The sequence below is a fragment of the Beta vulgaris genome, chromosome 4, assembly GCF_026745355.1.
Source record: "Beta vulgaris subsp. vulgaris cultivar EL10 chromosome 4, EL10.2, whole genome shotgun sequence".
In the NCBI taxonomy this organism is placed as follows: domain Eukaryota; kingdom Viridiplantae; phylum Streptophyta; class Magnoliopsida; order Caryophyllales; family Amaranthaceae; genus Beta; species Beta vulgaris.
The window spans coordinates 344,351-410,985 of NC_079205.1; the positions used below are offsets into that span (position 1 = coordinate 344,351).

General features: G+C 37.8%; 5 protein-coding genes across 14 annotated transcripts; 4 read left to right on the forward strand and 1 right to left on the reverse strand.

Moving 5' to 3' along the window:
* Positions 1-6,281: 6,281 nt before the first annotated feature.
* On the reverse strand, positions 6,282-11,022 carry LOC104891997 (protein transport protein SFT2). The gene is made up of 4 exons (XM_010677799.4): positions 10,590-11,022; positions 7,108-7,375; positions 6,907-7,011; positions 6,282-6,578 (listed from the first exon to the last, which is right to left on the reverse strand). The coding sequence occupies exons 1-4, from the start codon at positions 10,796-10,798 to the stop codon at positions 6,468-6,470; spliced, it is 693 nt and encodes a 230-aa protein (XP_010676101.1). The 5' UTR covers positions 10,799-11,022; the 3' UTR covers positions 6,282-6,467.
* A 2,094-nt stretch (positions 11,023-13,116) lies between these two features.
* On the forward strand, positions 13,117-28,937 carry LOC104891995 (disease resistance protein RPM1). Of its 10 annotated transcripts, none has more exons than XM_010677792.4 (6): positions 13,117-13,273; positions 16,479-18,245; positions 20,861-20,961; positions 21,476-21,679; positions 24,772-25,705; positions 26,493-28,937. In XM_010677792.4, the coding sequence occupies exons 5-6, from the start codon at positions 24,822-24,824 to the stop codon at positions 28,456-28,458; spliced, it is 2,850 nt and encodes a 949-aa protein (XP_010676094.1). In that variant the 5' UTR covers positions 13,117-13,273; positions 16,479-18,245; positions 20,861-20,961; positions 21,476-21,679; positions 24,772-24,821; the 3' UTR covers positions 28,459-28,937. The 10 variants fall into 10 exon arrangements, with proteins under 10 accessions (XP_010676094.1, XP_010676096.1, XP_010676097.1 ...); XM_010677794.4 differs by having other exon boundaries at positions 21,476-21,572; XM_010677795.4 differs by having other exon boundaries at positions 20,866-20,961.
* A 2,140-nt stretch (positions 28,938-31,077) lies between these two features.
* Positions 31,078-39,923, forward strand: LOC104891994 (hypothetical protein). The gene is made up of 4 exons (XM_010677791.4): positions 31,078-31,506; positions 32,564-33,817; positions 34,545-35,700; positions 36,985-39,923. Exons 2-4 carry the CDS (start codon positions 32,745-32,747, stop codon positions 39,421-39,423), a joined length of 4,668 nt encoding a protein of 1,555 aa, XP_010676093.1. The 5' UTR covers positions 31,078-31,506; positions 32,564-32,744; the 3' UTR covers positions 39,424-39,923.
* Positions 39,924-42,556: 2,633 nt separating this feature from the next.
* Positions 42,557-48,936, forward strand: LOC104891993 (WEB family protein At5g55860). The gene is made up of 3 exons (XM_010677790.3): positions 42,557-43,069; positions 45,036-45,247; positions 46,818-48,936. The coding sequence occupies exons 2-3, from the start codon at positions 45,071-45,073 to the stop codon at positions 48,642-48,644; spliced, it is 2,004 nt and encodes a 667-aa protein (XP_010676092.1). The 5' UTR covers positions 42,557-43,069; positions 45,036-45,070; the 3' UTR covers positions 48,645-48,936.
* Positions 48,937-50,359: 1,423 nt separating this feature from the next.
* On the forward strand, positions 50,360-54,935 carry LOC104891992 (hypothetical protein). Its single transcript, XM_010677789.3, has 5 exons — positions 50,360-50,908; positions 53,098-53,183; positions 53,295-53,600; positions 53,711-53,794; positions 54,251-54,935. The coding sequence occupies exons 1-5, from the start codon at positions 50,516-50,518 to the stop codon at positions 54,687-54,689; spliced, it is 1,308 nt and encodes a 435-aa protein (XP_010676091.1). The 5' UTR covers positions 50,360-50,515; the 3' UTR covers positions 54,690-54,935.
* The last annotated feature ends 11,700 nt before the right edge of the window (positions 54,936-66,635 follow it).

Consider the following 66,635-nt stretch of genomic DNA (forward strand, 5'->3'; position numbering starts at 1 on the left):
AAAATCCAATGTTTCAAAAATTCTCAATCCAAATCTAACCCGAACACAGTTCGAATCCGATCCGAATTACTAATTTAGATTGGATTGGATTGGATTTTGAATTTTATCCGAATAACTTTCACCCCTACTTTTCTTCACGCGGATGGAATAGCTCGAGACAGGTTTGAAACATGAGTTACAGTAAACATATGAATTCGTAACTTTGTTGAGAAAATAAAGGGGTTAATTAATTGCATCCAAGTTGTGCACCAAAATATTGGAAGAATGTGTTACAATGTCACTAACTTTGATATCGAAATCCATTGTCTTAATCCATTGTCTTAATCCATTGTTAGTCCTTAATCATCACTTTCTTTCATAACAATCATAACCTCATTTGTGCAAGTAGCTTCTAGTTCTTGATCTATATTTGTTAAGCTTTCTACGTTTATTTCAGCGTATGGTTGGTCTATGTGACAAATTATTATATATTATTTTTTTCTAATTATCCTAATATTTTGAAGTAAGGTAGTACATAACTAACTTTTTTTTTAAAAATTTATAGAGGTGGTAGATACTCAAAATTTGGTATCGACATCGAATCCCATCTTTATTATTGTAATATTGTTCGTTCTTTGTAGCTCTTTCGTCGACCACTAAGACAATCTTTTAAATTATTTTGACCTCTTTCCTTCTATTTCTACGTGGATGATGCGTAGATTATTTTTGTTATCACTACAATCTAAGCTTGTCCCAAGATAAAGTACAAGAGATGAAGAGACCACAATTAATTTTCTTCTTATCTAAGCAATAATGTCTCAAAATGTATATCACTATAATATTTGCGAAAAGCTTCATTAATTCGAACAAATTTTAAACTTTGGTTAATTTGTTTTATAAATATGGTACCCCTTTTGTTATTATGGTACTATATGATTATTTTAGAAAATGAAAAAACTTTTGCTTTTCCTTTGTTGCATTGCATTAGTTGGTAGTGCGTTACTTTTATTTTGTTTGAATAATTACATTTCTTTGGGGCTTAAACCCCGGATAAAAGGTCAAATCATTCTACCCTAGTGGCTGTCTTCCCTGCCTAATCTTCTCTTAATTTGATGGATTATGTTTTCTCCAGGCATGCATGCATGCAGTGCATATCTTAATCAACCAATACTCCTAAACTAAATTCACCATTAATATAATATATAATAAATGAGAGAAAAGGATTGATTAATTTGAAATTCAGTTATATATTTATCATACACGTGCATGAGTGACATAAATAATTTTGTAAATGGATGTAATTTCCTTCATTCCATTTTTACTTCTTAGCCAAGTTCTTATATAATTACGAAATTTATAAGTAGGGCTGGCAATGAGTTGAGACAGCTCACGAGCTACTCGAACTCGGCTCGGTCAAAGCTCGACTCGAGTGAGCTCGACTCGAGATCGAACTCGACTCGACAGGTTAACGAGTCGAGTTGAGCAACTCAATACTCGACTCGAGAAACTCATGAGATACTCGATAAAATTTTTTATATATATACTTTTAATTTTTTAAGAAATTTTAACTCTATATTTTTTCTATAAAAATAATTGTACTTTTCTTTTTTTTAAAAATGAAAAAAAAAGTGTATAGAATTACCAAAAAGCAAAGTAAAGAATTTCTTCTATAAAAAATAGAACTATATCAGATGACCAAAAAGCTTGAAACGAGTTCGAGTTCGAGCTTGAAACGAGTTCGAGTTTAGGTTTCGAGTTCGAGTTCGAGCTTGACAATTTGAAACTCGCGAGTTTTCGAGTCGAGTCGAGTTTGAGTATGAGTTTTCGAGTTTAGTCAAACTCGAGCTCGACTCGCATCATTGCCAGCCATATTTATAAGGGAGACTTTTTTCATTTTTTTAGGTGACTGAGAATAAGTTTTTTTTTTTTGTATGAACTCGTCTTATCTAAAACGTTTTGATATCATTAACTATGTCAATTTCTCGAAATTATATATGTGCATGCCTTTTATTAGAGTCGTTTCAGAGGGTGTGTAATAGGCTACCATGCAACTATACATGCGCCTCATCTTAAAAGGATAAAAAAAACTGAATCTCTTTATCTGTCATATATATTGTCCTAACCTATATAAATTAAATGTGCAGTTTTCTATAGAATTAGATCTTAATATAATTATTTTTATAAAATATGTTTTTAGGTTTTCAAACTATCTATCAGTTTGACCTTATGGCCCAATTTTGTAATTAGCATAGGATTACCAACATGTTTAAGATGGTAATACCTAGGGATGTAGATCGATGAGCCTAGCTAGCTTGTGAATAATAATTTAAGTGATGCCAAAAAAAATTCATGAGTAGAGCTTTCCTATCTTTTACTCGAGACTCTCGTGAATAAGTTCGAAATATTTATTTTACTTATTTTATTTTGCATATTGTAGATTTAATTGGATTTAACATGATATTCAAAATCAAATCTAGTTTTAAGATAGATAAGTTGAAGTTGAAATCTTAAACTCGAAAAAGCTCGATATTGATCGAACTCGGTCAAGTTCAAGTACAAATGTTACAATTTACGCCAAGTAAACTCAATCTTAGTTTTATTCTTTAACCCCCGACCCTTCAATATTACCATTTTTCAACTTCGCATCCAATCATCACATATAATAATCGTAAATATATTATGTTTTTAAGCAAAGTTTAGGTTTTATGCATTTGTAATTAATTGATTTACTAAACCAGCCTTCACGTTTAATATTAGGTGATGCAATCTCAATGGCCTTTTAGTTTTTTTTTGGCACTTTGGTTTACTTGTGATGTCTCTTAACCTTTTTGCTTTTGTTCATAAACTCCGGAATAAAGGTCATATCATTCATCCTTAATGCCCCTCTAAATTAAATCGCCCTCAATTTCAGGATTTTGGCTCCCATGCACGCCTTTTTAAATCATCACATTAAACAAATTAATTAAAGAATTATGAACATTAGTGACGTTAATAAATAATTAAAATATAATTAACGCTTTTTAGAGTCCAGAAAAAGGATATCTTGAAGGCTGAAGTTGAACAAATCCTTTTTTGCTACCTTTATCTTTACCTAAAACACAAACTTTAACAATTCCATGCAATTAAACTACAAGGGTCAAAGCTTGTGAGCTAATTATTCTCCTTTTTCTTTTTCTTTTTCTTGTAAGCTTTAAATTAGGTTACAAGTAGTACCAAATCTTTTTTTTTTTTAAAGAAAAAAAAGGGATTTCATTAATATTTTGCCAAACGGCACTTACAAGTCATTTCTGAAAAACATAAGATTCTAATAGAAATACATATCACCCTAGAAATGTAAACATCGCAGATTTGACTTAATTTGCCTTAATAAAATCTTCATCTGAAGCAATGCAATCTGTGAGTTTCGCTCTGGTTCGGCATAGATCTGCAGATGCGGAAATTTTGGGATGAACGTACTCCAATAGTCTTCCATAATTTTACAGAAGTTGTGAAACCCTAATTCTTCATGTTGAATTCGAACTTCAACCAATGAGAATATTTCTCATACCTAAAAAACAAAAGAACCATACTCACAACTCCCTAGGGGAGAAGGAGATTTCCAAAAAAGAAACTAAAAACCCCATAAAAGGGTTTGAGAAAATCTCATAGAGAGATACTAATTTATTGAATAAAACAAGAAAATGAACTAAAAACTGAAAATATAAGGGAAAAAGGGGCTTACCATGGATGAAAACATTCATGGCAGCCCCCTAATTGATGAAGAAGGGGTAAGGGAGGCTAGGGTTTTAGAGAGAGAAAAGGAGAGGGGAGGCTAGGTTTTTAATTAGTAGTACCAAATCTTAATTAAGTGATTGTTTGTGAAAAGAGAAGTTGGGTTTAAGTCATTTTTTATTTTACCAACAAAATTAAGTTATTGATAAAGTATTAAACTGTTTTTGGGACTCCAACCATTAATTTAACCTCTTGGTTGAGTTGATCTTTTGACAGTTATTTTACATTTATACTCTATAATTTTGGTAAAACTTTTATCCTCTTCTATATTCTTTTGACATTCCTAGTTTGAATTTTTTTTTTTCCACTTTTCCAACTAAGAGCACAAAGAAAGACGGAGAGAGTATCAAATTGTAAACAAGAATTTGACTTAAAATAGATCTATTAGTGTTATTTACATTATTTACCATTTGTTCTTGCATTTTGTTCTTCATTTTGTACAATGTATCTTCACTTTGAGAAAATCCTAGATTATATCCTTTATGTTATTCTGTCAAAGCCCAATCATATATTATCTAACTACCTCTAGTAAACCCTATGTAAATTAAAAGAAAAAAAAAAAGCAAGAACCTGAAACATGTTAGATTGATATTAGGGATTGGGATTTTCCATTAATTACTTATTTACTTGTATTTTCTTATGTGAGGGTACAGCATAGAAAATACAATCCTGGAGTTGCTTATTTATCAAAGCCTATTTGTGGCATACTTTCTTCTTCTTCTCTTTGGTGCAAATACTTTCTTCATTTTTAAGTTGCAACGTTTTGAATTTTGTCATATACTAATCCTAACCAAAAAATTTAAGTGATATATAAAAAATATACTAGTATTTAAGATATTGTTGACTTTATCTCAAAAGCATATACTTCCATTGTATATAAAGTTTTTATGAATGAATGATCAAAGATGTTAACATTCAAATTTTTGCGGTAACAAACGTGCAAGTTACTGATGCAGATTCTTAGGTGTTGCAAAAAGCATGTAGACCTATATGCTCCCAAACACATATTTTGGCACTTTGTCACGTACTTTGTTCAAATAAGCAAAATGTAAAATGTACATAATATAGAATGTGCGAAAAGGTTGAAAGAGAGCACTTAGTTCTAGGTGAAGCACTGTGGAGACGTTGGTTAAAATGTTGCAATTAAAAAATCGGAGTTGGTATAGTGAACGGAGAGCAAGGTCTTGGTGACTAGCATGCAAACGGACATTAAGCAGCAACTAAGGGGTGTTGTTTATCAGTGGTTAGCATGTTACAGAACTGACAACAACAAAGGGGAGGGGGTAGGGGGTGGGGGGGAAGCAAAAGAGGCCAACACTCAACAGTGGTCCAGAGCCAAGTGACTACAGCTACTATAATGCGAATTATATGGAAGAGGCAACATCAACAACTCAATTTCATGTCTCTTTGCTAACGATGTTTGGTGAAGTAGACATCCCACTTTTATTTCATCTCTTTAAAGTGGTCACTGTTTCTCGTCAGTGGCGGCCAGGATTTTAGTTACACAGTGTCAATGTTGGACTGTTGGGCCTTGAGACTGGTAATTCATTGAATCACCTGTTGGGTATACATTCCAATTCTCGTCCGGAGAGATAATAAGAAATATCTCGTTAATAAGAATTCACCAACTACATTAGTATGTATGAGGTCTTTTAGGAAAATACTGATTGTGGAGTTGTAGGTGGATTTGTGGGCAATTATCCACTAGAAAGATAGATAAGATGTCCATTTCATTTTTTTTGTACTTTTTGATCCCTTTAGCATTAAATGAGGTGAGAAAATATGAAAAAATAATATTTTTTAGTGGAAATAGAGAGAAACAAATATAATACTAGCAAGTAAAACAAACAACCATTTGACAACTAAAAAAAGCGGAGGTAGTAATCTATTTGGGATGTTTAGAGTCCTTCACTGATGGCTACAGTATGGTTTTATAACTACTTCTATAAGATATGAATTAAGTTAAATGGAAAATCCATTCACTGGTGAACATTATGACTTATGAGAGATAATATGATAAATCCTAGAAACTTGCAGTGTGACTAAACTCTAAATGACACTTCTATGTTTTCAATTTGTTAAAATTTTCTCCCTTTTGTTCATTGAGCTACTTAATCACTATTATGAAATACTGTTCTTAATAATTGATTTATGTCTTTCCAACGAAGATAGCCCACCAACATCTTAATCACTATCATGAAATACTGTTCTTAATTATTGGCCAAATCCAATTAAAAACAGCATTGACAACATACAAGCTATGTTTTGTCAAGTAACAAGTCTGTTCCTTTTCATTATTGGTTCATATTGTTAGGCAAAGATAAAGACTTATCAGAGAAGCATCCAAACGACGATCTATATATTCTAGTTAGATTTTTCGAATTTGATCCTCTACATTTCTTTTCATCCATTATTATTTTGCATAAACACACATTTTACGTTTCAGAAATTGGAATATTTTTCAACATGGAACAAATTGCAAACTCGTAGAGTCGTAGTAACTAACAAAATTTTCGGTAGGATTTGCTATATGCAAAAGAATTTTAGCTCACTATTAACTGGGGAATAAGCGCTACACAGTAAAAGATTAAAAGAAAAAAATTGTAAAGAAAAAATCCTCAAAATATACCGTTCTCCAATTACCAAGCAGAATCAAGGAGTTTGATTAGGAGAAAAAAGCATTTCCACAATTACACAAGCAGGCAACTTGAGGAATGTCACCTCCCAAATAATCTAGTTACTGATGAAGTCAGAGCAGAAGTGAGAAATTTCATCCCAGTAGATCCGCCAGGAAAGTAAGAAATAGCGTAGTATGTCAGCGCAAATACCTGCCAGAATTAACAAGATATGGCAAGTTCCAATCAGATGTGATGCTTTAAACACTTTCTAGAGACAAGTGCATGCTACGATACTAGAAGCTTACATATACCAGTCACTACAGTCAGACAGTCATGATAAATGGTGAACATTATCAGAAACAGAAAGAATTGCATCTAAACACCAATTGTTTGGCAAGGTTGTGAAAAGACACATGTACAGATGTACCCTCTACATCCATTCTTGTTCACTACCAAACCATTTGGTGTTTGTCACTAGAAAACATAAAAATGGGTAAAACTAGTATCGTTAGAAAAAGCACATCGCTCAGTAGTATACCTGTAGCACAGAGAAAAGAACAGATAGAATGTAGCTGTGCATCACCATGGACACATAGATTGTACCAAACATACAACCAAGTATTGCCAATGAGAAGGGAAGTCTCTGGAAAAGAGAGCAAAAATAACATTATCAGCAAGAAATTGAGGGGTTATGAGACAGAGAAAACCAATGACCCAATTCAAAATCTGAAGAAGGTACCTCTTTCGAAGACATATGAGCTAGCTGATTAGATGGGCCCCTCAGTGCGAAAAATGACCCGACGATGAACCCACACCCAAGGGTGAAGCATATAGCAAACTTTTGAGGCATCAGTACCATCACCGGAAGGAACATGGTGAAAGCTATGAAGACAAAGAATACCCCACTTGCTAGTAGTAAACCAAAATACATAAGAGCTTTTCCTGTGGGTACATTACTAGTGGCAGTCTGCAGGTTCCCTGGCAACTCTCTCACCCCTTTAGAAACCCTGGTGAGGCATATACCGAAAAAAGAACAAAGAATTAGCACACCGTAAATCATTAGATGTTTTTGTAGATATGAGAAATGTTCTTTATGAAGGTGGGAAAACTAATTTACACTAGAAGACTAGATATCCTCCTCAAAAACAAAGAAAGGAAGTACAACAGAGCATGAATGTGAATCAAGCCGGAGTCTGGATAATCTAGAAGCAGATATGTAGGGAAAAACACCTGGCGCCACAGACCACAAAGGCTAGATCCGATAACAACTCTACCCCCACTAGCCTTATTACAAAAGATACTTCATTATGCTCTAGCCACTCACCTCAAGTGACCCATCAAAAAAGTAGCAGGATATAACCAAAGCTCTCCTTTTACCTAAAAAGCTCGCACAAAGCACTAACCACCTCAGCTAGAAAGAAGAGTGGAGTCAGATTCTGCAAGTCTAAAGCACGTGATACAAACATTAGGAGACAAGGTACTTGTAAGCTACTACATATCCAAAACTATTTTCCTCATAAAGGCCTTCAGCCTCATAAAACCTTAGCCTTCCAAACAAAATTGGAGATATGGAAAACTGTAGCCACGATGGTTTAGGATGAGTACATGATGAAGGATATACAGGAAAAGTAGGCTGCTGAATCAGAAAAAACAATTATTTACAGTTAAAAAACACTAGAGCCTAGGAACTCCAATAGGGCCACATCATCCAGTGCTCTATTATGTGAATTTCTACTACAATGAAGATTGTGAGACAAACAGCCACCAATCAACAGGTGTTTACCCATATAAAATCTGTGAAAGCAACGGGTCACCACTCTAGATCCACATGAAATCATCTCCCCCCCCCCCCCCAAAAGATGCTTAGTGACAGCTTCAACCCAACTACACCACCAACACCCACCCCCACAAACAAAAAGAAGTAATAAGTATTATTGTTATAAGACACTTACCCTCATTCACTCTCTCTCTCTCTCTCTCTCTCTCTCTCTCTCTCTCTCTCTCTCTCTCTCAAACACACACACTTACACTTGCCATCACACGTCACTAGTCTTAGGCAAAATTTCCTCAAATACTTTCTTAGACACTCCAAGCATACATGCCAACTTGGAACGTGCAGTCAGGGTTACTGGCTGGGGGTATCTTTAAAACCACCAGAATTAATACGCAACTAGTCATGTTTCTAGGGAAAGCCACAAATGCAGAAAGGGGTCACACAAAGCAAGGCATAGATCACCCAATTGCCTATTATTGACTTATTGTCATTGATACGTTTGGAGAACAAAATATCAAACAGTTAACAAGGCAAATTTTGCTGGATGGCCAAACTTGTGTTGGATAGTCAAGCCAAGTTCTAATGCCTAACAATGTGGGGGCAACAAAAGGCTCATGTAATACACCTCGAAAACAAGCACTGGAATCGAGTTCTCCCCTACAAAATGCTTGAGTTGGAACACCTATGCACAAGGAGTTAAGGACTGTATAGGTAGTAAGAAACTCATTGCCTTCTCCACACAAAATTTTCGATCAAAACTTGGCCGAGCTTTATGCCTATCATACCATACTAGGGTCTAGGGGTGCTAAATGAGTGAGTCAAACACAAGCAAAGCCTGCTCAACTTGATTCATGCTTGGTATTTGCTAAGCTCGATATTCTCTGGCTTAACTCAAGCTCATTAAGCTATACTTCGAGTCTCATTGGCCTCACTATATATCTTATCTTTTGTGAGTTTAAGTGAGTTACCCACTTGCTACTTACCAACTTGATTTATATTCTAGCAAAATCAACTCACTATTTATTAAATTTGAAATAAACCTAAGGATCAAAATATTATTCATGAGCTTACAAAATCCAGTTGGGTCTTGCTTCAATTGACTCGCCAAGATCTCGAATCGAGATTTGACCAACTTTGCGAGCAACTCAAATCAATTACCACCTCTATACAATAATACATCATTCACTACCTCAACTCATCAAACAAAGCTCTGAGCAAGGGAACCATGATTCGTGAAATTCAGATTTACACAACATTAGCAAGGTTGTTTTAAGAAGGCACTTTCAATATGGTACTAACTTTGTCCTTAATAGACAACCTATTTCCTTTTTGCACGGTCTCCTAAACATGTATTTAACCGTTCATATCTTCAAGTATGTATTACTTAAAATATAAGAAGCTGATACATTGAATGTACACATTAAGGCAATTATAACAAGATGACAAATGACTATATTTTCTATTATTTATTGATGAGAAATTTTAGTCAAAGGTTACAACATTTGACTTTGCAAAAAGAAAATGAGAAGTCTATTAAGGAACGACAGAAGTATCCTACATCTAAAAAGCTCTATACAGCCTTCTCAAGACATAAGGGTCAATAAAGATTACTTCAAGGCACATAAAAAACATTTTAGGCGTTCTCAAACCCAAATATCATCAACAAAAAATTGTGAGTCACATGATGACTATATTGGTATCACCTCATCCTAGCGAAAGCCTAGCAGCAAGCCAGCAGCAAATATCATTGATGAGCAATCTGCCCATCATTTAATCTGAGCATTGGCAAGAACTGCATTTCATAAAATGTGCTAAAAGTAGATTATTCTTCCTTTCTCTACAAAACATCAATTTGACAGCATGTTCTAAGTTCCTGTGAAGCCATAAAGAACTCTGCCATCTTTTGCCGACAAGTCCTCCAAATTTGGCAAGCCCAAAGATAAAATAATATAAACTATCAATTTGATTTAGCTAAATGATCCACAAAAGATGAAAGCACATACATAAGCTCATTTGAAAAACTAATGAAGCACTAAGAATCAGAAAACGAGCTAAGATCGAACAATATTCAGATTTCAGAGGTTTCCTTCATATTCAAATCTAAGCTAGAGGTAATATGGGTTAAATGAGATAGAACAACAACAAGATAGACAATACACAAGCTTGATTTCAGTGATTTATACCTCTAGCAGAAAGAAAGAAGCAAGCACTAAGGCACAAGAAACACTAATTATACCAGAATTGATAAACTTTTAAGCATCCTATAAATAATTAAGTCGAGTATAAAGCAAATCAATCATTAGAAACAATAATTGCACAAATTAACGACACCTAGGAATAGGAATATAGGATACATGATCAAGTGCATAATTATGTAGGAATTGAAAAACTTAGCTGAAAAACCCTAGAAACTGAAATTAGGTAGAGTAAGGAGTAAAAAAACATACACGCCGAAAGTGCCAGAAACGGTGTCGTTGGCGGATCTGACGGCGGATTCAATATCGAAACCTAAAGTGGAAGAGAAATCGGCGGAAGTTTGAGAATCTTGAGTAGCAGCGTAAGAGTTCCAATCAGCTAACAAGGAGGATGTCGATGGTTTCGTTGAAGTTTGCGCCGATTCGTCGGTGCCAGTAAACCATGTTTGTGCTGCTTTCATTTCTCTCTCCTCTATCTACCTCTTTGAAATGGAACAACAACTGAAGATGAAGATGAAGATGAAGATGAAAATGAAGAAGAAGATCGAATGAAAAGAATACTAGATGGATTGAGAGCTTTGTTTAGCTTCAGATACACATTTACACACCAAGAGTGGTTCGTTGTTTTTTCCCACTGCTTTTCTCAGAGTTCGATTACAATCAAAGGAAACACCAACTCACCAAGTAACAACCGTGGTGATCTAAGCAGTAATATTTTCTAAAAGTTTAATTAGTTCATTAATTTGATATCAATATAGACGGTCAAAATTAGTACATACACACGTTTGTAGGAGAAATCAATATAGATGGTTCAAATTAGTACATACATACGTTTGTAGGAACAGAATCATACTCACGATGAACATAAGTGGTATTGGTGGTTGCTCATATGCTCACTTTGTCCCTTAACCAATTGGTAAGAGATTCGATCCTCAACCTTTGGGGATGGAAAGAGATTCTTGGTTAGCCCTTTACCCTTGAGTGGAGCACCTGAGGCGAGGGGATCAGTCACTGCTATCGATTGTAGATACCTTGGTTGTTCACCAAAAAAAAGAAAGGATTATATTATGCACACAAATAGACCTATACTAATGAACATATACCAAACTGAAGATGTATATATGTTCATTTGACTTATTATCTATGTACATATGTTCATTTGATTTTATATTCATGTGCATGTGCGCATCATGCTATATGTAATAGTGTGTTAACAATCTAAGTATATAATAGAGTGAGGAAGATAGAGAGGATGCACCTTTATGTTTAGCTAGAGTTATAAAGTTTTAGGAAAATCAAATAAAAGAAATCTTTATTATATATGACAATGTATAGGGAACATTAGAAAATAGAAAAGGAAAAAAGAAGTAGAGGGATAAATAAAATGCTTCTGCCTTATTTGGCACTAGCGTTTTAAGTAGCGGTTAAACAATATCAAAACGCTACTTAAGAAATATATGAGTGTTTGGTAAAATAGTGGTTGTAATAGCGGGTGTTAGTTGGAATAGATTATGGAGGTAGATAAGGCAAATCAACACTATATAATTAATATCATAAGGTGGAATTATTAACCAATGTTTTTTATCTCTATTTCATTTTACTGTTTTATTAATTGTTTTATTTTATGGCAATATATTTTCTTTTCTTTACAATAGCAAATATGTGATTTAAATATTTATTTTAAAGATAAGATATAATTAATATTTCACAATATTTAATACTCCTCATTCTACAAGCATTTTATTTAAAATAGGTAGTATAAATTTTTTGAGGGTTGAATATTATCATGAATTTATACATCTATTTTAACTAAAAAAGCCGTATACTCCTCTTTGGGTAAGTTTTTTGAAAAAATAAATGTTCAATTTAAGTATTGGACGAATATATGAAATTATAATTAAAAACTACTTTAATCGCTAACAGATACTAGTAGACATTTAGCAGCTACCCCCACCAACTAGCTAACAACTATTAGAACCGCTCGTTTTGTCAAACATGCTCTTCATCTTATATTTGATCATGGTTCAGGCAGGCTTTGGCCAAAAAAAGTGGTCCATTTCGGACCAAGGCCACGAGCCGAATTTTCCGCGACACAACCCTATATTTCGGGCCATTTTTGAGTCGGGCCAAAATATAGCCTAATTTCTCATATCTAGGTCATCCTTTGCTCATTTTTTGCCCAAGAACCGGGTCGGGTCTAAAGCACGGGCCAAAAAATGTGTCCAAAACTTGCCTATTTATGAGCTGGGCCCATCTTGATCACCTCCACTTCATCTAAATGAAAACAAGAAGAAAAAAAATCATATTTAAAGTGAACAATAATTTTTTGGGAAAACAAAATGCAAAGACAATTCTTCTTATATGCTTTCGTGCACCATGCGTGCATATAAGAGTATATAAGACTAGTGTAACCAAAAGAAAGCAATGGTCAACGACAGAAAAAAGGAAGTCAATACCGGAAATTGGGTTAGTCAGGTTTCATCTCACCAAAAAATTTACTTTAGGTTGTAAGTTTCAAAATAAATTGTTGCAAAAAAGTGACATATATAAAGTTGTTTATAAAGAAGAAATTATCCAAAATATCATTTGCTAAAAATGTACTCCATCCACCTTTTAATCGATCTTCGGTTTACAACTTTCAACATATAATTAAAAATATTTACTATACCCAACATATACTGTTCGAGAAATGAGAAATCTATTAACGGACGGGATCAATAGTATGTATTTTCGCTTGTCAAAAGTAACCCTCTCCTTTAAACAAATTTTTTATGATAATCCTTATTTCGCAACCAGAATAATTTTAGATTATGTGTTAACCTAAAAAAAAAACCAAGATGAAGGAAATGAAGGTGCTAACCTCTCCATAATTGCAGCAATTCGGCTTCACTAGAGCTCTCTGTTACGCGTACTATCTTCATGGATTTTATCTGAACGTAATTCCTTCTTCCTCGTTTCTTATTCCCCTATTTACAATTTACTTTTCTATTGGATTGAGCTATATGGATTTCTTCAAATTAATTTGTTGCACCGAGACTATGTAGTTTCGTGATTTTTTTTTTCCACTATGAATTATGCATAATCATCAAGCTATTGTTGTGCAATGTGCTTCATGAATCATGATATGTGAACCTGATTTATTGAAAATTCAACTTATATTAATTTTTTTGGCTTTCTTGAATGTTTGCATGCTTAAATTTTGTATTTTGATCTAGTTGAGTCTGGGGAAATTCCAGATCAATCATGGTGATTGGCAAAATTTTCCAATCAAGTGGCAAGTTTGTAATAAATGGCACAAGTACAAAGTAAAAGGGGACAACAATACTTCCTTGTTTTCTTTTTACTTGCAATGTTTTCACTTTCACACTTGCCGATATACAATTGTGATAATTGAAATCTATTACTTATTATATATCTGTGAAAATTATTGAAAAGTTGAAATCTTGTAAAATGTATGTTAAGAATTTGAGATAAACATCTTACATGATATATTTTTTTTATTGTATATTATTCACAAATTTCTGATCAAAATAAGTGCATGAATAGTGCAGAAGTTAGAACGTTACAAAGAAAAAAAAATAGAGGATGTATAATACTATTTCCTCCGTTTCAAGATACTTGCTAGTTGTTACATAGAACTATTTCCTCCGTTTCAAGATACTTGCTAGTTGTTACATAGAGAAAGTGGGTAACTTTTAGGAAAGGTAGAGGGTGAAAGTGGGGGACCACCACTTTTCGAATAAAAAGAAACATTTTTTAAGGAAAATTTATGGGTATTTTAAGGAGAAAATAGGGGACCTCCAACTTTTTAAGAGTATTTTAGAAAGTTTACGGGTATAAAACAAGTTTATTTATGGTATGCGTAGCAAGTATTATGAGATTTCCATTTCAAGAAAGTGTAATCTATTTTGAAACGGAGGAAGTATCTACTTGACTCATTTTCCACACATGTTGCGCAATTTTAATCTTTGACTGGATCTGTTTGACAAAAAACTTATAAATGGTCTATTTGACGGCATATTTTACATCATCTGCCCGCGTATTGATGTATACAAACTTGGCACTTTCATGCCGTGATTAACCCGGCACTTCTCGTGGAGACAGCTTGTATAGAATCATTTTTTTAACAACTAATTCCACCCTTTTTTTTTTTTGAGTATTGCCTTAGATTTTGTACACCCCCATTCTCCCTTTTCCTACCCCATTCCTCCTCTTCAAAACACACTCTAACCCCCATTCACTACATTATACTCCATTAGGTTCAAAAGAAGTATATTTTCACAAATTCATGCACATAATTTAAAGAATGGGTTGCGCGTCGTACATGTTTGCTTAGTATAGGACAACTATTATGATTAGTTACTAGATGGATTCAAACAAAATTATAAAGTTTGGAAATGAAAAACAGCTTATATTGATAAAATTTCTATTAGATTTTAATGATAGAAAATGAAGTTATGGTAGTATCTTGCTATTATTTTTGAGTGGTGTAGGCGTCCAGACTTACTTAAGGTTTTTTTAAGGAGTTATAAGCTTTTACTATCTTGTGTTTGAATCGTGTAGTTGTCAAATTATTGATTGGTGAATAAGTTCTTATTTTCCAACTTAGAGGTCATGCTTATAAGACTTCTAGTGCACATCTTAATTTTTATTACTTATCTTTGAATTGAGGGGCTAACTTTTAATTAAGGGATTATTAACTTCTTTATGGGACATTAAGATCATGTTAACTGGTTGAAGGGATGAAACTACGTACCATTAGATAAAGAACCTGCATACAAATATCTAGGTTGGACCATAAGGAGTTCAAATTTGGAAACTTTTCAAAGGTGGGGACCCTTGTTTTTGTATTTTTATTCATATGTTGTATAGGAACTAGCTTGGTCTCTTTAGTCGTGTGGTGGTGGTACTCAAGACTTATAGGTCAAATTTGAAAATTTTCTATTGTCACTGCCCTTTATGGCTCTCTGTACACCAACAAAACATTCTTATCGACGTAATCACAATAATAGCTTGCAGATGCTATTTGTTTTAACAATAATCCACCATCCCGTGAATGCAGACCAGTTGTGTCTGTAAAGAATACATCGAATAAATATAGTAGGATTATACTATAGGCTAGATACAATACTTGTAGATGTATGTCCATATTATGATTAAAGTGCCAAACTCCTAGGTATTATTATGAAACCATCTGACCGAAGGTATTCGTTTTTGTCTCCTGGATAGACTAAAAGAAAATAATTGACAGTTTGAGTAAGAACAGTAGCTTTTCAACTAATTCCTTCAAGTTAGCCTTTGTTTTTGATTTTTTATAGCATCTTCTGTTTCTTTGTGGATGGGTGGATTTAGCAACTAGTAGTGAGGCCGGAATTTGGTTCCTCGTGACGAACATTACTGGCCAGTGGTTATTCCTCTCATGGGTACCCAAAAAAAGATCGAACATTTAGCCACTATATGTGAGGTGGTCCATTTTGTCTTCCAAATATGGATCTGCTAATCAAGTCATATGGTGTTTAAGAGTGAAGGCATGATTTACAAGCACTGTAAATTTCATAGAATATTTCCAACCTTGGCAGACTTTATGTGCTGTTATTTAGTAGTTTATCTAACTGTGAATGAGTTATATTAAATTTATTAAGCATTGCTGCCATAATGAGCTTCTTAGCAAAGAATTAGCAGTATGACACTTCGTACCCTGCCTGTAAGAGAACTGAATCAGAGGCTCAGAGAACATAGATGATAGATCCAAACTTGCACCCACAGGCCACAGTTGTGGTCTTTACGAAGAGATTTATTTTAGTTTGGAAATAAATATGTAAAAGTTATTGTTACATAGATTGATATATAAATCTGTCGATTGTAGGAAACCAAACTGATATTCTGCAGATGACATTGTAGTCCACTCTTCTGTTACCCTATGTCTCTTAAAAAATATTTGTAAGATTTGATAATAATTTGTTTACCCTTTAATGTACTATCCAAATAAACTGGAAGCAGAAATGGCTCAAAATGTGTTCCTTAAATGTTTGTTTTTCATGAGTTTCTGCTTATGCTTCATATATACTACTCTATTCCAGGCCCCTTTTCTGATTCTCCGTAGGAACACAAATAAACTTGCTAATTGTACTTTTGTAACAGGATTGGCGATAATATTGTAGATTAAGATAGATCAGGTTTCTACCATCCATTTTGAACTGGAATTAGAAGTGATGGGTATTTTCTTAAAACAATTTAAGGCTGCAAAAGCCTGAATTAAGAAGTATACAACCTTTCTTCAAATTACAGAAGGCATAGGAGGTTGTTTGGTGTCATAAAAGGAAAAGGGGCAATGAAGTGAGAAATGTTTTCGTAATTGATGTGTCTTGGGCATCATGCAAAAGTTCAGCCAATGGAAACTGCTGTCCTGGGTAAGCATTTTCTCAAATTGATACCCAAAACAAATATGAAAGAAAAACCTTTCAAGTTCATACTCTTCTCCTAGGTCATTATCACCTCGCTAGTTACTGCACGATCCACTCATGGTTAACCACAGCATTCTTTCTTATACAAGTAGATTTAGAATTTCATGGCATGCATTGATAATTGATACTTCAAAGAGAGAAATAGTCAGAATGATATGTCTCGGTAATCTGCAAAGAGGGATATGCATGATGATCACTGTTTGGTTGAGTTGGGAAGAGGATACACTTTATGTTGACACCCTCTATTCTGTGCCAAAACATGGAGGATTCTGGATAGGAGGGACTGCAGCATACAATGAAATAAATTCAGGCTGCAGGCAAGAGTCTTTCATGCTACAGAGAATATCATGGTGAATAATGTGCGCTTCAGTGAATTTAGGAATCAATGTCTCAAAAGAGATATCTTAATTGAACTAGTTTTGCTGATATCTTTCTCTACTGAATTGAAGGACAGACTGTTGTTTGTAAGTTTCTTAGAGAACCTTGATACTAATAATAATGAGCATGAGGCATTGCCTTTTGCAGCTTTAGCAATAGTGGATGTTTATAAACCCAGATGCAATAAAACTTCTGATTAGAATTTAGTAATATAAGTATGAGAACAAATTTGGGTTTTGACATCAATTTATTGTCCAGCAACAAAAATCAAGACATTCCTACTTTTCAATTTTGCTGTTATCTGATATAAGGCCTACTCGTTATGCTATGGCATTATTTCTGGAGAACAAACTGTTGGTTGTATGATTTTCACCTGACTAGAGGATAGCCTTGGGTTTGTCCAACGAGGAATTATACTTGGTGCTTCTAAAATGTAGACCACGTAACTTTGGCATCTCATATATGTTGCACGGTCTGAACTGTGAACTCTGAGCCTAATTAAGTACAAGTCAAAATACACAGTGTTTTGAAAAGAGAGATTTGTAACTTTTTCTACCCATGGAAGACTTTGATGGTTCGTCGAGTTCTGACTGCTGACATATGCAGTTTTCCAAAGCGTCAAAGCTAAGGTTCAAACCCATTCAATATGATGTTTAACTTGGATTCGTTATTAGTGAGCGAAGGAGCTCTTCCTTCTTGACTGGTTAAGGTGGACTGGTGACCCTGTGTGTGTTTCTATTGAGGCAGTGTATATCCTCACCATCCCATCAACCATGGGACAAAAGCTGCATTCTTCTTGTTGCCTCCAAGTGTAGTTGTGCTTGCTCATTGAAAAGAATGAAAAGCCTAAGGTCACATTGATGAGCCATAAGTGGTGGAAGTGGAACTTTTGTCGTGTGCCATATATTGAGTGATGCTGATATTATCTTATTTGGTGACTATGTGACTTCATGAAGGAGCAGGTGCCTAATGTTTATATTTTGTTGAGAGGCTTGTCCGGGATGCTAAGATATGCATTCCTGGAAGTCTGGAACTATGCAACTTATCCTCAGAAGCAATCACAATGGTATGCTTTCTGATCTGGCCCTTATCTTATTTTTCTTTGCCTGCTTTCGCATAAGTAAGTTGTGGTCTTTGTATGGATAGTGTGTTAATACGTTATAGTTTTTTTTCATGAATACTGCTCCATTTTATGTTTAGAACTTAATCACTTATGATGTCAACATTAAATACTTTCACTACCCAAAAATTTATTTTCTGACAGAGCCGAAGGTAATGTGGTGGCATGGTGCTGTCCTTATAACTTTATCAAGGTTAACTTTGAAGTGTATGGATAGTCTCTGTCAAATTACTTCTATTTGATTTGTTTCTTAAAATGTGAATTTTTGGAGGAGCTGGAAGCCTGGAACTACTGCATGGGTTTAGCACTTAGCTTTCGGAGCTCACCATTAACAAATCATTTCCTTTCCTCACCCCCAAACCAAACAATCCCTCATTTAAAGATGGGGTATTCAAGTACTAGAGACTTCCAGAAAGAAAAAAGGTCAAATTTCTTGATTCGAAAGTTAAATATTGTTAATAAGACTTCAGAAGTATACCTGAAAGATGAAATAAGAAGTTAAAATTAATCAGAATCAACTTATTATGGAACTCCTCACTTCATTCCAAATTCATAACAGAAATTTGCACCATTTATATATTATGAAAAGATAGTGCATGCGCTTAAGATAAACACTTGAACTTCCTATTTAATTATTAAATACCATAGTACCCCTCTTGAAAATATTGTAGTTCTTCTTTAAACTAAGGTGAAGATCTGGGGACTGGGATGTATATTTCGCCAGATATGTGCTTGTTGTGTTGTTCCTATAGCATGACTTGCTCGCATGTCTTCCTTCACTGTGAGGAGTGAGGACTGAGGAGTTGTGTAATATTTGGAATAGGATCTCTCCCGTGTGTGGGAAGTCTTGTACTCATTAATATGTGACGCATATCTATAATGTTTGATGGGGTATCTTTTTCCTTGGCTCAAATCAAACTGAAAATTATATCATGTATTCATGTTATGCTATAAGCTTTGAGTTCTTTTGGGTGCTAAGATTATGGGGGCGGAGGGTGCAAGATTGTTGTTGTATGTAGAAGAATAGAAATGAAAAAAGAAAGTCATAGTTTTTATCTGAAATTCAATAAACTTAGGTATGTCTCAACCTTTTACCAATTATTCTGAACCAATTTTATATTGGAGTCATTTTACTCAATCGTATGACAAAATTATTGGCAACTTTTATATTAAAGGGATGAAAAACTTAAATGTTTCTGTGTCGCGCTAATACATATGAAACATAAATATCTGTATTTAAATTCGGTTTTTTCACCGGGTACCCTTGTGGAATTTTAAAATTCATGGGGTACCCCTATAGTCTGAAAAAATGTACTAGATACCCTTACTATTTTAATAAATTTACGAAATGATCTTAATGACTAACGACATCAAGTTTTCGTTAGTAATTAACCCTAATTAACCCTTCTAACCCTAATCCTTAAACTCGGGGGAGGGGGAAGGGGGCTGCGTGGGTGGGGGAGGGGTGCTCGTGGGGGGAGGTGGTGGTGGTTGTGTGGTTAGGTATGTGTCGGACCATTTTCGGTTCGGCTCAAATCGATTCTGGGTAGACATAAGTCGGGTTCTAAACGGGTTTGCGCGGATCAAGTTGGATTCGAATGGGCTTGGGTTGGCTCAAGTCGGATTCGAGTGGAGTTGGAAATTGGAATGGTCCATTATATGTTTGAGTTCGTTTTGTTTCTAGTCATTATCAATATCGATCAAAGTTTGAGTTCACACACAAAAATCTGTGTGTGCGACAACACGAGAAATACATAAATGAACAAATTAATAAACTTGACCAATGTTAACTATAATCATATTATCAAATATGTCCCGAGATTTTATTAATAACATTTTTTGATATCTTATATAGAAGTATTTATAAGAACATGAACTAAAGTTATGAGCAAAACATATTTGATTGATAATGTCGGGGCCGGTAATGGGCTGAGTTAACATGGATCGGGTTAAAGTGGGTTTTCTCGGGTCTACTTGGATTCTGGTGGACTTTAGGTCAGATGCACTCATGCAGATTGGGTTTGGATTTTGGTATTCGATCTAACTGGGTTCGGATTAAGTTTGGATCGGTAACATATTGGGCTGAGTTATGATATGCTCGGGTATAATTGGATTGGGTGGATTCGGGATCGGAATGGATTGATTAAGAAACCTGATTATGTAGAATCGGTTGGAAAACCTAGATTATGTCGGATCGGAACAGATCGGATGCGGGTTGATCCGTTGGTCGGGTATGTTTTTGAAAAGTCACAAACATGTTCCACTTCTCTGCACAGTACTATGCTATGTCCATGTCATTTACCTTTCTTTCTGTCCTTCAATTGATATCCAACTGTATTTTATATCAAGTCATCGTTTACTAGACTTGGTAAATGGTACCGTATCACTATGTATAAACTAAGCTCCATTTCGCTTTTGTCTGCATCCAAAAATTTCACAGAAGATACAGCGTATATCATCTAGAATTCTTGAGTATATTGCAGCATTGAAGTTAATTGAGTATTTTTTCCAAACTTTATACAGCGACAGTTCTGTAATATGTGTGGTACTATTAATCGTAGGTCAGTTTGTTAAGGATGCCAACTGCCAAGATATGCATTCTTGGTATCAAGAAATTGCAAAGGAAGATCTGCATTCTTGCTGGTGCCAAGAAATTGCAAAGGTGTTGCCTAGCCCTTGATTTATTATGGTTTTGCTTATACAAGGTTATTACTGATATTAGTTGAGATTTTTAACGATAATAAGAATTTAATAGCTAAGACATTATAACTCAAATTTCTTTTTTTGATTAGTTATGAATTTATGATAATAATAGTACCAAAACTAAAATTTTGTCTTGTTAGGTGGACTCAATTTTGTTTTGTAAATGTCACAAGGAGGCCGGACTATGGGGTTGCAAACAAGCAACTTTAATTCATAATTAAACTGATATTATACATGTTCGTACATGGTATCATCATTGTAGTCGAGCAAGAGATGCTAAATTGACCTCCATACAAGTCAATGGGACCACATTTTATCTTGCCTTGTTCATTTGAGTGAAGAGAAATAATCAATATACCACTTGCTCCACTTGCTGCACAAAGCCTCCTTAGCATCTATCTTCTAGGAAAATTGCTATATGTTTCCTTTTTATGTCTTCTACCAAATGAATATTCAACCGTTTACTTTGACAGTTGATATGGTCACTAGTAAGACTTGCCTTGTTAAGCACCACTCAGACTTGGCTATAAAAATCCAGCAGCAAGCACCACTATTTTAAGTCTTCAGAAGGTAAATCCATAAAAGCACATCTTACATAATTTGAGACACTTTCTTTGGTGTTGTTATTTGATTGGTTAAGCCCATCCTCATCAAGCATTACACCAGTATGTGAAAAGGTACTTTCGAGTTTCTTTAGGTTTCTTAATTAAAATTGGGATATGTTCAAGTTCTTAACTTGATGAAAATATTCTTCTCTTTTTCTTTCGTAATTTAACTCTATTCATTAGTCTATTAGGTGTTTTATCCCCTTTTCACAGGTTTTAACCTTGTAGGTAGGATGCACATGACCTTGTGTGCATGGTTTTCTTTAATGTTACAAGGCATATAGCCAAAAAGGCAAGAGGAAAGCCATATATCGATGGCCAATAACTAACAGAGATGAGAAGTAAACATAAAATTAATTCTCATCTACAATGAATGTTAACAACAATTCCACCTATACCTGGCAATTGGGTCAGGTTAAATCCTTTTTTATACGGGTCGAATACCCTCAACTTGAACCTGACCCATTTAAATGAAAAGGGTCAGATTTCACGACCTGATCCTGACCCAGTAACTAAGCAGGTTATCCAACCCCACCCGACATGTTTCTCTTCCTTAATTTTTGTCTGTGATGCATGCGAGTGGTTCAACCCGACCCGTTTAATTCAATACAACCTGTTATGATCTTAAGTGGTTGACTGTTGAGCCACAAGTATAACAACTTGCTCACCCACTTCAGGGCCAACCTCCCTCTGTCCCATTAAGAACCTCAAGCTTTGTTGGTCAGTCTTAACCAAGAACTTCCTCCCTATGAGGTAATGCCTCCATTTAAGGACTCCAAACACAATAACCATTAGCTCTTTTTCATAAATTTACTTGAGCCTTGCCCTAGTACCGAATGTTTTGCTAAAGAAATCAATTGGATATCCTGCTCCCAAACCAAATCCTGAAGCATCAGTTTCCACCTCAAAGATTTGAGTGAAGTCAGGTGTGGCTAGTATAGGAACTTGAGTCATGGCTGTTTTGAGAGTGTTAAATGCAGTGTAGCCCCTGCCCTCCACCCATAATTTTCCTTTTTGAGCTGCTTGGTCAAAGATTGGGAAATTTGAGCATATCCTCTTAAGTTCCTATGATAACCAGTTAGTCCCAGTATCCCCTGAGCTCCTTTAAGTTATGTGGCTCTGGTCATTTAAGCATAGTCTTGATTTTGTTTTGGTCCATAGCTACTCCCTAGCTAGAGATCACATGTCCCACGTAAGCCACTTCTCTCTTCTTCCTACCCAAACTCACATTTCTTTTCATTAGCAAACAAGTGTTGCTGCCCTAGAACTCCGAAAACCTGCTCCAAATGCTTCACGTGTTCCTTTTTCATCCCTACTATATACCACTGAACTTCTAAACGTTGCCCAGAAATTACTTAAAATCACCCCCAAAAAAGTTGAAATTACATTTCTATCCTTTTCTTTCTTTTTCCCTAAACCACAACCCACCACCATCCATCTCCTACCACCTCACTCCACCACCATCTATCTCCTGCCACCGCACTCCACCACCATCCACCACACCCACAATCCCGGAGAGAATATTTTTAAAAAATTGGGCGATGGAAGGGAAAATCTCGCCAGGATGTTCCTCCCATGGGGCCTCGACGTTAAGGCCATGGGAGGAACGTCCTGGCCAGACGTTCCCCTTCCATCACCCAATTTTTTTTTAAAAAACTCACTCCACCGCCATCCACCTCATCCCCCCCCCCCGTTGATTCTTCAACAACTTGAACGTTGAAGGAAGGAAATCGCATCAATTGCAGATGAAATTGAAGGAGGGAAATCAAATCAATTGCAGAGGATGCGATTTTTTTTTTAATTGGGCAGTTGCCCAATAAAAAAAAATCGCCGGTCAAGCTGGTGGAGGAGGTGGTTGTTGGCGGTGGGAGGTAGAGGTGATCGGTGGTGCAAGTGGTGGTAGGTGGTGCAGGGGGTGGGGGTGGTGGAAAGAAGAGAAGGGTAAAATAGTCTATTAAAATGGAATTTGAGGGATTTTAAGTAATTTGGGGTGACGTTTAACAATCCCCTATATACCAATATATCATCAAAAGAACAACACAAATTTCCTTAAAAATGGTCTTGCTTCATCGATCCTCCCTTCCAATCGTTCAAACGTCATAGTTCAGACATGGCTTGAAGGTCATCTTTGAACTGAGTCGTCAACCTCAGTTACCACAACTTTTGAGCTAAATCAACAACGGCAGTGGTTACTTCTTCAGTGATGCTAGCTTTCAATGGAACTTCCTGAGCTTCAAATTGATCGATCCTCTCAGTGTTTGCTTGCTCCCCCACCATTCTTCGGTTCTAGGTCGGACTTGCTCTGATAACAAGTTTGTTAAGAACTTAGGTATTTCAAGCAATAAACAAAATTAAGTAACCAGATAGTATTGTATTGATTAATCAAGGTAGATAATCAAATACAATCCATAATCATTGGAGAGCAATGTGGAGCTCTCCCAAGTAACTTCCTTTGATTTCACTATCTAATTTTTGCATTCCCGTTCCCTCATTCTCCATCTTTATCTATAAGCCTCTAGGGTGGCAGCTACATTCCCCCTGGTCACATTCCCTAGATTCCCTCCTTTTCTAACCACCTTTCCTTATTTACAGCAACTACTAGGAATATCTATAAATATATTTCTGACATATTCGAGAATTAGTTGCTCCCCATTAAATGAGGTTATTGACTGGTTCGCCCTTCCCTTTGTATCTCCTGGCATAAGTGAATCTAATAGGAGGCCTTGCAGCAACAGCACCCCTTGGCACTTTTATTAAGGAAGCCATGTGAAGGGGAGAGATAAATAAGGGAGTCCCATGTGTGGTAGAAAAGAGATAGAGAGAAGATATTACATAACATTGCAATCAATGTGAAACTCCCAAATAAAGAAAACATTGCAATTAATGAAGTATTAGAGAAAATGTACATAATATTCCAACAAGTTCTATTTTATAAAGAAGGTTTCAATTCATCTGTATTGATGCCTTTCTAGCGAAAGGATTTTCGCAAAGGATAATCTTATCTTTATAGCCCTATAGTATCGAGTGAGTAATTTTTTTCTTGCTCATCTTTGTAGAAAGTAAAGATTAAAGAAAGTGTGACTTATGGGATACTTTATATTTTTTTTGAAGAGGAAGAAATGTTTTGGTAATCTTTGATTAATTAAAGATTTTTGTGAGTACAGCCGTACAGGTTCATTAGAAAGTGCGACGTACGAAACAAATATCTAGAGTCATGGCAGATATTGCAGTTGGGCTTGCTATTCAATTGTTGAAATCATTGATCGAAGAAGCGTACTTGGTGTCTGGTCTACCAAATGAAATAACGACTATAGACAAGGAACTAAACATCATATTAGCTTTTCTGAAGAGCGCCGAAGAGAGAGCTGAGGAAAATAGTGGAGTGAAAGAGTGGGTGAAGCAAGTAAGAATCCTGGCTTATAATATTGAAGATGTCATTGAAGAATATCAACTATCCCACAAAAAGGGTCGATGGGATAATGTCATGCAGATTTGTACGCTGCATTCGAGGAGCAGGGTCAAGCGCTTACGCGAAAGGGCATCTGAGCTTGGTAAGCAGAAAGATTCCTACGGATTGAATGTTGTTGGACCAGGACAGTGCAGCTACAAGGATGCTCAACTGACTATATCTTCTATGTGTATCGCTGAAGAATTTAAACTTGTTGGTACTGAAAAGCCTAAAACTGATATTATTGATAAAATGGGTCTCAATAAGCTTGATTCGAGAACCTCTACATTAACAGTGGTGGGCAAGAGAGGACTTGGAAAGACAACCATTGTTGGGAGTGTGTATAAGGACACAATAGTAAGTGAGTACTTCCCCTTCCGTGCTTGGGTTGGTGTATCCCAATATGGCAATACTTTGGACATGTTTAAGAGCATAGCGAAGCAATTGTATGATACAGGCCGAGAAGCCCTAGAGCGTTACAAGGAAGCTGGCATGGTAGGTTTGGGTCCCATAGCGCCAGGCCGAGAAGCCCTAGAGCGTTACAAGGAAGCTGGCATGGTAGGTTTGGGTCCCATAGCGCCAGGCGAAGTAGATTGTCTGGATGAAGATTCCTTGATTTGTCGTGTACAGAAGTTTTTGCAGGAGAAAAGGTATCATTAACCACTTGTTATCATTATCTAAACTAGTTATTACTTATTAGGCCCGGGCTATGCCCCGAGTAAGAAAAAAAATTCATTTATTAATATAACACTTTATGATAATAACACTAAATACAACTTAGTCTAGTGGTTAAGACTTTAGTATATGTACTTGAGGTTTTGGGATCAAATCCTATACTATGCAATTTCTAAAAAAATTTAATGTACATGGATTACATGAACTAAAACTCCCTAGGGAGAGCGCCACATGGCACATAGACGTTCTTTCGCACGCCTTTTAATATATTTATATAGATATGCATCTATGTATTCAGTATTTATGATTCAACGTTTAACTGTGCGCTTGTCAATGTACTTCTTTCACCTTAAATATTTTTCATTGCATATTAGCAAATTTATAATGATTGAATATTGATAAAGTACACATGCATTGGGAGGAATCAAACAAGACTCCATATGACTATATTTTTCTAATATATTGAGAAGAATATAAAAGATTCTCTTTAATTGTGAATAGTGTGAAGAGTTCAAATAATTAAGAAGAACAAAAAGAAACGGAGGAAGTATTTGCTATTATCCAAAAAAAGACATCATTCGATTTCTAGTAGCCTAGTGCCGGACATGGTTTCTTATTTTTTTGGTTTGTCAATCTTGCTTGAATGAAGAACATTACAAAAAGTATTTATTCAACCTTCTATTTCATTGAATCATGAGTTTCTCCGGATCTCTATAAAGTCAAGTATGTATCTTGAACTAGCTAGTAAAATTTTTCTTACAGGTACATGGTTGTTTTTGACGATGTCGAAGACATTAAGGTGAGAGAGTTAGTGCGTGCATTACCTTCTAATGATAAAGGTAGTAAAATATTGATTACTACACGGAGCAAGAATGTGAGTCGTGAATTTGATGCTGAATATGAGGTCGAGCCTTTACCTCTCGATATGGCATGGGAGCTTTTCTGCAAGAAGACCTTTCAAAGTGATGGTGGAAAGTGTCCTGGATGGTTGGAGGCTCGTGCTAGGGAAGTCCTCAATAAATGTGAAGGAGTGCCACTCATAATATTGGCAATAGGGCGTCTTTTATCTACCAAGCCAAATGATGTCAGTGTATGGGAAAAGGTGTGTCATGGCCTTGGGCATTGCTTGGAAAGCCCTGAGCTTATGGGAATTCATAAAATCCTTATCCGCAGCTATTATGAATTGCCCCATAGCCTAAAGCCTTGCTTTCTGTACTTTGGATTATTTCCAAAAGATTATCATGTTGATAAGATGAGACTTATTCGCTTATGGATAGCTGAGGGTTTGATAAAAGAAAAACGCGATTTAACACCGGAACAAGTTGCAGAAGAAAATCTGAATGAACTCCTCAGTTTGAGCATGGTTGAAGTTGTATCTAAAGATTCCAGCGAAGAACCTAAAACCTTGCGAGTCCATGAATTTCTGCATGAGATCATCCTTTCCAAGTTGCAGGAGTTGAGCTTTTGTCAAGTTCTTTCCACAAAGTATTCTGATACTGACGCTATTGAAGATCCTCGTCGATTGTCCATCCACAATGGCGATAGCGATAAAGCATGTAAAGTTTTGGAGAGTATCAGTAGATGCAAGTCTAAGTCCAACATTCGGTGTCTCCTGATAGACCCAGCAGAAAAAATACTTCCCAAGGTGCTTAATAAAGAATTTATTAGGAGCGTTCACCTACTGAAAGTTCTTGAACTGAGGAATGCTCTCATCACTGATATTCCCAAGGTGGTGGGAGAGCTACTCAATTTGCGGTATTTAGGCTTGAGAAACACGGGAGTTAAGAAGCTTCCAAGCTCCATAGGTAAGCTTGAATATCTCCAAACATTGGATTTGAAAGGAACTCATATTTACAAGCTCCCGACTGAAATCAATCGGCTCCACAAGCTACGTCATCTTCTTACTTACAGCTACAACTATAATTTTGCAATAAATCGCCATATGTCGATGCTGAGGGGAGTCGACATTCCAGAAGGGGCGTTGGGGGGGTTTGTGGAGCTACAAAAGCTGGCATTCATTGATGTAAGCCATAAAACTGGTGTGATGCGTGAACTTGAGAATTTGACGCAATTGAGAAAACTTGGAATCATGGGGCTCAAGACAGAAGATGGAGGACATCTTTGTGGTGCAATTACACTGATGGAAAGCCTTCAGACATTCAGCGTATACTCCGAAAATAAGAGTGAGATTGATCTAGAGCGATTGAAATGCCCTCCTCTAACCCTTAAACGTCTCTTCCTGAATGGACTCTTAAAGAGTTTCCCTAGATGGATCTTAGACATCCACAGCCTGGTTAAAATCCGTTTAAGATGGTCAAGATTATTACGTAACTCTGAACCTCTTCAAAATCTAGGCAAACTGCCTAATTTGGTGGAGCTTCAATTGTTAGAGGCATATGATGATGACACCCTACATATAGAAAACCTGGGGTTTCAAAAATTAAAGATTTTGAATCTTCTTGATTTGCGTAATCTGCGGCGGTTGCGTATCGACGAAGGAGCTTTCCCTCTCCTAGAGGAATTGTCGATTGGGGAAAGCCCACACCTGGAGGTGCCCTCTGGCATCGAGTGCCTTACTAGGCTAAAACTCCTCAATTTCTTTGGCATGTCACAACGTTTTATTGATTGCTTTTGTTGCAGTGAGCAATATGCTTCAATTGTCAAGCATGTACCTGATATCTTATTCCAACAGGAGCATAACGGGGCATGGGTCACTTACTTTTTATGATGGAGTGATGCAGAAGCAAAATCAAGGAGCTACTAATAAGTGCTCTATATTATATTTGATAAAGATCAAGCTTCTTCCTAAGACTATACAAGATAGGGAAGGCATTTCTCCACTTCAGTGTGTTACTTGACAAGTCATATTGGATACCATTCGCTTAGATTCACTTGGCAAGTCATCCTTGGTTTTGTTTTGTTACTTGGCTAGAAGAATAAGCAGACTTGCTACTCATCTTTCATTGCTTCCTAGTAAACCACATGGTTTTACCTCACTCTTAAAATGAGGGTTTTACATGTTGGGAGTTGTAATGTCATTATTTTAGTTGTAATTTCATTATCTCCAGCACAATACATGACACATTGTTACCAAAAGTGTTTGTGGCACTGAGCACTGAACCATGTAAGAGTATGAGATAATGAGACATTGATGCTTGCATAAGTTTCCTTATTTTGGTAGGTTAATGTCTAATTGTTATTTTTAAAGGCGCGCGTCTAAGCATCTACCCAACACGTTATGGTTCGTTTGATAGATGGTTATTATAAATGGTGGTAATGGGAATGAATTTGTATGCAAATTTGTGAAGAATATCATTGTCCATTCCATGGTAATGCTAAGTTATCCTAAAGTGTCCACTTTTGTTCTTGATTTTTCATTCCTATCCAATACCATCTTGTAAGTGGTAATGAGTGGTAATGAGTGGTAATGAATATTGTTTTCCCTTTGAGACAAAAACACAAGTTTAGGGGTGAGATTGCTTGTCCATGGAGAAAAAATGCCTCCCTATGGAGATTTTAAGGGTGCTTCCCTAATAAAATTACAATTAAAATTCATTCCCATTACCGCAATTTATTAACGACTACCAAACAGACCGTTAATGTGTTAAGCACTTAAGCTAGTCTTGTCACGTTGAGTTGAGTTTTCAAGAGTGATGAAATAGTGGGTCTTTCCCATGAATTTGAGTAGTTTTTTTTTTTACAACGGGAAATCGTACAATAGAGAAGAAAAACAGTCTCAAGGAAACAAACATAAACAAAAACAAAAACAAAAACAAACTAATTTGTAATAAAAGGGAAACTAGTCGTCCTAATTTGTAATAAAAGGAAAACTAGTCGTCCTAATTTGTAATAAAAGGGAAACTAGTCGTCTTGCATAAGTGCGCTAAAGAAGAAGCATGAGCCACTTCTTGACGACTAACTTTCATGATGCGGCACCCAGTGAACGTTGCAACAATATTGTGGAGGTCTAGAATAGTGTGTTGTATCGACACATCCGGTGCTAAAGTGGAACCAATAGAGCAACTAAGAGGATGCGAAGCTGTATAGACCATAACATGTGAGAAACCCGAAGCTTGGGCCCAAATCATAGCTAACAAGCAAGCCCTAGCTTGAACCTGGATAGCAGAAGCATCCCATATAAGTTGACCTTGTTGCAGATAAGATACAGATCCTATAATAGTGCCCACCCAGGCTGCACATGCTCGTTGCGTCCTTTTGTTCCATGTATAAGATCATATGTTACTTTTATGTTATTTTTCTTTATTAAAATTATTAGTATTTTCAAACCATATCACTTGCAAAATACGCCACACTGATTATTTTCGAAATTAATGTAATATACAAAAATCAACAAAGGGGAATTAAGAAAAAGAAGCAATAAATAATACACAAGAATTATGTGGGAACCCGAGATATGAGAGAAAGACCATGAACTGCATAAGGACTTTAAATATGAGATGATGATACAAGGATAATTTTTAAACTCTCAAGGTTCTATAACCTCTTTCTAGGATCTGAAACTTCTCTAAATCTAGAAACATTCTCACTGTGAATACATAGGTTATTCTCAACCTATCAGATTCTAACCAGATATGTTGTTGTAGAATAGGTGATTCATAAGCCTAGCACATAGGATTATCAAGAGCGACAACTTGCAAACACTATGATAAAATAAGAACAAGAATATAGACAAAATTTGAGCTACAATACAATATTATGATCTAAAAACAACACAAGGTGGAGAAATCGGAGTTGTAATACAAACATGTAAAATTGCATAAGCAACAAGATTTAGGGATAAAGAAATTGAGGAATTTTTTTCAAGAGGTACATCGATGTAATACTAGTAGATTCTTTATATCAAGTAGAGACCACTAGAAAACTAAAATACAAGGAAAATAAAACAAACAAAACAATTAAAAACTAAAACCTAAGAACTAGATCTAGTTCTTGAAAGTAACGAACATAAACTTCTTGAAAAAGCGGGGCAACCACCTCTTGATAGGTGGTAACTTCGAGAGTGACAATAGACACAAAGCCGTATTCGGAATGATAGTTGGTCATGACATCGACGACACAACCAAATTCCATCAGTAAAAGGAGCAAGCTCTCACCGACGATAGAGGATGGAATAGATTCAACGAAAAAAATGTATTCATATAATTTCTTACTATTTCAAATAATTATTACAAGTAAAATTTAATACAATATCAATTGAACTAAATAACTTAATTCTCTTCTCAAAAAAAAAAATTTATTTTAAACACACTCGTTCCGTTTTTTGGTCCTACTACGTGGAGTTTTCCATCACATTTGACGAGACAGACTTCTAGGATACTAGGACACAAAAAATTGGTGAAATTTGGACGGTTTGTATTGAATTAACTCACAACTTCCCCTTTCTCTCTCATCCTCTTCTTCTTCTTCCATTTTTACTTCACTGACACACTCCTCCTTAGTCCTTACCTTCCCCCAATCTCCTCGATTTCCCTCTTTTTCATCTTCTAATTTCTCCCAAATTCATCGCTTTTTCGTTTCTAACTATAATTCCAATTTCCCCCGATGATTTTCAACACTATTCTCAATTTTAGGGTTCTATTCATTTCAATCTCTTCTTTTAGGGATTTGATCGTCTTATCTCCTTTCAAGTAACATCCAATTTCGATATGATCGTCTGCTTCTTTGCAGTTTTTTTCTCTATGATTGCGCGATTTTCTATTCTAATGATCGTTCTAGGGTTTTTTTCCGCTTGATCTTCCTGCTACTGTTCATTCAGGTTTGTTACTTATTCTTTTTTATGTTAATCTATTTCTGGATTTATTTTCTCTTTTTGCAAATTTTATCTACTAGTATCAATTTTTTTTCATTTCTGCTGGCGTTGTAATTGAGATTGTTAACTTTGCTCAATTGACTTTGAATTTTACTGGCAAATAATTGGTTTATTGTCAATATTAATTTTTTTTTTGTGTGTCAACAATTTGTTTGAAAAATGAAGCAGAGAGCTTCAAATGCGAAATTTGAACTATATCAAAATTCTAAAGGAAATGAATTTAGCATGCTAATGTATGCTTTTTATTATGTAAGGGCTGATGAAACATCATCTTTGCGACTCTGAGGGTAAGAACGAGTGTACCTCCTGTAGTCCTGTCCTTAAGTGGGATAGTTATGAGGTTTTGTGCTATGCTTGGTATGGTCTTATAATTTAGCGAACGCGAATAAATGGTGAATTTGTTGGGATATGCTGTTTATACTCTTTGATTTACCTGCAACACTTGTGTTGGAGGCTTGGGGAATATTTAGTTGCAATGGCTATGCATACTTGCTTATGATATTTTTAAGTGCAATTTACTAGCAGGGTATGACCCGTAGGCTGTAACATCATTTGCTAAATCTGACATCACTTACATGTCCTAGTTGGCTAGTGCGAGTGATAGGTTATTATTGGTTTAGCTGTTTTTTTTCCCTTCACGGTTAATGCTTCAATGTCTAAAATGTTTGCTTGAAATGTTAGAGACGACAGAATGATAAGGGGAGGTACCAGGAAAATCATTCTCAGATTGCTTTTGTTTTTAATAATATGGGACTATCACCATCACCATCAGTGTGCTGCGTGTAATATTCGAAAGAGAATTGAATAAATGAGAAACATTTTAGTGTAATTTAATTGTTCCATGATTTACCCCTCAAAAAAAATTGTTCCATGATTCATGTATCATAATTGTTAGGTTGGAAGAAACGTGCAATAGACTTGGTTACTAATGTTATAGCTAGGTGAAAATTTGCATTTGGCATGTCAATTCTCTCATATGACCATTTTGATTTATATGTGGCAGTTGGCACTGCAGAGAGCTGAGGGAGAGAGAGCAAATGAGAAATAGCGAGCTTACCTTGCCACAGATATAGCTGCAAAAGAAACTTGAGAAGATGCTACTGAAATAAACTAGTGCTAGAACTTGAAAAACATTAACTGGATTTATCAGGTCTATGTGATCACCTTGAAGTTATAAAGAGGCAATGAAGGTGACAGGAACTGCACAGAATCGAGCCAAGCAATTTGAAGAGGCACATTGGTCAAGGAAGCAGTACTTAGACACTGCTAGGGGACACTACTTGAGTGCACTTGCTGGGCTGAGTGGTGGAAAGAAAGAACTAACAAAAATATCTCATAGTAGTGATTCATCTTTGCTTTTGGAAGACAATGCCATCAACCAAGAAGCAAAAGCTGAACGAGCATCCACACCAGGAGAACAAGAGCAGGCAAAGACCTTCACCGAAATAGACGTACAAATGCAATTGCCTAACAGAGTCCTCAAAGCATCTGAAAATGATTTGCACGCTGTGAAATTACAGTTACATAAAAACCTTACTAGAAATTGCAAATCTCAAATCACTGAAATGATTTGTAAACTTAAGAGTATCAGAAAGGAGTTGGATAGCAATGATGCGGCCGATTTAAAATCTACGACAATTGCCTCATTAGAGTCTGATGATGCTAAGGAGTCATTGCCAAAGAAAATGGTAGAGAATAGCTCCCTCCACAGGATGGTAGAGTCTCTTAAAGCTGAGCTAGAAAATTGGAAGAAGGAACATGCAGAATTAGATGGTATTGATGCAGGAGCAGAATTTGTGGCAAGAAATTCGCATTTCAGGCTATTTACAAGCAAAACCGAGAATGGAGGTTGTCTTGAAATGAGAAATAAAACTAGACAGACTTCTGAAGAGGTAACTCAGGATAAAGATGAAGCAAATGACTTGAAGATCAAGTCTAAAGGTCTTAAACGGGAACATGGTGCCACAAAATTCTGTAAAGAAGGGGAGAAGAGGCCGAGAATTGTTCTTGGTGTTGATGAAGTAAAGGAGGGTACAGAGAGCGCAGTTGATCAGGCTAAAAGCTTTCCTGAGGGAATCTATCCTTTAAGTGTATCAACGTCTGAGTCTAGTGCCCGAATCATGATTTCTGAAGATGAGCTTGAGTCATCAGGCCAGCAAGTGGGGAAGTCAGCGAGGTTAGAAAGGAGCACTTCAGTTGCAAGAACAGAAGGAAATGAGGCGGAAAAATGTGATTATGCTTCTGAATTCTCTATTCGGTGAGGATCATGTACATCTTTTATCTATGCCTTCACTGCAGGACTGGACAAAACCAAGAAAACTTTCCATTATATTTTTTATACTATTTTTACTCCATATGGTTTCCCCTTAATCTCTTTTTTTTTTTTTTTGTTGATGGTTCCGCCGATGCTGCATTTATAATTTCTGGCTTCTGGTGTTGGTTTTACTTTAAAATCTCTCTTCTTCTTACTTGTTTTCAAGCTTGAATCCCCTCCCCCTCCTGGAAAAATAAAGTGAAGTCAGGGTACCAAAAGATCAATTTAATATATGCTTTCTGATGGAGAATGTCTCCATAAACAATCTAATATTTCTGGAAAATAACGAAGGCAGTTTGGGGGTTACTGTTGCCTAAACACTACATAGATAATAAGAAAACATCTGATAAACTAACGTAACCCAAATGCTAGTTCCTGAACTATATGAAGTATTATTTTAAGAATTATTAACCTGATAATTCACCCATAAAAATCTATATGAAAGAATGAAAATATTACAACACACATACTATGAAACCATTGAAATAAGACATAATAATTCAGGTGCTCATCTTCCTTTCTTTGTTATCCACCCGACTTGCCTCTTCAATATATACGGTCTTTTCTATTTATCATTTACACGTGTCATTATGTCCATTCGAGGTGCGAGATTCAAGCCATTTCTTGTGCCCATCTTGGTTAATTGGAGAATGTCATTGTTTATCTGCAGAGACTTTGTCTTTTCTGCGCGGAATAAAGACATCAGCTTGAATTGGCCCTTCTCTCAAAAAAATCTGCAACTTTGCATGAAGCATGGTGTAAAGGATGTATTGCCTCCTTTTCAGCCTATGAAATCTCTTCGAGATACTTCCACGAAAAGATGCTTGGCTGAGAGAAGCTTGCACAGTGAAGAAAGTAATCTTGACGGAAAGCAGCCAATGCTGAAAAATCATCTTGTACCTGGCACGACTCTGCGAATGGATCATTCATGGAACCAGGATCTTGCTGAAGGCTACAGGGATTCAGATTTATTTCCTACTGGAGGGGATAGAGGTTTGGCGTTTAAGACTCTTGCTGCTGCTAATTCACAATCAGAAGTGGGGTCGGTTTCTACTAGCAACCTTCCTTTGTCAGAAGTCTCAGATGAACGAGAAGCTGTAGGTTCAGCTGCTATTAACAAGAGGAACAGTTCAACATCACAAGTATCTAATAAGAAGTGCAAAGTAACGATGAAGATGCACAATAACAGTAAACGTAACCCACCTGAAGATATAACATCTGCTTGTACTGTCCCTCCAGAAACAATTTCTTCGAAGATTTGCCCTGTCTGTGAGAACTTCTCGTCATCTTCAAATACCACTTTGAATGCCCACATTGATCAATGTCTTACTTCACAATCTCCTCCAATCTGGATGAAGAGTTCTAAGCTAATTAAGCCTAGAATAAAACCAAGAAAGATAAGATTAATGACTGATATCTGTGCAACTGCTCCCTGCTGCACTTTGGAAGATTTGGATAGAAGAAACGGTACTAACTGGGCCACGAATGTAGATTTCCCTTTGGAGGATGCTGAGGTGCCTGTCGAACGGAGAATTGCTGGAGTATCATCCAGATGTCTTGTAAATAATGTTGATGATGCTTCTGTTTATATTGACTCAAGTGGCAGGAAAATACGAATTCTTTCGAAGTTTAATGATACACCACCACCATCGTTTTCGAAGGCTAGAGAGGATTTAAGACCAAGGAAGCAATCAATAAAGGGCAAGAGAAGCAAATTTTTTTCACCAAATAGGAAAAAGCATCTTGCTAAACATTTGAAGTATCTAAAAGTCTCCCGCCAAAGGAAACGATCTTTTTCTCTGAAGGTCAAGGGCCGCTCCACTAAAGTATGCCCTTGTTCTTATGCTTTTATTTCTTGTTGCACAACTCATTCTCATTGTTCCTTATCTTCACCTTTTTAACATCTAAAGTAATATAATTGCGTTGGTGGGTTTTGATAAGGGAGGGAGGAATGAAAAACGAAAGAGGAATAATGTCTAGGGGCTGTTTGGTTTGGCTGTGGGGAAAGGAAAGGAACAAGAAAGAGAAGTAAATGAAAACCCTTGCAATTACCCATTTTGTTTGGGTTGAGAAGGGAAATGGCTTTCAACCCATTTTCAAGTGTTTGGTGAAACAAAAAAGATAAAGGGAACCCCAACCAACACCCACCAAGCTGAACGTAGCCCAACCAAGGCACCTCAAACCTTGCTGACCTTGCTGCTCCTCTTTTTTTTTTTTTTGCTTCTCTCCCCCGTCGTGGCTGTTGCTTTCTTCCTCACTAATTTAAATATTGCTACTTCAAGTTCCCAAAGTTTATTCTTCTCTGCAATGGTTGAATACGGCTGGAGGTTTTGGATCTGAAGCTTGCCAGCCATATTTAACCATGTTAGGGTTGAATTATACCATTCCAGACCTTCGGATCTGAAACATTGAGGGTTTTCTGTGCTTGGCAATGTGACCATGGTGGTTGATGATAGTGGTGGTGTTCATTGTGGTTCGCAAAGGATGGTGGCATCAAGTTCTGATGTCGTGGTGTCGTCGGTGGCGACCTGGTGCAGCTGGTGGTAGGAGATAGTGGCGAACTGGTGGTGTCAGGTGCATGGTTCAAGGGGCAGGAATCAGGATGCTGAAGTTCGGTGGTAATGGAAGAAGATGGTGATGGTGTTGAAATGTCCAAACCCCGAACTTGGGGAATTCAAGTTCCGGGGTGGGGGTGTGGAGAAGTATAAATAGGGAGTTTGGGGGTTTTTCTATGCAGAGAAACAGGAAAGGCGATTTAAGTTATTTATCAACCAAAACACTTGCAAATAAGATGTGATAATGTCAACCAAACACTTGCAAAGGGGATGAAAAAATGTCAACCAAGCACTTGCAAAAGGAGATTAAGGTCCATGGTTCCCCTTTCCTTTCTTGATTACCCTCAACCAAACAGCCCCTAGGTGCAAAAGATGCAAATACCACCTATTATTAACGCTTCTTCTCGTGTGGCTGTGTGCAACACTCTGATGTATTCTTCATTAGACGTTCTATTTCAATTTTTTGTGATTTTTTGTTTTTCTGAAACATGGTTTTCTCAGTTAATCTCGAGATCGGTTTCATTCTAGAAATTTGAGTTTGATCATCTCCTACAGGCTTGTGAGACTGAAGAAGCTATGGTGGCAGTGGGAGACAGGCATATAGAGCAGCAACAATCCGTCTCATCTGATAAGAGACTCAAAGCTCAAGAACAGAACCATCCCGGTGTTGCAGGGACTTCAAGTCGATGGAAATCGCTCAAGATATCTAATTTGTTAAAGAACAGTGATTCTGAAGCCATTACTAAACTCTCGAGGTGCGACGTTCAAGCAGCAAAGGACTTGGTCATTGGGAATGGTCAAGTTGGGATTGCTCAATTGGAGCCCAGGAGGACGCCTGTCAAGAAGCATTTGAATTTTCCAAAGAGATCTCTCTCTTCTAAACAGAGAAACTTGAGGACTCTTGTTATTTACCCTGCTGGGATGGACCAGAGCAGCGAGGCTTCTTTGAAAGGGAAGACTCTAGGTGGTCGCTCACTGAGAGGTGCAGTGCGTGGAAAGATAGAGGCGTCTCAGATACCTTTGAATTTGGGAACTGATCAGTTCAAAGGGGGTATTGCTAAGGAATCAACACCCAGGATTTCAGAGACCACTACTGTTCCAGCTCCTGGTGGTGAAAGAGAAGTTGACATCCAACCAAATGCTTTACAAGTTGCTGATATTTCCGTTCCTACTAGCATGAAACTGCTACATAGTTGTCAAATTGGCCTATCTGAAGGAAGGAGGTTACGCAATAAGACTAACATGCTTTCACCCAATCGCTCTGATTTTCGTGCGTGCCAGGCTAATTCTGACAAAATGGGGTCTGCTCTTGAAGACTCTTGTGACTGCAGTGGAAATGAAGAGACAGAAGCATGGTCTGCTGATATTATTCAACAGTCTGGTGCTATGACTGACCACCCAAAAAGCAGCAGATTAAGTGGCTTCCTTGGAAGATCTAGCACGGTTAAAGTGAGACAAAAGCAAGCGTTGGAACATGGTCAGGATGGACAGAAAGACACCAACAGAAGTGATGAACTTTCTGATGACACCCATGGTAATTATAGTTGTGTAAGATCGGCCACAAAAGGTCTTCATAATGATAGGGATTTAATTGCTTCCGTTTCATCTTCCAGCTTTGCTGTTGGAGTGAATGAGATAAGTGTAAGGACCGTTTTGGATTCTGAAGTAGAAACTATTGCTGATATATCTCCTCAGTCCGAACTACTGCATTGTTCAGACAAGTTTCAGGGTGCTATATTCGGGGCTGAAACTTCAAGTCAACCTGATCTGAGTGATGCGCATGAAATGTTCTATGGAAGAGTAGCTGACGCTGAGAGATTGGAGCTGAAAACAGGAGATTACATTCTAAATTTTGGGCATGGAAGTTTTCCGGAAGTTGATCCAATACCCATTCCAGGACCACCAGGATCAGATTTGCCTAGTTTCAGTGATATGGGCTCTGAAGATCTACATGAAATTTCACCAAGTAAACCATCCAGGGATGGTGATGATGTGGTTGATAAAGATTTATCGGAGTCCTTACTATCTGCCACATCCACTATCTCAAGCTTGGTTAGAACAGATGATTTTACTTTTAACGATCAAGAATCTTTGAGTGCTTCTCTTTCAGTCCCTGATATTGTTAATCCTGGGTGGTTAGGTGCCAGCTCTGGACCTTTGTCAGGGATATCAACTGTGTCTTCACAATTTAGTATTGCTGCCTGTGAAAGGGTCACTTGTGTCACTAGTTCTGAAAAAGGCATGAATAATCTAGGAGGCGGCCCTGCCACGCTGAATCATGATAACCAGCCATGCTGTTGTTCCAAACAGAGCGAGTGTACTCAGAGTACTATGAATTCTAGGGAATCTCAACTCCTGGGGTGGAGACCTACAACCTATCAAAATCTTTCCGGAGGGAAGCATACATATTCCACCTCGGATGGATTGTCAAATGATTTTGAGGACAGAAGTGCAGTGTTCTCTTCCAGCATCTACCAAAGGGTAGAGTCCGCCAACTTATCTCATTTTGTAGAAACCTCGCAACAGAGTCTTACATCTCTGGAAACCACTGCAGAAGCAGCTGATCCATTTTTGAGAAGTGGTGATTATGATTCTGCATGTCCTGCTCCGATTTTGCGGTTGATGGGGAAGGATTTAATGGTCAGTAACAGGGTGGACGGTGATCTGTCACGGTCTCGGGTGGCCATTAATGCCGGTATGAATAGGCTCGTGCATCCTGTTACTGAAATCACTTTCAGGGTAAACAGAAATTGGCATCCTCCGTCCTCACAGACTCCTGGTTTTATGGAACCCCAGTCCTCCCAGAGTCCTGCTTTTGTGGAAACTCTCCATGGGCAGGATCCACATATTTTGTCTGCTCGGCATTTTGATGATGGGTCATCAAATGTGATACAAGGCTTTGAAGGCCATAATCGAGCATTGGAGGACGTATATATAAATGAGCGCATGCGTGGTAGTTTCTCTGTCCTTGGAGCAGCGCCTTTGCAAAGATGAGTTTGGAAGCTTTGATTTCAGTATCAATTCGAGGTGAAAGTTTCATCCAGCAATATATTGTTTGGAGATTACAAAACTCAGGAAAAAGCTTCATTCGGCGACGTCACAAAGACCACACGGGTGAGGCATGGCATCTCCTAGAAAACTTTGCCTAGTGTTCTGCCATTTGGATGCAGGGCCGTGTCTTTAAGCATTGGGGGTTCGTAATCTCGCATTCAAATTCGTCACGAAGTTGGCGTACATATGTAACTCTCACGTCATTCGTATCCAGCCTGTTGAGCATGGACATAATTTATGAAAAGGTTCAGAAGTTTTTCGCATTTGCTGTCAGTACATATAGCGTGGCAAATCCATTCAAACTATCAGGTCATATGTGACTTGTTTTTATGGTGGTTGGAACAAACATCTTATATTACAGAAACAAAACTCACAAAACCAATTATTGTTTTATTGGTATAACAACATATATAAATCAGCAATAAGGAAGGGCCTTTTGTAGAGTTTAAGGTTCCTGTTTGATTTTTCTATAATAAAACATTTTTTCGAACATATATAGGTTAAATCTTCAAGGTGCTTCAAGGTTAAATTTGCAAGAAATTCATCTTCAGAAAATCTCAAATTTTGAGTAGCTGCTCTGAGTAACCAGAGGAAATGTTATATCTTATATGTATCAGGTGTTTAGGATAAAAGTTGGTTAGGTGTTGGTTTGGGTCTCGTATGTTGCTTGACGAATTTCAAGCATGGGGTGGAGCCTCCGACGCTGAAGTCAGTAACTAGCTAATGGTGTACGGTGTACTCGGGTATAGTCTGTGACTCTGTGAGAGAGTATTGGTGGGTTGGTTCACTTGGTTGGTACTGTGATGAATGATGAGTACTGGAAATGGAAAATATTGGTGGATCGTAGTCATTTGGGCCTATTGACCATCTAGTAGTAGATTGAGCTCCCAATAGAGACTGCGAGCCAAGTCAATGAGTCGAGCAACTTGGGCTTATGAGCTGTGAAATACTTAGATTGGAACCCTAGTAATAATAGTCAATAGAGAATGAGTAAATTATACTCCCTCCATCCCAAAATATAATTCCCATTTCATTTTGTACAGTCTTCAAGATGTATCTTTGACCTACGATATCTTCTATTTTTTATTAGTAAAAAACATAAAAAGTTGATATTACGAATTTATACATTAAGACGAATTTAACAAGACTCCTCATGAATATGTTTTTTTTGTATACATTAGTAAGAATATTTGGGCAAAATTTTTAAAATTTGACTTCTAAAATAGAAATGGAAACTATATTTTATGACGGAAGGAGTAACATTATATACCCAAATAAGACGCGGATTTGTTCAGTTGAAAAGCTTCTATTGAGGGCCACTGACTAAGACTAGGAATGACCAAATAATTTGTCACAAGGTGAGCGTTTCAATAATATTTAGGACATCAAGAAAAACTGAAGAGATAGCAAACCATGTCATTACGTGTGAGATCGAATCCACCCCATGTGCCAATGACACTTATGTACACTAAAGGATCAAAAGTTACCAATTCTTAGAGTAGGGTTTAATTTTATCATAAAATTAGATAAATCAAGTCTACTTTCTCTTAACAAACTTATTTTATCTCATTCTAACTCAACACTATCCCTACATATTTCGTATTAATTTAGTCGTCCCTTTTTTTTCGAGTTGGTATTGTGTCAGACTCGTCTGACAAACCATTCTCGTCGGACGTCACACACATAAAACAACTGAAAGAATAAAGGAACGAACTGAAAGAATAAATGAACCAACTGAAAGAATAAAACAACCAACTGGAAGAATAAAGGAACCAACTGAAAGAATAAAACAACCAACTGAGAGAATAAAGTAACCAACTGAAAGGATAAATCAACCAACTGAAAGAATAGACCAACGAACTAAAAGAATAAAACAACTATCTGAAAGAATGAAGATCAAATAACCATGGTCAGCGAAGAGGAAGATCCCCCTCCCCTCAAAAAATTCCCCAACCCACTTAAAACCAGACTGGTCTAGTTTTTCGGTGAGTGGGGAAAGTTTTGGAGGGGAGAGAGGCGGATTTCGAGGGGTGGGGGAAATTTTCGACGGTTTTCCCAGGTGGGAGTGGTTCTCCGTAGGCAATGTGGCGGTAGTGGTGGGTTTAGGGGTGGTTCTCGTGTGGCAGTAGTGGTGGGTTTAGGGGTGGTTCTCGTGTGGCAGTAGTGGTGGGTTGGAGTGAGGAGTGGGGTGGCTGTAGTGGGGGTGGCGCTGGCGCCTGGGAAGGAAGGTTTTTCGGTTTTGGGTCAGACCGTCCGACCAACACATTGGGTCAGACGGTCTGACCCAATAGTTTCACTTTTTTTTTGCTGTCTCTGTTTCCCTTTTAATTTGGAATTACAATAAAAATAATCCGCCAGTCTTATCGAATGGATTAAATTAGTCGCTAAATAAATTGAAGAATGTGATTGTTGGTCTTTAAATAAATTAATTTAGTCATCTATATAAATCTATTGTTCCTATTAAAGGAAGGATGCCACGCGACTGTGTAGTTACTAAGATTCGAATACATGATCTTTGAAATGAAATGTGAGAGTTTAACAATTAAGCCATTACAATTTCAATGCTTAATGTTACAATGTAAAACATAATAAAGTGTTATAAATATAAATAATTACAAAAACAAAGACAAGATTTTTGATCTCTAACATTTTTATTAAGTAATAACATTCTCTTATCCCAATTCCACTAAAATTGTTAATTTTATCCTCGATTCATTAGAAGTTTTTTATAAACAACTTAGCATGCTACGACGTCCATTTTTCAATTTTGTATTAAAACAAAATATTACGAAAACTAATAAAATCAATTATGAAATTTATCAATAATAACATATTTAATAATTACAACTAATCCGAGACATCGCTCAAACCAAAATTCTAGATATTCAGAAAAGTGATCCGTTCTATTCTTAATATTAAATTCGAGCTATAATCTAATTTAAAATTAAAAGTCGGAGGTGTCTTATAAGACCAATCCAGGGAAACTTTAGGTTAAATGCCAAAAAAAAAAAAGGAATCATCTAGTACAAAATCATCTCAAGTCTGAATTTAGACAAGTCTTTAGTCTATGTTTTGTTTCATTGAGTCCTCTCTGATGATGTGTCGCTGTGTTTACAAAATTGTCTGCTTTTAAAACCAACTTTTTCCATTTTCAAACTTCCTACTTTTTCTCTCTCATCACTCTCAATTCTCCAATCCAATCTCTCTCTCTCTCTTCTTCATCCTCCTTCAATTTCATACAAAATCATTCCTTAATCATCCTTCTCCTTTTTTTTTTATTCTGGGAATTTAATTTTTCTTTTGATGAAATAGTATTTTATATACTCTTATTATTATTTCCTGTCCTTTTAACTTTTTTTTGTCTTTCTACTATCATACTCATATTCCTCGATTTTCCCTTTTTTCTGGGTTTTTGGGGAAATGATTTTTTTCCCGTGACCCAATTTTTCGTTTTTTTTTGGGGTTGAAGATGATGATCAGATACTTTGATCGAGGCACTATATTATCTGCAGTTTGATTAATTTTCGACGTTGATTTTAGGGTTTTTTTTCTTCATTTCGCCCATCTTTAGGGTTTAACGTCATTTCAGGTAAAAGTCTTTGATGTTACTGTTTTGTTTTGTTTTCAATTTCGTTTTTTTTAATTGTTATTTTTATATATTGTCTGGGATGTATTTTAATGCCTGGATAAGATATTTCTCTTACTTATCTGGTAGGTGAGAGAAGTTGTACTGGTACTACTTTATAATTTTCATCATTCAATTGAATTTATTTGCTATTATATGGTATTGGGTCCATTTTAATTAATTCTGGATAGTATTTGTTTTGATATTTTTCATGAAAGTTGAATTAATGATTGGAAATAGTAATAATATTTATGCCTAAGCATAAAGTTTCCTTTTTTATGAGGAACTATTGTTCTGTAATGATTGACTTGTGATGATGTGGACTTTTATAAAATGTATGATTATGTATGTGTATGATTTATGAATATGATGATGGTACTGTTATGTGTATGATTATTGTAAACTTATACTGTAAAAGTAAAGTTCTAATATTTGTTGATTGATATTCTACTGAAATGGAAATTGGCCTTGTGTCACTTTCATATGGCTTTTGGATGTGTAACTTTTCTCCCAATGAGTGCTTTAGCATTTGCTGATCTATGGGATTGAACTTCCCCCTCCCCCTTATTTCCATTCGTAAAAAAGACGGGGTTACTTGTCACCTTCTGATGTTTCTCACTGGAACCCATGTGCTCGAATGGGATCTTGAGAGATGAATAATGTTCGTTTTATGCCCAATATTTTGGTTTGTCATCTCTGATTGTCCGACATTTTGTGAGGGAGGTCTTGTGGTTGTGAAGTTGAGAAATGGGGGGACTACTTTTGAAATCGACTTTTTTGGCTGATGGTTTTGAGTGTGGTGGTTTATTATATGATGATAATTAAACCTGTGTCACAAATTTTCAGCACCAAATGAACAACATTGTGAATTGCTGATCAATGTTGTCGAGGATAGTTGATAGAGATAACTTTTCACTCCGTGACCTTGACTTTCATGTTACTTGTACTTTCATGTTACTTGTAGTTGTTGTACCTGTCTGTTATGTGGGAGAAAGAGAGACTTTCTAAGCTGTCTTTAATTGCATTAATCGTGTTAATTGCATATTAATTGTTTTGTCAGTGATTATTTTTCGTAATTACGGATAGCTGTGATTTCCAGTGGATAAGGATGCAAGAAGTTCCCTAGGCCCCTTCTTCTCCTTCCACTTTGCTTCAATCTCGTTTCATTTTAGCATTGGAGTTTATTGATAAGAAGGGTGCCTTTTTATCACGACAAAGTGTGTAGTTATGGAAGGGGAGGTAGTGAGATAAATATTATCAGTTTATGTGGTAGGCACTCATGGTTTGAATCTGTATTGCCAGCATTATGTTAGCTGTTTTGAACTGGTAAAACCTGAAATTTTTTCCATTCTCTTTTATGGGTAGTGTTTTCTGTTGATATTTGCCATCAACATGTATTGGCTTGGACCAGTCAATGAATAGTTTCTGGTCCTTTTAGCTAGATGTTGTTCTGGAGGACCTGGAGATATACTAGTTGATCACTTTCTTGGGAATGATTAATTCAAATTGATTAAAAGAGAAAGAAGTATGATTAAGAGGTATTGCTAGAGTGCTGAAGTGAGCTATTGAAAAAGCAAATCCTCTGTCTAGAACATAATTCCTTTCTATGAATACGACTTAATCAAATGAGTTAGATGTGCAAGAAGTAAAGCTCTTAGAAGTTTGTTGGATGTGATTAAAAGAGAAAGAAGTATGATTAAGAGGTATTGCTAGAGTGCTGAAGTGAGCTATTGAAAAAGCAAATCCTCTGTCTAGAACATAATTCCTTTCTATGAATACGACTTAATCAAATGAGTTAGATGTGCAAGAAGTAAAGCTCTTAGAAGTTTGTTGGGTGTAATATGAACACCATGACGAAACGAACATATTATGTCTTGGAATAGCTGTTTTAATGTCTGCTTATGAGTTTGTTATTGGTTTTTCTATGCAGGAGGCTTTAAATTTTCAGAAGACTAAGTCAGGACTATGGTGCATTCTGCAGAACGACCAAAAACTAGAGATTCTCCTAAGAGTGAAGTAGGAGAGATAGATACCAGGGCACCATTTCAGTCTGTGAAAGATGCTGTCAATTTATTTGGTGAGGTTGCTTTTTCTTCTGGAGGAAAACCTGCAATTAAGAAGATAAAACCACATTCAGCCGAGGTTTGTTTTGCCCACCTACATGTCTATTTATAATCTTAATCATGGAAGAATACATAGAGGAGAACCATCTTGACAGGCATGAGATTACCATTAGCCTAGGCCCTAGGGATATACTGCCTGGTATCCTTTTTCTTATCCACTTTTTTTCCCCATTCCTGACTCAGCATTTCCGAAGCAGAACAGATTTTGTATTGCTCTCAAAAATGAAAAGGAAAGGGGAGCCAAGACTAATATTTAGATTCATTTGGTGCCTTCTTTTTTTCTCTTTGGTGTGCGTGTTGGTTAGGGGCACTTAGGCCTTGTTTATGGCAACTACTACATCCGTTTTTTAGTAGTTGTATCATATTCCTTTTTGGGCTGTTTTGAATTAATTGTATCATTTCCTTTTTTGGGAAAGGGTTTCACCTCAAATGTGATTTGTTTAATATTTTCATTTTACCTTTAGTCCTTTATACAACTACCCTTAATATGCGTGCCCTTTCTTTTGCGTACAACTATTAATAAAAGGAAGAAATATTATATATCATAGAACATGTTAGGGTTATTTAGCATATACTATTTTAGTATGGTACAAAGTGTTTTAATGACGCTTCCATTGTTCCAAATGTAACGGGGTCGGTGTGATTAGAGGTGGAGACCACATGTATATATGTTACTCGGACTTGGGTACTCGTAACAAACAGGGTTACGTGCCCAAGTGTTCGATTTGGGTACTCGGCTTCTAAAAAGTGGCTTTGTATATGACAAGTACTGGAGATTTGTTTTGCAGATTTTTAATTTGGTTTGGCACCTACAGTAATTAAACATCATAGGTATTAGGTTTGCCTAATTTAGAGGTGGAGCAGCAACAGGAGTAGATGAGATCATGGGAATGTAGGAAGAAGGAAAAAGGGAGGAGGAGAGAGGACTGGAGAAGGGGAGGATGGAAAAGAGTAAATATTCAAGAAGAGAGAGGGTAGACAGTTTATCAGGTGCTTTTTGCCTTCATATGTGCTAAATGCCTTTTCAATGTGTTGCTTGACCAACACCCCATGATCTAATATTATGGAAATAGTTTTTATAAATGCCTTTTCTGTAGATTTGGTTCCAAAAGCTCCCCCCCTCCCCATATACGGATATACCTAAAAAAAGTACTCCTTGCGTCCCATTTTAATTGACAAAATTTCCTTTTCAGGAAGTTCTAGAATATCTGTCAAGATTCCATTATTAAACAACAAAAACATTTATATGCCACTAAATTTATTGGTTAAAAGTAATATATAAAATGGAAAACATAAAAATAAATGATGTTCCCTTATTTTTTTTATATTCCAAAGTACGACAACTAAAAATGGGACGGAGCGAGTATAAAATATAAAATAAATGCCCAGTCTGAAGAAGAGAGGGGAGGGGGTGGGGGTGTCTCTGGAGGTGGGAGCACAAAGAATGTCCATTGAACATTTTCTGGGATCAATTTCTTTTTCTAATTGTGATTCTTTTGGGGGTGAAATTCTTGTGAATGTACGTTCTCTATGAACTATATTGCTCATTGCTAGGGTTTATATAAGGTCTGAGTCTTCTGTTTTTGCAGAAAGTTTTGGCTAAAGAGACGGAACTTCACCTAGCTCAGAAGGAGCTGAACAAGTTAAAGGAGCAACTAAAAAATGCTGAATATACCAAAGCTGAAGCACTTGTAGAACTTGAGAAAGCTAAGAGAACTGCGGAAAATCTAACACACAATCTCAAAATCTTAAATGAATCCAAAGAGGCTGCAACTCAAGCAACAGAAGCTGCAAAACAACATGCAAAGCAGCTTGAAGATGTGAACAGTGGCAAACATGCTGTGACCAATGGCTTTCATAAAGAAGAGTCTGGGGATGCAAAAGAACATTATACTACTGTAATTTCAGAACTTAATGCTGCCAAGCAAGAGCTTGCTAAAGTTCGTCAGGATTATGATACGTCTTTGGAAGCAAAAGCTACTGCAACCAAGCAAGCTGCGGAAGCTAAGCTTACAACAAAAGCAAACACAGAACGAGCTTCTGAACTTGCTAATGAAATTACTTCTCTAAAGGATACAATTGAGCAAGTGAGGCAGGTTTTATTCTCAGCCCAACATGAACAGTCAAAGATCTTCTCTGAGAAAGATGTTGAGAGACAATCTTACAAAGCCAGATTGGAGGAATCTTCAAGGAGGTTGCAGGAAATGAAGAAAGATTTTGATCCTGAAGCTGCTAAAGACCTTGAGGCAAAACTGGCAGAAGCAACAGGTGAAATTGAGTCTTTAAGAAAGGAAGTGGATAATGTTAGGGCATTGGATGTAGACTCTGTGAGAACTGTCACATTGGAGCTGGATGGTGCGAAAGAATCTCTGCAAAAAGTGTTGGAAGAGGGAAGTGCCCTCCAAAACATGGTGGATTCTCTGAAAGAGGAACTAGAGAATTTGAGAAAAGAGCATGCAAAATTAAAAGAAAAAGAAGCAGAAACAGAATCCATTGCTGGGAATCTGCATGTTAAGCTCCGTAAATGTAAGTCTGAGCTTGAGACTTGCTTTGAAGAAGAAGTTACAGCTAGCGGAGCCTCCGATGAAATGATTGCAACATTGAATCAACTGACAGAAGAAGCAGAAAATGCTAGACGTGAAGCGGAAGCGATGAAGATCAAGGCTGAAGAGCTTAGAAAGGAAGCTGCGGCCACCCGGAATGCCCTTGAACAAGCCGATCAGAAGTTAAAACTGGCTCTTGAAGAAGCTGAGGAAGCAAAAGCAGCTGAGGCAAGCGCTCTTGATCAGATTCAGGCATTGTCTGAACGAACAGATGCTGCTCGTTCTTCTACTTCAGAGTCTGGTGCGAATATCACAATCTCACGGGATGAGTTCAAGGCTTTGAGCAGGAAAGCAGAGGAGTCCGAGAAGCTCACGGAGATGAAGGTTGAAGCTGCTATGGCACAAGTGGAGGCTGTGAAGGCGAGTGAAAATGAGGCACTCAAGAGGTTGGAGGCTGCTCGCAAGGAGGTTGATGATATGAAGGCTGCCACAGAGGAGGCCTTAAAGAAGGCAGAGATGGCTAATGCAGCCAAAAAGGCCGTGGAGAGTGAGCTTCGGAGGTGGAGAGAGCGAGAGCAAAAGAAGGCAGCTGAGGCAGCATCCCGCATTTTGGCAGAGACACAGGCCACACAATCACAGATTCAGGCACCTATGCCGACGCACATACACCCGATGTCAACCAAGTCAGGGCCTGTTGATTACAAGTATCAAGTTCAGTATGCATCAGCAAAGGCTAATGGGGGTAAAATGTTGGATAAACCAAAAACTTCAGTCTCAAAGAAAGTGCTCTTACCAAATCTTAGTGGAATATTTCACAAGAAGAGAAGTCAAGCAGAAGGCGGATCACCATCGTATCTCCCTGGTGAGAACTGAACTTTTGTGATGGTTCATTATTTGGAGTAGGAAACCTCGCTTTTGGATATGTGTACATTTGGGTAGAAGGTGGAACTTGTGTGTTATAATATGTGATCCATGTGTGATGTGTGAAGAGGACATGGATCACATGGATATGAATGTGAAGAAACAGTAGTCATCTAAAAAGTCATTTCTGTATAGAACCGAGGTACTGAATAATTTTGCTTGTATTAGTGTAGGTCATTGTATGGTAATCTATGATTATTGAGTGCATGGAAAATGGGGCATGAAATGCCATCTCTTCACTTCACTAATGTCTTTTTTTTCCTTAAATTGTTGGTTTGGACTTTGGAGGCGGACTGACTTCATTTGTTTGCCAATGACCTAGATAGAGATGCTGAACCAGTCAATCATGTTGGTTTTTCTTTTTATTGATTTTGGGTTTGCAGTTCAAGTCTTCAGTGAGGTATTTCATGCCAATCTGATTGATCTTTGACATGTAAACACACAAAGGAAGGGCTTGTTGGTGCGAGGGCGATACAGAAGAAATTCTTCTTACAACGGAGTTCTCGAAGAGGGCCTCCAAAAAAGAAAACATATCTATAGTATTGGGTATCGGAAAAAATTGTGCTACAATTACTTGGCATTGATCTTGATATGTCCCAAGAGAGTATAGAAAGATTGGTTAAAGGCATGCCTAAGTATAGAGTAGGAGTAGTTTAGTACTGAATAACGCATAATCCACCAAAAGTTTGTTGCAACTTGCAATCAGCATTATGTACTACTAGCTACTACATTGCTATCTTTTCAATCACTACCACAGAGTACTACTCCATTATTAATACTAATTACTGTTTTTGACGGGTACCACTCCGTTACTTAATACTAGTAGTTAGTTAGAATTGGTACTCCTATTATTATTATTTCATTAATAACGGGATTAACCAGTCAACAAAGTTTCCTAACCAAATAAATGTTCATTAGAATGTTACAAACAAGAAATCTTACTCTAATTATGGGATATTATGCAAGATGTAATGACACTTAAATGGTACTATGACCAATTCAAAATGCGAGTTTTTTGTATAAATTATAAAGTTTTTCGCAATTTACTTTTTACGATTTAGTTGCTTGTCTATTTGGTTTGTTCATCTCTTGGTGTTAGTTGTTTTAAATTTAAGCAATTTTGCTGTTACGGCTTATTATTGCCAAAAAAATAGATAAAATATGAGGCTATTGAGACCATAATAAAACCTTCAACATCTAGACAAGTAGTGAAGTACTATATTACTTCATACAAGCGCATTAAAGTTAGATTATTTTTCATCAATAAATTAAAAAATCGAAACTCACTCGTATTAACAACAAATGTTTCATCAATCAATTAAAAAATCAAGACTCACTCAAGCATTTCCAATATTCACAACAAATGTTTCATCAATCAATTAAAAACCGAGACTCACTCAAGTATTCTCAATATTCACCATAAACATTCCATTCATCAATCAAAAAACCGAATATTACTTGAGCATAACTAATATCCACAACAAATATTTCATCAATCACTTTAAAAAACCGAACATTACTCGAGCATTAACAACATTCACAACAAATGTTTCATCAATCAATTAAAAACCAAAACTCACTTACGTATTTTCAATATTCACTATAAACATTCCATCCCTCAATCGAAAAACCGAATATTACCCGAACATTACCAATATTCACAACAACAAAAATATTTCATCAATCAATTAAAAAAAACAAGCATTCATCAAGTAGTACTATTATCTAACACCCCCCTCTCCTCCCACTCTCCCAAAACCCTCCCTAAATTCATTCACAAACTCAGAAAGAATCACATTCTCTCTCCTCAACTTGAAGTTACGATGTCCAGCAACAAAGAAGAAGGTCCTCTAAGCTTCTCAAACCCTTCATCATCTTCTCCAATCACACTCTCAGTCTCAGAAGGTGACAACAACTCGAGTAACAGTTACCTCATTGAACCCCAGATTGGGAGTGGTTCAAACAGCTTTCAGAGCGACAATATTCTCTACGATGTTGGCGGAAGTAACATCAACGACCCTGACTTTGGGTTTCTTAGACCTGATTTTCGTCAAAATGTGTTATTGGGAAGTGTGCAATTCTATGATCGACATGTTTTTCTTTGTTATAAGAACCCCAAAAATTGGCCCCCTCGTATTGAAGCTGCTGAATTTGATCGCTTACCTAGGCTACTTTCTGCTGCTTTAGCTGCTCGTAAATCTGATTTGAACAAGGAGGTTTGTCTTTTTTTTGATCTGGGTGTGTTTTTTCTTACCGTTATTCAACTGGGTTTGTGTTGTTTTGTTGATTTGTTCACTATTCTGCAAAAAAAATGATGGTTACTTTTGTGGATTTTTGAAAGTTTTGATGAATATATAGTTGGTTGAGTTGCTGATATGATAAAATTAAAGCTGCAATGGTATTTTGTTATGCTAAGACAGCTGATCTGGGTCTAGAAATCTTTGATGGAAAGTTCATTTCTTGATATGGTGGTAATTGTGATTAAAACTCGTTTTGATTTGGGTAGCTTCTGTTGTGGTTGTACAACTTAGTTTTTGGGTTGGTTTAATATTAATTGGTTGTGATTTTTGTAGGAATGTTGATGTGGTTTACTTGTTGAGAAATTTGGTGAGTAGTGAAAGATTTATCCCCATGCTCTGGAACTGAAACTAGTGGCAACTTTGGCCAGAAGTCTTATTGATGTAGACACATTTTCTTTGGGTTGAACTGAAGTTGTTATCTCTTATTTTATTATTGGTTCAACGGATGGTTTTCTGTTTGCTTTGGATAGTTGGCAGTTGATAGAGATTGATTACAAGATGCAAGCTTTGGCATACTTTGGAGTGACCTTTATGATATATGTAGATTTTTGGTTGGGTGTTTCTATTAGGCCCCGTTCGTTTCGCAAGTTTTACTCAACTGATATTATTTTTACTTATTTAATTTGATTTTGCTGATACTATTAAGAGTTTTATCATATGTAGCTTACTGCTTCATACTGATGGAAACTGATTTTAGCAATTGGAACCAATTTATACAGTCTATTATTTTTTGGAATTTATTCATGGTAACCTCGTAAATGTAAGTTGTTTTCCAAATAAGTTGTTTTCCAAAATAACAAACACTGAACTTTTTACCTTACTATGACGGCGACCTAATAGCATTAGATCTTGAGTTGTTCTTTTGAAGATTTTACCCTCTTTGTTTTATTCTTTCCCCTCCTCCCATGTTTGTCCGAACATCGACTTGTATGATTGACGATATGAGATTGAGGGCCAATTCTGAATGCCAACTGATGGTTCTGAGCTGGTCCATGGGTCTAAATAGTGATGGTTATAGGTTGTTTTGATGTCGGAGTTTGGAACTTTTCGATGGCCTATCAAGGCAATGGCCTATCAGTAATGTTGTGGGCTTGAAAGAGGGGAAGCGTGGAGATGTCTTTTAGAGGAAGCAAGGGGAAAAGTAAAAAAGAAAATGTGGTTTTTTCAACTAGCGGAACTTAAACTTTTGTCGATACTCCATTGTTACAAATGAAACAGTGTTTGTTAAGGGTTATTATGGAAAATGCAAATTCTAGGTGAGAAAATAGATTTATTTCATTTATATTGGCATAATAAGTTAGACAACTGAAAAAGTTTGTTTGATCAGCTCATACACTCATGGTTGCTACACAAACATACATACATTTCTGTTTAACTGATGTTTGCATGTTCCTTTTCCATCTTGCTTTTTAGAACATCAGACTATCAGAGTGCAAATCAACTTGGTTATCTATGTCTTCATAGTTTCCCCCAAACAGTGTCATAAGCTACTAGAGTTTAATTTATGTCTTCATAGTTGCCTCAAACAGTGCCATCAACTAGTAGACTGGAATATATGTCTGCAATTGCATAGTTGCCTCAAACAGTGTCATCAACTACTAGAATGGAATGTACTATTGTTGTCTCAACGCATATCACACTCCTCCTCTCATGACTTATTGCTGACATGACATGTGAGTATACTTGAGAATCTTTTTGGTGGAGAACATATTTGTGCATTGTTCGTTTATCAGATTGGATGTTGTTTCTGCGTATTTAATTAGTGAAGTCCATTGTTGTGGGAAGTTAATGACATTCTTCCGATGTTGAGGACCATGAAGCAGGTGGTAGGCGCTTGTTCCCTGGGAATGATCAGCGGTGCATATAATCTGTCTACTAATTGATCCTAGAATCCAACAATAATGTTCTCGATATTTGTGTTCATGAGCTTTGGTTTAGCTGTTGGTATATTTTGACTAGACATGCTTGTGGGTTGATTATTCTTCATGTAAGCTGGTGGTAGTGTTCATTGGGAATAGCTCTCTTGTCATGCTGACTGCTGAGCTTAGCTTAACAAGCCTGTGTTTTCATCTATATTTTCTTTTTAATTTTCTTGCATACTGAAGACCCGCCTAACGATCTGCGAAGGACGTGATGGAACTGAAACATCAAATGGAGATGTATTAATCTTCCCAGACATGATCAGATACAGGTTCCTAAATCTTATGATGCTTATTTGCTGCATCATTGATTTATTCATCTGCATGCTTACTGTCTTGTGGTGGTTTGTTGTGGCTCTTATAATCTTGGTAAAAAAATGCAGGAGATTGACACATTTTGATGTTGAAACTTTTGTTGAAGAAGTTCTTATTAAAGACGGTGAATGGCTTCCTGGGAACCCAGAGAAGCTGAAAGGCTCGTATATTTTTGTTTGTTGTCATGGTAGCCGAGATCGACGTTGTGGTGTGTGCGGACCTCCTTTGGTCGCTAGATTCAAGGAAGAGGTAGATTTGCATGGTCTTCAAGGAAAAGTCTCCATTAGCCCATGCTCCCATGTTGGTGGTCACAAATACGCCGGAAATGTAATAATATTTGGATCCAGGGTTGATGGGGAAGTCACTGGGCACTGGTTAGAAATTGAAGTTTTCTAAATGCCTCTTTAATGTCTAAAATATATTGCTTTACGAATAGATATTTGAGTTGCTTCAATACTGAGCAATGGTAGTTACTTCTCCACAGGTATGGATATGTTACACCAGAAGATGTGCCTAATTTGCTTGAACAACATGTTCTGAAGGGAGAAATCGTGGAATGGCTGTGGAGGTGAGTTTTCTTTTTGTTCACTTCCCAACTTTTTTCTCCAAGAGCTTCTAGGCAGTGTGCAGGTTACTTTTCTGGGACTGTCATGTGTTCAAACATGTTGCTGCACACTTCTAACATACATGCAGAGAGTCGTGGGATCTAGGCAATTCAAAACGGGGATTTTGAATAGTTTTGTTGTGTAAGCTTGTGTTACTCAAACTCGAGTACTTGTGTCAGACGAGTATGTGTCGTAGTGTGCGACTTGATTATATTGTGTAAAAGTTCCATGATTTTGATCCAAAATGAGGTGTAGAAGTGTCCATACCTATGTCGGAGTGTTGAGGATTTCACACTTGGTACTTGAGGTAAAATAAAGAGTCTGAGTAACATAGGTATGAGCAGATATATAGAAGATAATAGTTGTAATTAAGTTCAATTGGAGCTGTCTTATCTTTTTCACTTGTTTACATATTTCAGGGGTCAAATGGGTTTATCCGAGGATGATCAACAAAGAGCCCAAGAGTTGAGGCTCCACAATAGAGAAGGAAATATTACAGGAACAAGTGGAAAGTTCTCTTCTGAGCTGCCGGACATTAATTCTCCGACATGGGGATCTCATTTGGGGTCTAACGGCTGTTGCCAGGCCAATGGAGATGCTGCATGTTGTCAAAATCCTACATCAGCAGAAAAGGAGGATAATTTTAATATCCATGATGGAGAGGTAAAAGTAGCTAACGGGAAGAAGGGTAAAAAGCTTTTAAAAAATAACAGCTATAATGGATCTGGGAAGCGGAAGGTATGCGCTATGCCTTCATGGTTCGAGAGCTGGGAACGTGAAGATACATATGCAACCCTTGCAATTGTCTGTGCTGCTGTCTCAGTTGGTGTCGCATATAGTTGCTACAAGCAACTATAAATCGAGCGTTGCCACCTTTTGAACGGTAACAGCTTCAGCCTTCATGTTGTAATATTAGTATTGACCCAATCGGTCCTTTATGCAGCTAAATGCGTTGTGCATAGACATTATAAAGAGGAGAATGCAATGTGAAATGTGCAGTCAGCATTCTTTTATCTTTTTTAATCAGATATGAAGATTTGTAATGTAAATGGATTATTTGTAAATATGTTATTGATTTATTAATGGAATATGGTTTTCAGTCCAGTGATCCTATATTGTCGAAGAGCCCCTATTTTCTATAACAATTTGGCAAATACCTTTTTCTTTAGTTCTTATACCAATATGGTCATTCGGCCGGTGTTAGAAAACAATGCTGGTAACTGTATATTGGTAAAAAGAAAAACTAGCATGGTATCTGAATATAGTATCAAACGGAAACAACTATGCAGTATGTACATACACACTTTGCCTAACAACATAACCTTAATCCAGTTGACGAACATCATATACTCTACAAGGGATCTCAGAGGGTGGATGGATTTCTTTGATGGGATTGTTCCATCAAGCCGAAAGGCATTCTGGTCCTAAACTCTTAATATAACAGCATATTGACCAGACATCAAGCAACCTTGGCCCTGTTACTAGGAGTGTAGATCAGGCTTAGGCCCCACTGTGCTACTATATCCTAGTTGCTCGAGTGTTTGGCACCATTTGCGTTGCATCGAAAAGCCTCTAAACATCCCATTTGTTTATTTCTCGTGAAACTCGAAATTGCCTCGAAATGAACGCAACGAAATCTATATATTCGTTCCAAGCCATGTGACTCTTTTTCAATGACCTCCCATGTCCCTAGGAGGCATCCCAAAGCGTGTATTATAACCTTCCGTTTTGGCTGTTTTTAGGGTATTTTTGAACTTCTCCGGGCCCGATCATATTTCTCCCCAAACGTTCCTAAGAGTGTTGAAATGACTTATCACGTAGCCCGAGTGCTTGGCACCATCTACATTGCCTCAAAAATCTTGTAAACGCCCAATTTATTCATTTCTCGTGCAACCAAAAAGTACCATAAAATGAATATAAAGGCATCTATATTTCCGTTCCAGGCCATGAGACTCCTTTCTATTGACCCCCATGTCCCTAGGAGGCATCCCATGGAGTCCGGGGCACGGGCCCCAGAAAAGTTTGAAAGCGTGTCTTATAACCTTCACTTTTTGCTGTTTTTTTGCCAATTTATGAATTCTTCGGGGTCGGTCATATTTTTCTCCCGAAACGTTCCTAGCAGTGCTGACATGACTTATGACGTTTATCGAGTGTTTGGCATCATTTGCGTTGCCTCAAAAATCCTCTAATCGCGCCATTTGTTCATTTCTGGTGAAACCCGAAATTGACTCGAAATGAACGCAAAGGCATCAATATATTCGTTCCAAGCATCTGACTCTTTTCCAATGAAATACCATGTCCCTAGGAGGCATCCCGTGGCATCCGGAGCTCGTGCCCCAGGAAAGTCTGAAAGCGCGTATTATAACCTTCAAATTTGGCTGTTTTTTGGGTATTTTTGAACATTTCTGGGCCCGGTCATATTTTTCTCCCAAAACGTTCTAGCAGTGCCGATGTGAGTTATAATGTACCTCCAGTTCTTGGCACCATCTACATTGCCTCAAAAATCTTGAAAACGCCCAAATTTGTTCATTTCTCGTGCAACCAAAAAGTACCATGAAATGAACGTAAAGGCATCTATATTTTCGTTCCAGGCCATGGGACTCCTTTGTATTGACCCCCATGTCCCTAGGAGGCATCCCATGGAGTCCGGGGCACGGGCCCCAGAAAAGTTTGAAAGCGTGTATTATAACCTTCACTTTTTGCTGTTTTTTTGCCAATTTATGAATTCTTCGGGGTCGGTCATATTTTTCTCCCGAAACGTTCCTAGCAGTGCTGACATGACTTATGACGTTTATCGAGTGTTTGGCATCATTTGCGTTGCCTCAAAAATCCTCTAATCGCGCCATTTGTTCATTTCTGGTGAAACCCGAAATTGCCTCGAAATGAATGCAAAGGCATCTATATATTCGTTCCAAGCATCTGACTCTTTTCCAATGAAATACCATGTCCCTAGGAGGCATCCCGTGGCATCCGGAGCTCGTGCCCCAGGAAAGTCTGAAAGCGTGTATTATAACCTTCAAATTTGGCTGTTTTTTGGGTATTTTTGAACATTTCTGGGCCCGGTCATATTTTTCTCCCAAAACGTTCTAGCAGTGTCGATGTGAGTTATAATGTAACTCCAGTTCTTGGCACCATCTACATTGCCTCAAAAATATTGAAAACGCCCAATTTATTCATATCTCGTGCAACCAAAAAGTACCATGAAATGAACCAAAAGGCATCTATATTTTCGTTCCAGGCCATCGGACTCCTTTCTATTGACCCCCCATGTCCCTAGGAGGCATCCCATGGAGTCCGGGGTACGGGCGCAGAAAAGTTTGAAAGCGTGTATTATAACCTTCACTTTTTGCTGTTTTTTTGCCAATTTATGAATTCTTCGGGGTCGGTCATATTTTTCTCCCGAAACGTTCCTAGCAGTGCTGACATGACTTATGACGTTTATCGAGTGTTTGGCATCATTTGCGTTGCCTCAAAAATCCTCTAATCGCGCCATTTGTTCATTTCTGGTGAAACCCGAAATTGCCTCGAAATGAACGCAAAGGCATCTATATATTCGTTCCAAGCATGTGACTCTTTTCCAATGAAATACCATGTCCCTAGGAGGCATCCCGTGGCATCCGGAGCTCGTGCCCCAGGAAAGTCTGAAAGCGTGTATTATAACCTTCAAATTTGTCTGTTTTTTGGGTATTTTTGAACATTTCTGGGCCCGGTCATATTTTTCTCCCAAAACTTTCTAGCAGTGCCGATGTGAGTTATAATGTACCTCCAGTTCTTGGCACCATCTACATTGCCTCAAAAATCTTGTAAACGCCCAAATTTGTTCATATCTCGTGCAACCAAAAAGTACCATGAAATGAACGTAAAGGCATCTATATTTCCGTTCCAGGCCATGGGACTCCTTTGTATTGACCCCCATGTCCCTAGGAGGCATCCCATGGAGTCCGGGCAACGGGCCCGCAGAAAAGTTGAAGCGTGTATTATAACCTTCACTTTTTGCTGTTTTTTTGCCAATTTATGAATTCTTCGGGGTCGGTCATATTTTTCTCCCGAAACGTTCCTAGCAGTGCTGACATGACTTATGACGTTTATCGAGTGTTTGGCATCATTTGCGTTGCCTCAAAAATCCTCTAATCGCGCCATTTTTCATTTCTGGTGAAACCCGAAATTGCCTCGAAATGAACGTAAAGCATCTATATATTCGTTCCAAGCATGTGACTCTTTTCCAATGAAATACCATGTCCCTAGGAGGCATCCGTGGCATCCGGAGCTCGTGCCCCAGGAATCTGAAAGCGTGTATTATATACTCTTCAATAATTTGGCTGTTTTTTGGGTATTTTTGAACATTTCTGGGCCCGGTCATATTTTTCTCCCAAAACTTTCTAGCAGTGCCGATGTGAGTTATAATGTACCTCCAGTTCTTGGCACCATCTACATTGCCTCAAAAATCTTGAAAACGCCCAAATTTGTTCATTTCTCGTGCAACCAAAAAGTACCATGAAATGAACGTAAAGGCATCTATATTTCCGTTCCAGGCCATGGGACTCCTTTGTATTGACCCCCATTCCCTAGGAGGCATCCCATGGAGTCCGGGGCACGGGCCCAAAAAAGTTTGAAACGTGTATTATAACCTTCACTTTTTGCTGTTTTTTGCCAATTTATGAATTCTTCGGGGTCGGTCATATTTTTCTCCCGAAACGTTCCTAGCAGTGCTGACATGACTTATGACGTTTATCGAGTGTTTGGCATCAATTGCGTTGCCTCAAAAATCCTCTAATCGCGCCATTTGTTCATTTTTGGTGAAACCCGAAATTCCTCGAAATGAATGCAAAGGCATCTATATTTCGTTCCAAGCTATGTGACTCTTTTCCAATGAAATACCATGTCCCTAGGAGGATCCCGTGGCATCCGGAGCTCGTGCCCCAGGAAAGTCTGAAAGCGTGTATTATAACCTTCAAATTTGGCTGTTTTTTGGGTATTTTTGAACATTTCTGGGCCCGGTCATATTTTTCTCCCAAAACGTTCTAGCAGTGCCGATGTGAGTTATAATGTAACTCTAGTTCTTGGCACCATCTACATTGCCTCAAAAATCTTGTAAACGCCCAATTTATTCATATCTCGTGCAACCAAAAAGTACCATGAAATAACCAAAAGGCATCTATATTTTCGTTCCAGGCCATCGGACTCCTTTCTATTGACCCCCATGTCCCTAGGAGGCATCCCATGGAGTCCGGGGTACGGGCGCAGAAAAGTTTGAAAGCGTGTATTAAAACCTTCACTTTTTGCTGTTTTTTTGCCAATTTATGAATTCTTCGGGGTCGGTCATATTTTTCTCCCGAAACGTTCCTAGCAGTGCTGACATGACTTATGACGTTTATCAGAGTGTTTGGCATCATTTGCGTTGCCTCAAAAATCCTCTAATCGCGCCATTTGTTCATTTCTGGTGAAACCCGAAATTGCCTCGAAATGAACGCAAAGGCATCTATATATTCGTTCCAAGCCATGTGATTCTTTTCCAATGAAAAACCATGTCCCTAGGAGGCATCCCGTGGCATCCGGAGCTCGTGCCCCAGGAAAGTCCAAAAGCGTGTATTAAAACCTTCAATTTTGGCTGTTTTTTGGGTATTTTTGAACATTTTCGGGTTCGGTCATATTTTTCTCCCAAAACGTTCCAGCAGTGCCGACGTGAGTTATAATGTACCTCCAGTTCTTAGCACCATCTACATTGCCTCAAAAATCTTGTAAACGCCCAATTTATTCATTTTTCGTGCAACCAAAAAGTACCATGAAATGAACATAAAGGCATCTATATTTTCGTTCTAGGCCATGGGTCTCCTTTCTATTGACCCCCCATACCCTACGAGGCATCCACTATAGTGCGGAGCTCGGGCCCCAGAAAAGTTTGAAAGTGTGTATTATAACCTTCACTTTTTGCTGTTTTTTTTGCCATTTTATGAATTATTCGGGTCGGTCATATTTTTCTCCCGAAACGTTCCTAGCAGTGCTGACATGACATATAACGTTTATCGAGTGTTTGGCATCATTTGCGTTGCCTCAAAAATCCTCTAATCGCGCCATTTGTTCATTTCTAGTGAAACCCGAAATTGCCTCGAAATGAACACAAAGGCATCTAGATATTCGTTCCAAGCCATGTGACTCTTTTCCAATGAACTACCATGTCCCTAGGAGGCATCCCGTGACATCTGGAGCTCGTGCCCCAGGAAAGTCCTAAAGCGTGTATTATAACCTTCAATTTTGGATGTTTTTTGGGTATTTTTGAACATTTCCGGGCCCGGTCATATTTTTCACCCAAAACGTTCTAGCAGTGCCGATGTGAGTTATAATGTACCTCCAGTTCTTGGCACCATCTACATTGCCTAAAAAATCTTGAAAACGCCCAATTTTGTTCATTTCTCGTGCAACCAAATAGTACCATGAAATGAATATAAAGTCATCTATATTTTCGTTCCAGGCCATGGGACTCCTTTCTATTGACCCCCCATGTCCCTAGGACGCATCCCATGGAGTCCGGGGATCGGGCCCCAGAAAAGTTTGAAAGCGTGTATTATAATTTTCACTTTTTGCTTTTTTTTTGCCAATTTGTGAATTCTTCAGGGTCGGTCATATTTTTCTCCCGAAACGTTTCTAGCAGTGCTGACATGTCTTATGACGTTTATCGAGTGTTTGGCATCATTTGCGTTGCCTATCAAATAATCCTCTGATCGCGCCATTTGTTCATTTCTGGTGAAACCCGAAATTGCCTCAAAATGAACGCAAAGGCATCTATATATTCGTTCCAAGCCATGTGACTCTTTTCCAATGAACTACCATGTCCCTAGGAGGCATCCGGTGGCATCCGGAGCTCGTGCCCGAGGAAAGTCCGAAAGCGTGTACTATAACCTTCAATTTTGGCTGTTTTTTGGGTATTTTTGAACATTTTCGGGCCCGGTCATATTTTTCTCCCAAAACGTTCAAGCAGTGCCGATGTGAGTTATAATGTACCTCCGGTTCTTGGCACCATCTACATTGCCTCAAAAATCTTGTAAACGCCAAATTTATTCATTTCTCGTGCAACCAAAAAGTACCATGGAATGAACGTAAAGGCATCTATATTTTCGTTCCAGGCCATGGGACTCCTTTCTACTGACCCCCCATGTCCCTAGGCGGCATCCCATGGAGTCCGGAGGTGGGGTCCCAGAAAAGTTTGAAAACGTGTATACCTTCACTTTTTGCTGTTTTTTTGCCATTTTATGAATCTTTCGGGTCGGTCATATTTTTCTCCCGAAACGTTCCTAGCAGTGCTGACATGAAATATAACGTTTATCGAGGGTTTGGCATCATTTGCGTTGCCTCAAAAATCCTCTAATCGCGCCATTTGTTCATTTCTGATGAAACCCGAAATTGCCTCGAAATGAACGCAAAGGCATCTATATATTCGTTCCAAGCCATGTGACTCTTTTCCAATGAAATACCATGTCCCTAGTAGGCATCCCGTGACATCCGGAGCTCGTGCCCCAGGAAAGTCCTAAAGCGTGTATTATAACCTTCAATTTTGGATGTTTTTTGGGTATTTTTGAACATTTCCGGGCCCGGTCATATTTTTCTCCCAAAACGTTCTAGTAGTGCCGATGTGAGTTATAATGTACCTCTGGTTCTTGGCACCATCTACATTGCCTCAAAAATCTTGTAAACGCCCAATTTATTCATTTCTCGTGCAACCAAAAAGTACCATGAAATGAACCAAAAGGCATCTATATTTTCGTTCCAAGCCATCGGACTCCTTTATATTGACCCCCCATGTCCCTAGGAGGCATCCCATGGAGTCCGGGGCTCGGGCCCCAGAAAAGTTTGAAAGCGTGTATTATAACCTTCACTTTTTGCTGTTTTTTTTCTAATTTATGAATTCTTCGGGGTCGGTCATATTTTTCTCCCGAAACGTTCCTAGCAGTGCTGACATGACTTATGACGTTTATCAAGTGTTTGGCATCATTTGCGTTGCCTCAAAAATCCTCTAATCGCGCCATTTGTTCATTTCTAGTGAAACCCGAAATTGCCTCGAAATGAACGCAAAGGCATCTATATATTCGTTCCAAGCCATGTGACTCTTTTCCAATGAAATACCATGCCCCTAGGAGGCATCCCGTGACATCTGCAGCTCGTGCCCCAGGAAAGTCCTAAAGCGTGTATTATAACCTTCAATTTTGGATGTTTTTTGGGTATTTTTGAACATTTCCGGGCCCGGTTATATTTTTCTCCCAAAACGTTCTAGCAGTGCCGATGTGAGTTATAATGTACCTCCAGTTCTTGGCACCATCTACATTGCCTAAAAAATCTTAAAAACGCCCAATTTTGTTCATTTCTCGTGCAACCAAAAAGTACCATGAAATGAATATAAAGGCATCTATATTTTCGTTCCAGGCCATGGGAATCCTTTCTATTGACCCCCCAAATCCCTAGGAGGCATCCCCTGGAGTCCGGAACTCGGGCCCCAGAAAAGTTTGAAAACGTGTATTATAACCTTCACTTTTTGCTGTTTTTTTGCCATTTTATGAATTCTTCGGGTCGGTCATATTTTTATCTCTCGAAACGTTCCTAGCAGTGCCGACATGACATATAACATTTATCGAGTGTTTGGCATCATTTGCATTGCCTCAAAAATCCTCTAATCGCGCCATTTGTTCATTTTTGGTGAAACCCGAAAATGTCTCGAAATGAACGCAAAGGCACCTATATATTCGTTCCAAGCCATGTGACTCTTTTCCAATGAACTACCATGTCCCTAGGAGGCATCTCGTGGCATCCGGAACTCGTGCCCCAGGAAAGTCCGAAAGCGTGTATTATAACCTTCAATTTTGGCTGTTTTTTTGGGTACTTCTGAACATTTCCGGGCCCAGTCATATTTTTCTCCCAAAACGTTCTAGCAGTGCCGATGTGAGTTATAATGTACCTCCAGTTCTTGGCACCATCTACATTGCCTCAAAAATCTTGTAAACGCCCAATTTATTCATTTCTCGTGCAACCAAAAAGTACCATGAAATGAACGTAAAGGCATCTATATTTTCGTTCCTGGCCATGGGACTCCTTTCTATTGACCCCCCATGTCCCTAGGAGGCATCCCATGGAGTCCGGAACTCGGGCCCCAGAAAAGTTTGAAAGCGTGTATTATAACCTTCACGTTTTGCTGTTTTTTTGCCAATTTATGAATTCTTCGGGGTCGGTCATATTTTTCTCCCGAAACGTTCCTAGCAGTGCTGACATGACTTATGACGTTTATCAAGTGTTTGGCATCATTTGCGTTGCCTCAAAAATCCTCTAATCGCGCCATTTGTTCATTTCTGGTGAAACCAGAAATTGTCTCGAAATGAACGCAAAGGCATCTATATATTCGTTCCAAGCATGTGACTCTTTTCCAATGAAATACCATGTCCGTAGGAGGCATCCCGTGGCATCCGGAGCTCGTGCCCCAGGAAAATCCGAAAGCGTGTATTATAACCTTCAATTTTGGCTGTTTTTTTGGGTATTTTTGAACATTTCCGGGCCCGGTCATATTTTTCTCCCAAAACGTTCTAGCAGTGCCGATGTGAGTTATAATGTACCTCCAGTTCTTGGCACCATCTACATTGCCTCAAAAATCTTGAAAACGCCCAAATTTGTTCATTTCTCGTGCAACCAAATATTACCATGAAATGAACGTAAAGGCATCTGGATTTTCGTTTTAGGCCATGGGACTCCTTTCTATTGACCCCCCATGTCCCTAGGAGGCATCCCATGGAGTCCGGAACTCGGGCCCCAGAAAAGTTTGAAAGCGTGTATTATAACCTTCACTTTTTGCTGTTTTTTTGCCAATTTATGAATTCTTCGGGGTCGGTCATATTTTTCTCCCGAAACGTTCCTAGCAGTGCTGACATGACTTATGACGTTTATCAAGTGTTTGGCATCATTTGCATTGCCTCAAAAATCCTCTAATCGCGCCATTTGTTCATTTCTGGTGAAACCCGAAATTGCCTCGAAATGAACGCAAAGGCATCTATATATTCGTTCAAGCATGTGACTCTTTTCCAATGAAATACCATGTCCGTAGGAGGCATCCCGTGGCATCCGGAGCTCGTGCCCCAGGAAAATCCGAAAGCGTGTATTATAACCTTCAATTTTGGCTGTTTTTTGGGTATTTTTGAACATTTCCGGGCCCGGTCATATTTTTCTCCCAAAACGTTCTAGCAGTGGCGATGTGAGTTATAATGTACCTCCAGTTCTTGGTACCATCTACATTGCCTCAAAAATCTTGAAAACGCCCAAATTTGTTCATTTCTCGTGCAAACAAAAAGTACCATGAAATGAACGTAAAGGCATCTGGATTTTCGTTTTAGGCCATGGGACTCCTTTCTATTGACCCCCCATGTCCCTAGGAGGCATCCCATGGAGTCCGGAACTCGGGCCCCAGAAAAGTGTGAAAGCGTGTATTATAACCTTCACTTTTTGCTGTTTTTTTGCCAATTTATGAATTCTTCGTGGTCGGTCATATTTTTCTCCCGAAACGTTTCTAGTAGTGCTGACATGACTTATGACGTTTATCGAGTGTTTGGCATCATTTGTGTTGCCTCAAAAATCCTCTAATCGCGCCATTTGTTCATTTCCGGTGAAACCCGAAATTGCCTCGAAATGAACGCAAAGGCATCTATATATTCGTTCCAAGCCATGTGATTATTTTCCAATGAAATACCATGTCCCTAGGAGGCATCCCGTGGCATCCGGAACTCGTGCCCCAGGAAAGTCCGAAACGTGTATTATAACCTTCAATTTTGGCTGTTTTTTGGGTATTTTTGAACATTTACGGGCCCGATTATATTTTTCTCCCAAGACACTCCTAGGAGTGCCGAAATGACTAACAATGTACCTGAGTGCTTGACACCATCTACGTTGCCTCCAAAAAATCTTGTAAACTTCTAATTTATTCATTTCTCGAACCAAAAAGTTCCCCGAAGTGAATATAAAAGCATCCATATATTCGTTTCAAGTCATGTGACTCATTTCCAATGACCTCCCATGTCCTTAGGAGGCATCCCGTGACGTCCGGTGCTCAGGCCACAGGAAAGTCCGAAAGCGTGTATTTTGACCTTCAATTTTGGCTGTTTTTGGGTATTTTTGAACTTCTCCGGGCCCGTCTTATTTTTCACCCAAAATGTTCCTAGGAGTGCCAAAATGCCTTATAATTTATCCCGAGTGGTTGACACCAGCTACGTTGCCTCAAAAAAATCCTGTAAACTTCTAATTTATTAATTTCTCGTGTAACCAAAAAGTAACCCCGAAATGAATGTAAAAGCATCCCTATATTTGTTCCAAGCCATGTGACTCCTTTCCAATGACCTCCCATGGCCCTACGAGGTATCCCATGGCGTCCGATGCTCAGGCCCCAAGAAAGTCCGAAGCGTGTATTATAACCTTCAATTTTGACTGTTTTCAAGGTATTTTTGAACTTCTCCTGGCCCGGTCATATTTTTTCCCAAAATATTCTAGCAGTGCCGAAGTGACTTATAACTTACCTCGAGTTCTTAGCACAATCTATGTTGCCTCAAAAATCCTGTAAACGCCCAATTTATTCATTTCTCGTGCAACCAATAAGTACCATGAAATGAACATAAAGGCATCTATATTTTCGTTCCAAGTCATGGGACTCCTTTCTATTGACCCCCATGTCCCTAGAAGGCATCCCATCTAGTCCGGAGCTTGGGCCCAAAAAAGTCTGAAAGCGTGTATTATAACCTTCAATTTTGCTTTTTTTTTGACATTTTAAGAATTCTCCGAGCCATGTCCTATTTTTCTCCTAAAACGTTCTAGCAGCGCCGAAGTGACTTATAACGTAGCCCGAGTTCTTGGCACCATCTACATTGCCTCAAAAAGCCTCTAATCACGCATTTGTTCATTTCTCGTGAAACCCAAAGTTGGCTCGAAATAAATGTAAAGGCATCCATATATTCGTCCTAATCCATGTAACGATCTCCCAAGTACCGAGGAGGCATCCCATAAGGTCTGGAGCTCGGGCCCCGAAAAAGTCTGAAATCGTGTATTATAACCATTAATTTTGGCTGTTTTTGGGGCATTTAGGACTTCTCAGAACTCGATCATATTTTTCTCCCGAAGCGGTCCTAGGGGTGCCGACATGACTTGTAACATTTCCCAGGTGCTTGGCACCATTTTTGGTTCCTCGAAAAGCTTTTAATCACTCTATTTGTTCATTTCTCGTGAAACCCGAAATTGCCTCCAAATGCACGTAAAGGCATCCATATATTTGTTCCAAGCAATGTGACTCCTTTCCAATGACCTTCCATGTCCCTAGGAGGCATCCCATGGTGTCCGGAGCTCGGGTCCATGGAAAGTCTGAAAACGTGTATTATAACCTTCAATTTTGGCTGTTTTTGGGCATTTCGGACTTCTCTGGGCTCGGTCATATTTTTCTTCCGAAACGATCCTAGGGGTGCCGACATGACTTTTAATGTTTCCCAGTGCTTATCACCATTTGCGTTGTCTCAAATATCCCATAAACAACCCATTTGTGTCCTTTTTCGTGAAACCCAAAATCTCCTCGAAATGAACGTAAAGGCATCCATATATTTGTTCCAAGCCATGTGACTCCTTTCCAACGACCTTCCATGTCCCAGGGAGGCATTCCGTGGCGTTCGGAGCTCGAGCCCCAGGAAAGTCTGAAAGTGTGTATTAACCTTCAATTTTGGTTGTTTTTGGCCATTTTAAGAATCCTCCGGGCTCGGTTATTTTTTTCTTCTAAAACGTTCCTAGGAGTGCCGACATGAC

What these genes read in the sequence shown, in the direction of transcription:
- LOC104891994 (XM_010677791.4), top strand. Translation starts at nt 32,745, where the DNA reads ATGAAGGTGACAGGAACTGCACAGAATCGAGCCAAGCAATTTGAAGAG. An exon ending in GCTTCTGAATTCTCTATTCG is followed by an intron (nt 33,818 to 34,544) that starts GTGAGGATCATG and finishes GTTTATCTGCAG; the next exon opens with AGACTTTGTCTTTTCTGCGC. An exon ending in TCAAGGGCCGCTCCACTAAA is followed by an intron (nt 35,701 to 36,984) that starts GTATGCCCTTGT and finishes CATCTCCTACAG; the next exon opens with GCTTGTGAGACTGAAGAAGC.
- LOC104891993 (XM_010677790.3), top strand. Translation starts at nt 45,071, where the DNA reads ATGGTGCATTCTGCAGAACGACCAAAAACTAGAGATTCTCCTAAGAGT. An exon ending in TAAAACCACATTCAGCCGAG is followed by an intron (nt 45,248 to 46,817) that starts GTTTGTTTTGCC and finishes CTGTTTTTGCAG; the next exon opens with AAAGTTTTGGCTAAAGAGAC.
- LOC104891997 (XM_010677799.4), bottom strand. Translation starts at nt 10,798, where the DNA reads ATGAAAGCAGCACAAACATGGTTTACTGGCACCGACGAATCGGCGCAA. An exon ending in GTTTCTGGCACTTTCGGCGT is followed by an intron (nt 7,376 to 10,589) that starts GTATGTTTTTTT and finishes ATGCCTCACCAG; the next exon opens with GGTTTCTAAAGGGGTGAGAG. An exon ending in CTCATATGTCTTCGAAAGAG is followed by an intron (nt 7,012 to 7,107) that starts GTACCTTCTTCA and finishes TCTCTTTTCCAG; the next exon opens with AGACTTCCCTTCTCATTGGC.
- LOC104891992 (XM_010677789.3), top strand. Translation starts at nt 50,516, where the DNA reads ATGTCCAGCAACAAAGAAGAAGGTCCTCTAAGCTTCTCAAACCCTTCA. An exon ending in AATCTGATTTGAACAAGGAG is followed by an intron (nt 50,909 to 53,097) that starts GTTTGTCTTTTT and finishes TGCATACTGAAG; the next exon opens with ACCCGCCTAACGATCTGCGA. An exon ending in GGGGAAGTCACTGGGCACTG is followed by an intron (nt 53,601 to 53,710) that starts GTTAGAAATTGA and finishes ACTTCTCCACAG; the next exon opens with GTATGGATATGTTACACCAG.
- LOC104891995 (XM_010677792.4), top strand. Translation starts at nt 24,822, where the DNA reads ATGGCAGATATTGCAGTTGGGCTTGCTATTCAATTGTTGAAATCATTG. An exon ending in AAGTTTTTGCAGGAGAAAAG is followed by an intron (nt 25,706 to 26,492) that starts GTATCATTAACC and finishes TTTTTCTTACAG; the next exon opens with GTACATGGTTGTTTTTGACG.